Source organism: Anopheles merus, chromosome X, assembly GCF_017562075.2.
Source record: "Anopheles merus strain MAF chromosome X, AmerM5.1, whole genome shotgun sequence".
In the NCBI taxonomy this organism is placed as follows: domain Eukaryota; kingdom Metazoa; phylum Arthropoda; class Insecta; order Diptera; family Culicidae; genus Anopheles; species Anopheles merus.
Genome location: NC_054081.1, coordinates 3,016,705 through 3,088,317, shown reverse-complemented (window position 1 = coordinate 3,088,317; position 71,613 = coordinate 3,016,705). Strand labels below are relative to the sequence as shown.

The 71,613-nt window shown below is 47.1% G+C and overlaps 3 protein-coding genes across 9 annotated transcripts in view; 1 reads left to right on the top strand and 2 right to left on the bottom strand.

The window, feature by feature from the left end:
* Nucleotides 1-753, bottom strand: part of LOC121592027 (cytochrome P450 4c3-like) — a 5,260-nt gene extending 4,507 nt beyond the window's left edge. The window contains exon 1 of the mRNA XM_041913240.1: nucleotides 99-753. Within this exon, the coding sequence (XP_041769174.1) occupies nucleotides 99-330 (232 nt within the window). The 5' untranslated portion in view covers nucleotides 331-753. The remainder of the gene's footprint in view (nucleotides 1-98) is intronic.
* Nucleotides 754-6,473: 5,720 nt separating this feature from the next.
* LOC121594868 lies at nucleotides 6,474-8,301 on the top strand. The gene is made up of 4 exons (XM_041918630.1): nucleotides 6,474-6,773; nucleotides 6,859-6,992; nucleotides 7,077-7,200; nucleotides 7,255-8,301. The coding sequence occupies exons 1-4, from the start codon at nucleotides 6,621-6,623 to the stop codon at nucleotides 8,056-8,058; spliced, it is 1,215 nt and encodes a 404-aa protein (XP_041774564.1). The 5' UTR covers nucleotides 6,474-6,620; the 3' UTR covers nucleotides 8,059-8,301.
* An 8,360-nt stretch (nucleotides 8,302-16,661) lies between these two features.
* On the bottom strand, nucleotides 16,662-68,253 carry LOC121588991 (pituitary homeobox homolog Ptx1). Of its 7 annotated transcripts, none has more exons than XM_041907516.1 (6): nucleotides 67,829-68,253; nucleotides 66,182-66,681; nucleotides 53,407-54,154; nucleotides 36,627-36,761; nucleotides 35,766-36,052; nucleotides 16,662-17,264 (listed from the first exon to the last, which is right to left on the bottom strand). In XM_041907516.1, the coding sequence occupies exons 3-6, from the start codon at nucleotides 53,870-53,872 to the stop codon at nucleotides 16,662-16,664; spliced, it is 1,491 nt and encodes a 496-aa protein (XP_041763450.1). In that variant the 5' UTR covers nucleotides 53,873-54,154; nucleotides 66,182-66,681; nucleotides 67,829-68,253. The 7 variants fall into 7 exon arrangements, with proteins under 7 accessions (XP_041763450.1, XP_041763440.1, XP_041763468.1 ...); XM_041907506.1 differs by having other exon boundaries at nucleotides 66,243-66,681; XM_041907534.1 differs by having other exon boundaries at nucleotides 66,412-66,681; nucleotides 68,056-68,253.
* Between the last annotated feature and the right edge of the window lie 3,360 nt (nucleotides 68,254-71,613).

Below are 71,613 nucleotides of genomic sequence, written 5' to 3'. Positions count from 1 at the left end.
CTGCATTTGCTGCTGGCGAGACACTTGGCTGCCTGGTTGATTGCTGATAAGCACAACGTCCCACACGATTTCAAACGCTCACCTCCCATTGCACTTACCGTCCTTGCAGCCGACGTTTATTTGCAGCCCGTTCCCAACGAGCGGCATGCACACCGGGCCCGGTATTTGATCGATCAGCTTCACCATCTTGGCCCGGCGCGCCTTAAAGACCACGAGCACCAGCGCCAGCAGCAGCAGCATGGCCAGCGTTAGTGGGGAAAAGACGGCCACCAGGGCGGCCGTCCCGCGCCGCACCGTCCCGATCCGATCGGAAGCGAACGAATTTTCCATGCTGCGGCGTTGCAATACGCAGGTGGTTATGCTTCTCCGAAATGTAAAACAAAACCACAAACCAAAAAAAAAAAACAATCCGTTTTCACTCTTCTTAAAACCTAAAGAATTGAAAAGTTTAAATGTTTTCACTGTTTTAAATACTGCTGTCAGAATAATCACTGGACGGTGCTTAAATTTAAACCGCAACGGTCAAGCGCGTTCCACGTGTTCGGGTATTGTAATGTCAATTTGACCAACAACGACAACAAAAAAACTGCAACCTTTTTCAGCAACGTGTTTTTGGTGTTTGTTTTGTTGCTTTTTTATCTTTGCATAAAAATGCACACTGTGCAGCTTTGTTTCACTCTTGTTTTTTTTTTCGTTTCGCTTACAATTTTAAGCACCAAACACACCAAATACAGGCGACAGGCGCGCGCGCGCTGACGGCGCAAAGTATGGTGACGATCTGGGCGCGCCGAACGCAACGGGCCTCATATTTATAAATTTTTTGTTTCGATCGGCCGGAGCATAACCGACAAAAAAAACTCACACACCACACCAAAAACCCGGGGCCCGATCGGTGACCTCTAGCGAGGAAAAATTCGGGCAGCTGGCCAGCTCGAAGGCGTCCCCCTCCTTTCCTCCGCCCGATAAACGACGCAGCGCTGTGGGTACCGCTTCTTCGCTGGCTTCAAGGGTGACGATTTGTGTGCGGCCCGCGGAACAGCGACCGTCAGCCAGCGCGGCCAGGGAGGGGGGGGGGGGGGGAGGGGAGGGTGTATGTATAATTGGCCGGAGAAAGAGCGTCAAACGCGCGTGTCCATAAACACCTCTGCTGACTGGGGCCGATGCGTCCGCGTGTATTGTGGGGGATCCGAGGAACCGATTGTGTTGATAATTTTTCTCGGCTCGTTGGATGATCGACAAATAATTGATTGTTTGCCGTGTGTGTGTGTGTGTTTGCAGCTCACGCGGCGTAATGAGGTGTGAGTCCGGGGCAGCGGGGGGCTTTGAAGGTGTGTAAAAAGGTATCGATTTTAAGCAGGCGAGCTCTTAGAGAAATCCCCATTTATAAACTGTCAAATGGTAAACTGGATTTGAAGGAATTTATACTTTTTTCCACGACTGTTGATTTGTTTTTGGTGCGATGTGTTACTGTTGCTGTTGCAAAAACATCTTAATTAGGACGGAGCATTGCTCGACTTGATTGTTCACCGACGCTTCCGTTTTGTGTCACATACGTGTTAAATGCTACTGTTTATGTTTAAGCATATTTGTTTTAGCATTTTTCGGTACAGCATGAAGCTGTAAGACACCAATGTTAATATTTGTTTTGAATTAAGCCTCTTTTTCTAATGCACAGTGTGCGACAAACACTGAAGTTATGATTCAGTTTTCTATTTGAATTTTAGTGTCAGCGCACTTTTAAAATCCAATTGTTATTCTAAAAAATCGCTTTCACGTACGAAATCGAATCAGAATCACCTTCGCGTAATCCAATCAGAATATCGTTTGATGCGTTGTCCTTGTGCTTGGGTGCCAATGAACTGTTCAGCTGGGTCTGAGAGGCATTTCGCATGAATTATCATAGTCTAAGATGGTATCTTCTGATGCAGAGTCTAGACATAATGGTTTTGGCATAACTAAACATCTCCCCGCAGCGCAGGATGTTTTATTCAATACTTTTTTTTTTTAAATTTCGGAAACAAATAAAGCAAAACGACCCAAAGACTCTATAGCGTCAAATAATCAACAACATTTTTTTTTGCCTGTTTGTTCAAGAGTAAGGTAGAACGTCTTTGCATATCAGTTGATCAGTATCAATTGTGTTGAACAAGAACACACCACTTTTGCATTAAAAAAAGGATTTATAACGTTAAACATACTTTAGCATGAGGTCGCAATACAGGTTAGCACGGCTGCGATTTCATCAAAACGCTCCAAGGACGATTGGGAAGAATTTCTTTAGACAAAAAAGGAGTTCATAGTAGTAAGCAACATAACGTGAACTTCAGGCAAAATCACGTACATGATCAGCATTAGTACATCTGTTAAAGAAATTCAGCGGTAGCGGATTGGTGAGCTATTTTCAAGATCACTTGCAAAGCTGTACATGCTTTATTCGAGGCAATATGGATGGTTTAGCTTGGGGCAAGGATTGGAACATTCTCTCAGCATATGAAACATGATGTCCAACGTGCGTCAAGCTCCAAGACGTCAACATTCAGATTGAATTTAGTACTGTTGCCATGTTATTGTCACTCAGCGTACGTCTTGCAAACCCATAATTTAAGAAAAAAAAAATGGAATACAAAAAACAAACATGTGCTTCAAAACTGTCCCTGGCCATAAAACTGTAAAATAACAAAACAAAAAAATTATAATTACTTGTTATTTTCCACGTCAATCATTTTTTTATATTTTTGCTAATGTTAGCCGTAGTTTAAATGGATGCTATTAATTTGTTTTCGAACACTGCTAGGCTTCTACTGATGGCTCCTACGGCAGTTCGAGCGTGTCGATTGTGTTTTCTGCCCTCCCCTTCCTGGCACATGGGTTGTAGGCTCGATTTGGTTTGGATCAAGGGTCAAAAGGAGACCGTGCGAACACAGATCTAGCGGCAAAGTTAACAAACTAGCCGTGACGACACGAGGGAACCCCTCACGGGCTTGATTATTACTCTTGTTATTTCCTCCTGCTGTGGATCGACGCGGCACCTTCGCTGACAACTCGCATGCTTGTACGGCCTGCGCGGGCATCAAAATCCATTCGTGCAAGCGTCACCACCTCGCGCCCAGTCTCCAGTGTGCTGTGATGCCGTTTTTCTCATTTTCTTTCTGTACCAGCGGAGACACCGGCTCGCTCCACTCCACTCCGATTGATTGGTTTTTAATTAATTTTTCTCCTCGATTCACGAGCGGCCGACGGTTGCATTTGTCGAGGAGGAGGGGGGGTTTCGGTTTGTTGTCCTTCCTTTTCGCTCTGGCATCCGGTGCACTGGATTCGCCGAACTTAGTTTGCGTTCGCCTAGGCCAGGAAAGCTTCCGAAATGGAAACAGGCCAGTACGAAACGCAAAGGTCAATGTAAATATGCCACTGGCTTTGGGACCGGGGCGGCAAACGGATTACCCAGGCGCTCGATCGGTCGAGATTTCACTGCATGGATATATAAAAATCTATCTGTAATCGCAAGGCCGCTCGGTCTTGGTGGCTTACAATTAAAAGATCATCACTTCTCAATTTTCCTCGCTTGTTCTGCAGCTCGTGCTCGGGCGGAATGGAGAGCAGCCAAGGCGCGAAACAATGTGCCGAAATGACTCAGCAGCTGCAGCCGCAGCCCTGGAAGCCAACATAATTTTCCAAATTATTTCAAACAAACATTAATAATGCGGCTTTTGCTCCAGCACACCGAGCGTCGCGTTTGTGCGTTCGTGGTTTCCGTGGCGTTGGAGGTCCGGCGCTGGCCTGAACGGTACAACGCAGCGGACGCACACGTGTTGTGCCTAAAAATTCCACACATGACGGTGCATCGAGGTGATGAAGCCTTGATTAGAAAGAGCTTGAAAAGGCGTGCCGCCGTACGTTTGGCGCGTTGGTTTGAGACAAATTTTCTCTTGTATGGCTACTGGGCAGTGGCATCGAGTGTGAAGGAATCCATCTCAAACAATTATACTGTTGCTCAACCGGCAAGAGAGTCAGTTTTAGTTTCCACAGAATGCGGTTAAGTGCAAGTTGTGTGTTTATAGCATAACACATACAACTTGTTCTTCTTTTTCTTCTTTTCTAAACAAGGCAACAGTCAAGTATTCCTATTGAATGGAGACAGCCATGTCATCGATTCAATATTGATTGTTTTAAAGTTTCCTACTGGTAGCGAGATTCGAACTCGCGATCACCGCCATATGAGACCGTCTGTTTATCTGTTAGTGTACGAAATCGATTGAATGGCGCTACATTAAAACCAGTACTAAATACGGGCATCATTTCCACATGCTACGTTTAATGTAGTGTATCATCCGACTGTGATTGGATCGGATGACGCGTTTTTGGATTTCATTTGCACTTAGAATAGAGTCCACAGATCCTTCGTAACCTTCTTTATTCAACTTTTTGTGCTTTTATTTGTCCTCTATTTCATACTGCGCTTTTGTCTGTTCTTTTACCCTTAGAATCCCTTTTTTATATTTACTTTAGTTGTAGAAAAGGGTATGGGCCGGTCTGGTGGTACAGTCGTCAACTCGTACGACGTAACAACATGCCCGTCATGGGTTCAAGTCCCGAATAGACCGTGCCCCCATACGTAGGACTTGACTATCCTGCTATGGTAACAATAAGTCACTGAAAGCCAAGCTCTCTTCATTAGTGGGTACTGGCAGGCCTTGTCCGACAGCGGTTGTTGTGCCAAAGAAGAAGAAGTAGAAAAGGGTTATTCACGCAGATTCATTAATTAATTTCGTTATGTTTCCCTAAAGATTCACAAATCTCTAAAACCATCATGAATCTCTGGAGATTAGGAATGTCCCTCTAAAGATTTCTTCCTTTTTAAGCCTCTTTGTAGCAATACAAACGCATAGCACTAGTGTTGGGTAAAGCTGGTAAAAAATCGGAATCGACTCCGATCCGGTTCCGAAAAGATTCGAAACCATCATCAGAAAGTAGGTCCGTCCAGCATTTTCGGGAGCAGTACGGAATTCCGGAGGATTCCGGACAACTCCAACTCTGGACAACTCCAGCAGCGAAAGAATTCGGACGATTCAAACACCGGATGATTTAGAGTCCGGATGACTACTACTCTGGATGACTCAGATTTTGGAAGACTCAGACTCCGGATCACTCAGACACTGGACGACTCTGGATGACTCCGACTCCGAACTCCGGACGTATACGACTTCGGACGACTTAGACTCTGAACGATTCAGACGCCGGACGATTCAGACCCCGAATGACTCATACTCTGGACGACTACTACTCTGGACTACTCTGACTCCCAACGACTCCGGACGTATACGACTTTGGACGACTCAGACTCCGGACGATTCAGACCCCGGACGATTCAGACCCCGAACGACTAAGACTCCGGACGACTACTACTCCAAACTACCCACAGACTGTAGACTACGACTCTGGATGACTCCGACTCCGAACTCCGGACGTATACGACTTCGGACGACTTAGACTCTGAACGATTCAGACGCCGGACGATTCAGACCCCTGACGACTCATACTCTGGACGACTACTACTCTGGACTACTCTGACTCCCAACGACTCCGGACGTATACGACTTTGGACGACTCAGACTCCGAACGATTCAGCCTCCGGACGATTCAGACCCCGGACGACTCAGGCTCCGGATGACTACTTCTCTGAACGACTACAACTCCGGATGACTTGGACTACAGGCGGAACTAGTGGTTCCGACTTTGACAGAGTCGGAATCGGACTAATGATAACCGTATTCAAATCGGAGTCGTGGATACACTATTTATATACACTATCGATGTTTTGTTAGTGGGATATGTAATTCACCCTAATACTGTAGGACACTTAAACTATCTTTAGTGAACCGCATGACAGCGGCACGATGCTTAACGATACTCGGGCCCGTGCAACTTGAATCCATGCCGGCGGCACACTTTCTCGATGTGTCAAAATTGTTTGTCCAATTTTTTTCAGCCCGATGAAGTAAGCCATTGTCAAAGATTAATGTATCTGTAGAGATAAATGAACTTTTGGATATTCGATTTGATCATATGAATGAATCTTTACGAAATATTCATTAGGCACAACATTTGAGTTGAACTGTTGTTAAGTTTGATATCTTCATCATTACTAATTGTGATACAGGATTATCTTTACAGCCAGGCAATAAGAAAAAAAACGTTTGAATTATTGCCATTTCGTTGTATTTTTTTTAAATTTCAAACGTTGTGGTTTTACAAGAGAGTCGCTCCAAAAAGGGTTCGTCACTGTGGTTACCTGACCTGACCTGATTCGCCAAACTCTTCTTTCCACCGACTGTTACGACGTGACACACCCCACTACAAAGAGCCCGCTGCAACTACTGACGGTTGTCGTTGTAAGTGTGTGTGTGTGTGTGTCCGCAAACTGCACATCGGTTGCGAGTTTGTTGGTCAATTTATTCTAGAAAGGTTCACCTTCCTTCACCGGACCGTATGCGGCACACGCGCTTCCTGGTACGTGTACTGCCCTGCTCCCGGCTCGCGAAACCATTTGACGAGCGTTCCTGTGCCAAAGTGTCGATATATTCTTGGGGCACCAGTCGCGACGCCAAAAACCAAGCGCAACCATGGGCCAGCTGAGCAAACACTTCCAGCTGGTAACGGTGGACAAAACGTGCCGCGAGATGCTGCATCCCGGTCAAACCTGCGCCGCCGCCTGGTGCACCTTCCTCGTCGAGGGCGTGCTGGGCGGGTTGCGCCACTACCTGCCAGCGGTTGTCGTACGTATCGGGTGAACTGGGGAGGGGGGATACGGCTTTGGCGTGACGCTCAGTGTCTCAGTGAATGTTTGTCTGTCCCCGGCAGACGCCGATGCTGTTCCGCATCCGCCAGTGGTCCGATCCGGAGGTGTGGCGCAACTTCTTCTGGCAGTACGCGCGCTGCATCCTGGCCGGACTGCCCATGACGGGCGGTAGCTTCCTCGCCTTCTGTCTGTTCTAGTAAGGTCTATCTTCCTCTCTCTATTTCTTGAATGTGACTCGCTTCATCAACTGATGCCGAGTGTTGTTTTGGTGGCGTTGCAGCAAATGTATGGGTCGCTTTCCGGCGGCCTGGTTCGTGTTGGTGCCCTCGCTGGCTGGTGGGCTGACGGCGCGCTACTTGCCGCGCCACATCGTTCGTGCCCAGGGCATTGGACTCTTCAATATGGTAAGTTACGCTGTGCCAAGAACTCTTTTCGAATGGTACTAACAACAAGCTCAGTACATCGAGTTCCTGATCCGGCGGGCGCACAGTCCGCTCGTGGCCCATCTGCGCACCTCCCGGCCGTACGCGACCGCCATCTTCGCCGCGCTCAGTGCGGGCATTATGGCGGCCCGCCAATGGCTGCAGCTGGACCGGTTCTGGTTTGCCACCACCTACCCAGATGACCATTGCGCCCGCCAGCACGTCAACCCAGCTGCCCCAGGTCGGGCGTCCTGCAGCACCGCCAGCACCTGCCGGCAGCACATCGTAACGGCCATGGTGCGCTCGGTCTACATCGGTCTCGCGATCAGCCTGGTAAAGAACTTCCTGCCCCGCATGCCGCTGCTGCTGACCGATCCGGTCGCGCTGGCCAAACTGCTGCTGACCCGGTTCGATCTCGGCCTGTTCGGCTTCATCACCTGCTACAAAACGATCTACGAAGCGGTCAACTGCGGGCTGGCCGGCCACCGTCCCTCGCCGCTCGTCCGCAGTGCCGCCGGCGGGCTGTGCGCCGGCCTGGCCTACTACTGCTTTCCCAACTATCTGCTGTTCACCTTCGCCCTGACCGAGCTGGCCGAGCTCGGCTGGCTGGTGTACATGCGGTCGGAGCGGTTCCGCAAGCCGCCCGCCGTCCGCTGGCTGGACGGCAGGCTGCCCGTCTCGATACTGCTGTACACGGCCAGCCTGGGCCTGCTGTGCCATCTGCGGATCGTCTACCCGTACCACATCAACCGCTACTGGCACAAGCTGATGGCGAACGGGACGTGGGGCCGGTCGGACGCGCTCGCCCGCAATTACGCCAGCATCCTGCTCGCACAGTAGTTTCATTGGCGTTCCGTTGGCCGTGTTGCCGCGCCGGTTGTGATGCAACTTTATTGGATTTTGGTGTTTATTCTTTTACGGTGGAAAGTATCCAAATCCAAATCGGTACAATACTTGCCATTGCAAAAAAAAACTGCAAGCAAAACCGATACGCAAAATAATGGAATATCGCTTTCATGTCTCTCACTCGATGTGGTTGTTGTTTTTTATAGCTTTTGCAAAAAAAAAAATAAAAAAAAAAATAGAAGCAAAAGCGAGGGTGTGGCCTTATTATGATGCGTATTTTTATGATATGCATCAATTCACGCTTAGGCATTATAGCAAATGTACCCGCAGAGCGGCCGAAATTTCACGAGCAATAAAAGATGTGTGCGGCTGTTTGTGTACAGCGGCTGGGTAGGGGCTGAGGACAATGCGGGCGCATGGAAAGCGGCGCAAAAAACTGGCAGCAAAATGGCTCACCTTAAAGATTCGCTTTGCTTCGGGTCTTTGATTTGATGATCGGTTGCTTTTTGCTTAGTTTAGCCGTAAAAAAGGGTTGTTGAAAACAACAAAGCATTCGCTTACAACAAGCGAACTCTAATCCATTCCCTTCTTTTGGGAAGGGAAAATAAAGCAATCAATGGGTTTGATTGGCGATAGTCACGTGTACTTCTACGAATAGTAATAGTGCGACTGCCGCTACCGGAAGCTTGTTTTATGAGTTGTCGCGAGGCATGCTGTGCCGCTTCATGTGCGAGCGGAAATCGTATAACAATTGCTATTGCATGGCAAATTGCATACCTTTAGGCGCTTACAATATCAAATAAAACCATTTCGGACGTATGACACTACAGCACGATGCGGCGAGAAATATTTCACATATCACACACACACACACACACACACACACACACACTCGGGTTCGGTTGAACACCATTAGAATGACATTTGAAGCGTTAGCGAAATACAATGACGTAGCGTTTGTTTTCTTTTATTTTTACATTGTTTGACTTTATTATCCATAGATTGGTTTTTGTTGTTGTTGTTGTTTTTCTTCTTTAAATTCTTTGCAAACACATTTTTCTCCTGTCGGGTTTACGAGTCTCTTCCCCTTACCTGTCTCCTCGTCGCTACCCACGCGTAGAAAATGGATAACTTTCTAATTCAATAAGAGAGAGAGAAAAAAAAAGAGAAGGTTTATCGTTTTCCGTGTCCCCTTTGTTTTCTTCTTTATAATTTTCATATATATATATATATATATATATATATATATATATATATATATATATATATATATATATATATATATATATATATATATATACTTTTTTGTTTTACTACTCTAACACTCCTACCCAGTACGTGCTCGACCGGTGAGAACGAAGTACGAGATATGTGTACGTGAAGTAGTGTTTAGTGTTTCTATGCTTCTGTTTGGGTTGTAATGTTCATTCGAGTATTGTTCACATCTACCCCTGCACTATTAAAACTTGACCACTTTACAACGTTGCTGTAGCGATTGCATTGTCCCTCCTCGTATTTAGTGTCATCTCACGTATGCTTACAGTACTGCTTAGTTAACTTTTTAGAAGAAGAAAAAAAAACAAATAGAAGGAAAGTAAATCTAACATTATTGATTTTTTTTTTCAATTTATCTCTTTAAACTTTCTACTACTCTTCCTTTTTATTTGTTTTTGATGTTCGCATCCCTCCGAGAATTGAATCCATTTTAATGCCATATTTTACATCTTCTGTATCACTCTTGTATACCTTTTTTGAAATAACGCATTGTTTTTTTTTCTTACTATTTGAGCAGGATTTTATTTGTGTAGTTTATTTGTTTTTTTACTAATCTTATAATTAACATAGTTCGATTAGGTTTATTGTATATTCCAATGCTAGATTCAATTATATCTTAATAGTGCGTTTTTGTGGAATGTTGTTCCTTCTGTAATGTTTCTTTGCGTTTTTGTCACTTTTCATTCTCACACTTTCATGTTACAAGGGACAAATTAGCAAGAAGAGAAGGCTCCATTGCCATTTCGTCATCTTTAAAATGTTACTAAATTGCGGATGTGGATGATCATTACGCGTGTTGATATATCAACCTTTTGTACGCTACACGGAAGAATAAAAAACCACACAAGCTCATTCTTACTGTTATTGGGATGGGATGGTTCTTGTTATGTTAGGACTCAATTTGCATTTGGAGACAGAGTAATAGAAACAAAAGAAACAAGCCAAACAGTACCTTAAAAGAGTGATAAGAAGTAAATAAAAAATGAAACCAAGTTGATTGTGATATTAATGGTTATATGACGTAACAGACAAATGTACCAATGGAACAAACCTACCTATAATCAGAACCTACAGAACCCATGTTCCAGGCTCAGAACATGACAAAACACATCGCAACTGAGCAACGGAGTGAACAAAATGGGGGAAAAAAATGTATTCAGGAATGAAAAGAAAGTTTCAGTGAAAATGATTTTATTATATTTAAATATTTGACTGGGATATTTCTATACATGTTTTTGTTGTTTTGTTTTCTGTTTTTTTTTTGTATTGTGCGAACGAAGAACCGAATTTCAGAACCATCAGTAGTACCGATCTAAGATAGTCGAGCTAAACGTCAGCTGGCCCCATATTTCTACACGTATAGGAAAATAAATAAAATAAGAAAACGAAACAATAGCAACACAAATACGCTATCGAAGCGCGAAGAACCAGTGTTGGCCTACCTAAAAGCATTGGAAGGTTTGTTCTCTTCCCTGGTAAAATAACAAAAAAATAAGGAGAAAGCAAAACAAAACGTTCGCACCGTGGCAAAAACCGGCACAGATCGCTCGTCACCATTGTGTCGCCTTGCCCGGCCTGAGATGGGGTTTGTGGGGTGCATCGGCAGCATCGGCAAAGGGAGCGGGAGACACGAGTACTACGGTAGGATTCGGTTCAAATCAGTGTAGCCGTTTTTAATTACTAAAATACAAAGTACTAAGATTAGAATGGATGCGGCCGCAGTTTTCGCAACCCTTAGCGACAAACCACGCCGCCGGTGCTGTACCACTCCTAATTACACTATTACAGCAGCTACCTTCCATTCCCATTTCTGACTTGCCATTTCCGCTTGTCTCCAGCCGCACCTACACCTACCCTCCTGTAATACGTGTGTGTGTGTGTGAGAAAAAAGGAATTGAAAGCCAACATGTTTGCTGCTACATCTTCCTTTTCCGCTTTGCAACATGTTGCACGTAAGAAAACTTGACAACATTTTTATCATTTTTTTTGTTGGGTTTTTTCATTGTTTTTTTTTTCATGTTTTTCCCTGTTATTGATCATGTCAGTTTTTCTCATTCGTCAGGTTTTCTTTTTTCTTCCCCGCCTTCTTCCGACTAAACGTCTCCAATTTTTAGTTCTGCTATCTTATTTGTCTTTCACTGCTTTGTAAGTGTGTTTGTGTATGCTTTTTCGCCTCTTGCTTTTTATTTGAAATTTCTGTTTCACTGCAAAGAGATATACCAAGTGCTTCTATTGACTTTTTGGAAATTGTTCCTCGAAGAGCTCGTTACACTCGTTTATTTAAGGATATGTTGTGAAAATTATTTAATTTGTTTGAAAAAAAGGTTTACTCTGGAAATTATTAAGATGACAGACACACACATAGTGCCCGTGAGTGTCGTGTGCCTGCTTGAGTGTACGTAGGTAGGCAAAAGCTTCGAAAGAAGGAGCAACCCCCGGAAGCGTTAATCTAGTTACGAGCTTTAATGGCCTGTTTTTCACTATTCTTCTCTCTAGTCCACACACACACATTTGCGACTCAACTTTGTCGCAATCCTTCTGAATGCATTTAGCGCCAATTTAGATTTCTATACACAAAAACTCAAACCCCCTTTCGCACGCACGCATTTCGACCGAAAAAAGCTGTCTGCAACGGTTTGTGTCGTCTGTAGTGTACGCTTTCCTGTAGTCGGTAGTTTGCTTTACTTTTTTATTCACGTCTTTTTCTTCTATGAGCGCGATTGTGGGCACAGAAAAAGTGTAGTAAATTGCAGTAAATGATTAGCGGGTTTGTTTGGTTTGTGTTTTCCGCTGCCGTTCCTAAGAGTGTGTATTGCACATTTCACGACCCCCGGTTTTCCCCTTTCTGGTTTCGTTTCGGAAGTACAACATCCGGAACGAATGCTTCCTGTTCATTGGCATCCTTGAGTGAGACACTAATCAGCGCGAACCAAATGTTTGTTTCTCTTTTTTATTCCATACTTTAGCTTTCTCTCTTTTTTTGCTATTCGGTTTACTAGAAACGGATAGTATTCGACCAAGTGAAACATAGCGGCACATAATCCATTCCTGGTTTTCTTTCGCTTCCTTTCTGCGTGTAGCATTATGTACATGGCTGCCACTCCCGCAGCGGCAGTGGGACTATGTAAACGGTTTGGCGGAAACAGTCAGCAAACGTGAGTGTACTTAGGGTGTGAATAAAACGTCAAATTTTGACAGATCACTGTTAGCCGCAACATCTTACATACGCCCATATATATATTTATAATTTTTTTTTGTTTTTGTTTATGTATATACTAAGTCTCGACTAAGTTTGGTGTAGCTACAACCCCTGCCGCCTTGGAACAGGGTGAAGAAAAAAGAAAAAAAAAGAAAACGAAGATGCGCCCTTTTCCGAACGCATTTGACTACTATCTTTTTTCTTGCTTTGTTTTCCTTTGTTTTTTTTTTTGTGTGTTTTTTTTTTGCTTTGCTTTGCTTCTCTTGCCTCGTCCCACCCGGCCACTAGTTTAGTTGGAGTGATCGAGCAGAGCAATCGGGGGATCGATCCCCGCCCGCACCTACCTTTACAGTTTCAGGATATGATTAAAAGCATTTTATATTATTATTAGTATTATTACCATTAAATGTACTGCAGTTAATTATAATAATTTGTATTGTAGTGTTGTTTTTCTTTTCTTGTTTCGCTCTTGTTAAAGATCGTACTAGTTTCTTCTTATTCTTCTTCTTCTTCTTCCTCATTATTATATTTTATTGTTGTTTTTTTTTGCATTAAACTGTGCCGTTTTGCCCCACAACTTCCCACCGTCACCACCAGCACCGCCGCCTAAGCTTTTCCTTCTTCTCATTTAATCTCTGTCGCGCTTGTCCATCGGCTGTTTGAGCAGATCATTGTGTTAATGTTTTTTTGTTTTGTTTCACCCATTTCTTCCATGGTGTAGCACTTGCGCGAGCTTCCTCCAGCAACTACGCGGCGTGTATTATTTACGGAAAAGTGCATCAAACGAACAGAACCGACACCCTTCGATTCAAGGGTTTTGCTTGGAAAGGAAGAAACTGTGTTGTTTAATGTTGCATTTTCCTCCCCCTTTTTTTTGCTTTGCCGCGATGAAGTATCACAGCTTCGAGTGCGCATTTGCTGTGCGTTCATTTTGTAAGTAAGCTCCGTCCTTTCGCTGGGCCGCTCGGAATTCAATGAGTTTTTTAGCTTAATATTGGTGCATTTGTACCACCATTTTTTGTCGGTTGTATCCGAGTATTTTACTTTGCCGTTTGGCTCAGAATGTTTCGCTTTTAATGAGAAAATAAAAAATTGCAAAAAATAATATACGTCACTTCCAAACAAACAAACTTCAGCCTGTTTTTCCAGCGACAGGGATACCCAGCGCCTAATTTCGAATGTCAAATAGAGATCAATAATGTCTGTCTTTGTCTCTCTTTGTGTGTGTGTGTGTGTGCATGAGCACAGAGACACTGATGATGAGGCCATTTTGGGTTTTCGCAAAACAAGCACACAGACACACACGCACAGACAGAACGGGTTAAACTGTTCCCATCCTTCAACTGCTCGAACACGGCGCGGCGTCGATTACACACAGCGAGCGTTTTAATTAATTAACCCGCGCGCTTTATCTGTACCGCGCCCTTCGGATAGGGAGCCGTCGGAGCTGACGGGGCGTGCTCAGTGACCGAAGGGAGGGCAAGCAGGTGGAAGGCAGATGGAAATGATCGAATAGGGGCTTTCTTGAAACAAGCCGACAGCCGACAGCCGGCTCTGGTTGAAGGATTTGGGGCGCTTTGTGGCTAGTGCCGGGCCGCTGCTGTCCGTCACCCGACGCAAACCCTACCCCCGTTTCACCGCCCACCCAGCCCTGCATTTGCTCGGCCTCGGGCCGGCCGGGACGGTGAATATTAACTTTTGATACCGAAATTTACTAATCCCTCTTTCGGGGTGTGATAAGACCGATAACGGGCGTGATGGGGAGAAGCAGATGGGTTGGACAGCCGGGGTGAAATTGGGCTTCTGGTTTCGGCGAGGCGCTAACTCACGTGCGCGCGCGCCCGCTCCCGCGGGTTGTTGCAATCTTTTGATGTCACTTTTACCGATTTCGGAAGGGTGTGCGTGCGTGCAAGTGCTTGCGCGTACCAAAGGGTAAAGAAGGGGTAGTGGGCAGGGGGAGGGGGGTGGTGGGTGAAATAAAAAAAGGGGAGGCATGAAATGAAAATAAATAAATCAACAAACACCCATCAGGCCAGCCGGCAGCTCGCGCTCTTTGATCATTGCGAAGGAAACCGCTCGCGCTTGAACCCGCCTTGCCCGTGTTTTCTATCCCGTCGTTACATTGCTATTGTTATTGCGTGGTTTTGCTAGTACTAGGTGGCAAAAGTGGCCGCTTGCCTCCCCAACCCTTGCCATTTTGACAGTTGGTGGGGCTGCTTTCAACTGTTAATCATGCTAACCGTGCTCAGCGCTCTTTGGTATCGCGAAATGATGGCGCGAAATTCCGCTAACAATCAGCTGAAGGGTTCTTCGCCCAGTGTCAATCGTAGAATAGGTGGTTCACACTACAGCCAATGAAGTGTAAAAGAAATGTGACATCTACTGTCAAATTAAGAAAACGCAAAGAGGTATGACATTGAGAAACATGTTTTTTGTGATCTAGGAGGAGTTGAGCACTGCAAAAGACTTATCAAAGACGTGAAGATCCTTAAAAGTCATGAGTCAAATGCTCAATTTCAACTTCACATTCGAACACCAAATTGATGAATGTTTGTTCTGGATGTTCCAACAGCTGTCAAATATACATCTGTGTGCGAAATATACTTCTTGGAAACTCTAGACTTTGCTAGTAACCACCTAGAACAGAGTACGGCACAGGAGCGCTTGATTCTGCGATTCGCTAACAAATGACAGTATGATAGACACAGGAGCATCTCCATCTTGCCTAATCCAGAACGACGCCAGCATCGACCATTAGGAGGATAACCAAAATTGATCGCGCACTCATACCATAAAGCCAAGATGTACATAATTACTAACAGGTATACTGTGTGCGGACTAATTGAGCGGAGTATTTTAGCAGCAGTGCTGGAAGACTGCAGCGAGCCAGAACCTCCAACACATGTTTGGGTTGCAGATACAGACGGCACCGGTGCTTGCAACTGGAAGAAGATGTGAGGATTTTCTATGCTTCCCCCAGGTAAAAAGAAGAAAAAAAAACAGGAAACCTCGCATTCCCGCTTTATTGAATGCTCCAATCAGCGCTCATGGAGTAGTTCATGGCCCAAACGTCCGTTCTCATCACAATCCTGGTTCCGGTGCGCCGGTTGATGGTGGGACGACCTCCTCGCTCAGATTAATGCAAATATCATTTTGTACAACGCTCGTTGTTTTACTTTGGAAATTCATGGCGGTGTCCGTCGTTGCCTAGGGGGACATTGGTGCGCGGCAAAGCAGATTGGCTGTGTATGTGTGTGTGTGTGTGTGTGTGTGTGTGTGTGTATATGTCTATTGTGTAAGTTGCTCATTTGCTGCCCCGTTCCAATGCCCTGCCAGCAACGCTACTGTATCTTATATCTCACCTTATCTTTCTGTCTATTTTTATATCGCTCAACACACTGTACCGAGGGGAGAAATGCGACTAGGATGTTGTTTCTGGCCCTTTTCTTGTTGCTGCTCTTGTTGTTGTTGTTGGCTTTTGCTGCTCCCACTTCCTTGACGTCGTCCATTATCATCATCCCCGCCCAACGGCAGCGCCGCCGTACTCGTGCGTCGGCAGTTGTCCTTTGACGACGAACACGGCCGCCATCGGGGAGGAGGACGTCGGTGAGGTAGCGTTCGACCCGCCGTGCAGTGCGTCGTCCCCGGCCAGGTCCAGGTCCGGTGGCGTGACCGAGGCAAAGGAAGTGGAGAAGGCTAGCTGCTGCTGATACTGCTGCTGCTGCTGCTGTTGCTGCTGTAGCGGTTGGTGCTGGTGGTGCTGCGATTGATGCGACGCCTGGTACTGATGGCGATGGTGGTACTGGTGGTGGTCCGGCGAGTACAGCTGCTCCACCGGGTACTGTGGCGGCTGTCGGGCGGACCTCGGGTGCGAGAACAGTGGTGCGCCTGCCAGCGGTTGATGAAGATGATGATGATGAGGGTGCTGGTGCTGGTGCTGCTGCTGCAACGCTGGCTGCTGCTGGGTGATCGGGGAGCTGGGGCCGGTGTCGGTGGCGGTCTGCGGTGTCACCGCCGCCAGGGAGAGCGGCGGCGACGGTGGCGGCATCGGCGACGGCTGCGACACGAACAGGAGCAGTGTGCCGAACGGGTTCGGCGGGTTGGTGGTTGCGCTGGCCGCGTTTCAGACCGTATCCGTGACGCCCGCGTACTGGCAGGCGGACAGGCCGGCCGAGTTGGAGCGGGAGACGGGCGACGACGCGGAGTAGGGGCTGGAGAAACCGGACGTGTGCTGCTTCGCCTTCAACCGGAGCGTCGCGATGCTGGAGCTCATGGCCGTGCAGGGTTCGGCCGCGGCGCGATGATGATACATGTACGGATTGGTGGGCGTGGTGTAGGGGCACGGCGTCGGCGACACGCCGGTCGCCCCGGACGTGCCGGTCAGGCCGGTGCCCATGCTGGCCGGCAGCATCGTGCCGGTGCCGGCCATCCCGGCCGCCACCGACGATGCCGACGTGTTGAAGCAGTTGATCGAGTTCTGGTGGTGGTTGGTCGACACGATCGACGTGCCGAGCGGGTTCACCGTCCACGGGAACGTCTTGGCACCGAGCGGGGACGGCACCTTCGCCCAGTTGTTGTACGTGTAGGACGAGTACAGCGTGTCTGTGTCGGCGAACGGCTGCACGAACTGCGGGCCGAACCCGTTCTTGAAGTCGGCCGCCGCGATCGCGTTCATCTGGTTCCGTTCCCGCTTGCGCCACTTGGCCCGCCGGTTTTTGAACCATACCTGCGGGGATGGAAGAGCGGAAAGAAAGCAGCACTTTAGAAGGAGATCGGACAGATGATGAGGATGTATAGTTTGCAAGATAAAAAGTGTTAGAGCTATCCTTGTTAAAGCGTAACAGTGGATAACTATGACCCCAAGACGTAGTAGTCGTACCGTGAGTTCAATGTTTAGAGCCTAAGAATTGGCCGTTCAGAAACAATGCAGTTCATGTGTAGGTATACTTCAAATCTTCCTTAACATAAGATGTCTTTACAAATGTAGAAAAAGGATTCCTGTCAGAATATAGTTTAAACAGATCTTAGGAAAGGTTTTTTGGGTTTATTTCCAGGACACAGCATCCCAAGTTTGTTCAACGGCTCTGTTATTAATGTAAGTTGCTCCATGCTCTAGCTGAACGTACGAGTCCCAAGTGATTTGCCCGGTTAGAAAAAGGCAAATTTGTTTTAGAAGATGAAGAACTCTTCAATTCTTATTTTGGAAGTAATTCTGGATGAAGACCCTGAACAATAACATTAAGAGCTTCCAGAAATACTTGAAGTATCTCATCAAATCATTTTCCATCAAGTAAAATCAATGGGAAAGATCCAAATAATGGAATATTTTGATTCCCATGTCTGCTAAAGCTTAGAAGTTTAATTAGAAGAAGAAGTTTAATCTTCACGATGTTTAGCCTGAACATTCATCCTTCGGATTACTGTCTGTTCTGTATGATGGGCCATGTTCTGGCTCACCAGCATTTCTCCAATGACCAAGAAGTCAAACATAGATGTATCGTAATTAAGGATGGAATACACTTCGACAATATATTATCAAATCTTTATAAAACAATAAAACTTCCTTTTCCTTTATATAGTCCGATGCGTCCAAATTGATAGTATGGTGAAGATAATGCTTTAGAAGTCCATGACCAATATGTCTTAATTTGAACTTGCTATAAAATGTTTATTGAATTGTTTGTAAGATTGTACATTGAACACATGGTCTTCCAAATATAATTCATAGAAAGATATCAACAAAACAAGATGAAAAACTAGCATTACGACAAATGCAGGCAATTATCAAACCCAAATAACCTACAGAGCTTGTCTGCCAGAGTCACGGGAGGTTGTGAGGCAGCGTTTTGCGCAACAACATTTGCATACTGAAATCCTTCCAAACACTCACTGTTGGCACAAGAGATGTAACTTACCATCTACATAACTGCTAGATCTACTATTTTCCCAGAACCTCAGGATCTTTTTTGTTGCGATTCTTTAGACATTTTCCCATGTTTCTGAAAGCTCTCTTCGCTCAAACTCGATTCGAACGCGTTGCAGCTACTACATCACCCTAAAGACCCACCCGCTTGGCTGCCGTGTCCTCACCAAAGGCCACGTTTTGGCACCGAGTCCGTAAAAGCTGCCCCGCATCATTCAGCTCGAAAAAAGCTCGTGAAATGTCCGTGTTGAAGCACTGCTTGCGTCCCAGGACGAGACCCCCAGGAGCTGCGGGCCGATACGAAAACGCCGAACCAATCCCCGAGGCGCGCCGCTGTAACAAGCGCGTGGATTGCGTCCAAACTGTCGGAGCCTTGCCCGGACACTCCTCGGAGCGCTTGGCAGGCACGAACGCATCGGCTTTCAGCACTATATATCTTTCATTTAACCAACCAATACCCGGTCCGTAGCAGTCAATCGAATAAATTTACAAATCCACAACACGAGGCGTACGGTGCGGCATGCGAATGTAACGCCCTTTGCTGGAGCCTCCGTGGAGCGCCCATTCGCCCCGTACATTCGCAGCTACGTGCTCACTGTGCAAGCGGCCAGGCCAATCCTCTGCCTTCTACGCCGGGGCGGTGGCAGGCATTCGCCCGGAAATATGGAAATGTGCGATTTCTGACGACAATGCAATCAGGCCACCCGCGCTCGATTTGTCCCTCCGTGCCCGGGCGAGGCCACCCGGCTCCCCCCTCCCCGGTTCCAGATCAGAAGCGCCAGTGTCCGGGGGCCCATGTTCTCATCCTCGTCGTCATTTCGCCGCTGAAATTTATGCATCATACCGGGAGCATATGTGAAAAGCCTACCCTAAAGCTACACCGCCACCGTACATCCGTACCAGGCTGGGCAGGGCAGAGGCACCCCCCAAACCCAACACCGGCCCCGGCCAGCGCGCTTGGGTCTGGGCTGTCACCAGCGACGCATCGGCTCTTGTTTTCTCTGCATGTGTGTGTGTGTGTGTGTGTGTGTGTGTATGGCGTCGGTATGGATGGCGAAAGCCATCTGCAATGAAATCCTCTACGTTCGGTTAACATAATCCCTGGAAATACCTATTTTACTGTCGCTCTCAATACCCAACTATTCCCGTTGTTTCCGTTTGTGCGCGCGCGTACACACCGGGCATTTTTCCCGTAGTCGTATGTATGCGTCTACGGCTCGCCACCAATCTCTACCGCCAGCATGCTGCATCCAGCATCCGGAGATAGATAAATATGAGGGGATTTGTTTCTATTAGTAGATTTATTTATTATTATGGAAAATAACTCGAAACACACTCCTTTTGGTTTTTCATATTTATTAATGTGTGTGTGTGTGTGTGTGTGTCGGGGCGGTGGAAGACGGAAGGCACTGGTTGCCGAGTTATTTGTTTGCTGCGTGCGATAAATGTCTATAATCACGGGAAAGGACAATCAAATAATATTTCGTCAAGCCAAGGTACAAGGTACTTACATCCGCTTTGCAAGAAACATCTCTCCTAACTGACAAAAAAAAACTGACGCTTCAAATAGCTACTAACCATACTTCTACTTCTACCATCAAACTCAAAATAGCAAGTCCATTTGAATGTTGGTAGTGGTCATACACAGCATATGCCTACCGGAAATAGCTTACAGATTTAGAAAAGATTTCTAATAGATTGGAAAGATAGATAGTTCTTGGCTGTAGTTTCGCAATCCAAACAATATGTAAACCTATCTTGTAATCAAATTTGGAGTAGCAAACGTATATGTATCAAACGTGATATGTTAACTTCATCAGGAATTCCTTTCCATTCAAGCTCCCTTACCCAACTTACAGGCAACGCTTCGTGCAGTTCGAGCACATCTTACACGTGTAGATAGGAGTTTATTTTTGAAGACAAATCTTTTAAATGATGAATTACTTATTGTTGCATAGCTTCAGGCTGTGCAACGCTCAACAAACCAGCGAAGATCTAAGTCCTAGTGTTGGATGCTGGAAGTGGGTAAAGACACATATTTTGCCACACAAAAACCCCGAAAGCAGGGCCCATTTTTCCCATCCGGTAGGCATTAAAAAGTCACCGTAGCGCGACGCTAACAGTAGTAAAACGCTAGCTCATAAAGTCCTACGTTTCGGAGGGGGGGATGATGACACTTTGGAGAGGAAAACATAATGAAGCATAGAATTTTCTACCCCCAAAAACACACTACTACTGCGCCTTAAAGATGGCTACAGCTACAAAACCATAAAAGAGTTGCAGAGTTGCTGGGAGTTCATAAACGAAACTGGCACCTCTGTTCTACTGGCAGTTTGTGTTTTTTTGTTCCCCGGGCCGGGACCCACTAGCACGCATAAGCACGTCTAAGCAAAAGCGCACGAACACAGCAACTACAGCAGCGGCAAAGATGTGCTCAAAACTCACAAATCACGCAGCAGGTCGCGGCTGGCCCCGGGCCGACCGTTGTGTTGGTATGCACGAGATTAAACTCTCGTTAACTTTAATCGACTTTCATGCACCGCTAAAGTAAATCAACTTCGAACCCACGAAGGATGCGCTTTTTAGTTGCGCCTATTTAACCGCACGTGTCGCGGCGGGTACCCACGCTCTTCCATCGTCGGGGCGGGTGGCGGTCCCCGGGGCGGTTTTGTTTGCCGAACGGATTATAAGCGTAATCCTCGGTCATGATTAACGATTTCGTTACCTTGCGGGCGCAGCAGCGTGGCGTCCTCTGGGCGTGAAAATGCTCTCGGTGCGTGCGTGTGCTGTTTTAGTGTGTATTAGAGAGAGGGTCGCCTTATTCTTTTTCCCACTTTTCTTCACTCTCCTACATTTCCTCATCTTTTGTGTGTGTGTTTGTGTGTGTGTGTGTGTGTGTGTGTGGTGTCGTTTCGTTTCCTTAAGCCACCTTCGACGAAGCGTGCAAAAAGGAAAAGAACGAATAAAACGGGGAGCACTGCCCAACCAGGAAATGATGGTGGAAAATTGGATGCGTTTTATTTCCCTAGCCACACACACACACATACATTTCGACGGAGCCACTTTTTATTGGTCCGTTTCGTATTTCCCCGCTGTCAGAGATTGTTCGTCTCAACGTTTTTTGTTGTTGTTTGTTCATCTCCTCTGGCTTCTATTCGGTTCGCTTTTCCTCCCAAACGGAGCGTCAGGACATGGGAAAAACCTCTCAAAGACAAACTTTTATTTATATACCGTCGGGGTTGTACCACACACACACCCAAGCACACAAAATATGCCGTTGATGAGGCGTATAATGAGCCGTAGAATCGCACTGTTGGAGGAAAGCGTGTGCGCATCAGCCCAACAACATTTAAAAAAAAACTTCAACAACGAATGTATTACATGCCCCATCCGTCGGCACCGCCTGGTGGCGGTTGGTGGCAATTGAATTCGTTCGGCTGTAGCGTAGCGGCACCGGTCGGACCGGTGGCGAGAAAGACTCTGGTGCTGAGGCCGGCGTGACGCGTGCCAATTGGATGCGCCCAGCGGATGCACTGTGTGGCCCGGGCGCGCGCGCGCGCGCTCGGTGAAGCTGAAAACGAATGAACCATTACTAATGTCTTAATTTTGGAACCCGAGCGCGCATCACTATTTTCTCAAGATGGATCGAGGGAGTCTTGCGCGCGGGCGGTTCACACGTGCAAAACATGCTAATCGGACCGGGGAAGGGGGGGCAAAGTTACGGTCAGTCAGTGCTGGGAAGCAATTATTTAGTGACGGCCGGCGAGATAAACTCATCAATTATTGTGTCTTTTTTAATTCATTCTGTATGGTGCAAGCTAGATAGATATTATATTTTAAAGAGAGAAAAGTTGACGAGAGATTGTTTCAAATCCTGCCGTGTTTTGCCGTTCAAAGCATAATTCACCGATTCATGAGCAACTTGGGCTGACCAACAGACGACAGTGAGTAGGCTTCATGACCCCAGACCCATTTATTATCACTTTTTCCGCCAAATAACTAGTAACGATAGCAAAACTATTTCGCTAATGTAACATACAAAATTAATTAATATTAAGGTAAAGGTGTTTATGTAAACATTTATTGAAACGTGCAACCAATGGCAACGATTTCTACCAAATAGGATCTACGATTTCGATTAGATAGGAACTATGAAGATGTCGCTCTGCGGCTTTGGGCTTTAGGTAACATTGATAGAATTTTGCTTCGATCAGTAGTTCATATAAACAAACACTTCCGTTTAGATGTTGGAATTGATTGAATGTTTTTAGAACCATTATTTCCAAATAATCTAAATCATTGTCGAGGGATTACGTCTAAAGTTGTTGAATTAGAAAAATATGAATATTTCTTCTACAAGTATGTATAAAATTCGAGAATATACGGTTCTTCTTCTTCTTCTATTTGGCGTAACAACCCCGTCCTTCGCGGACGTGCCCGTCCTAATTACAGGCCTACGAGGCTTAATTCATTATTACCATCCACAACCAGATAGATAAATCAAATCGTTGCTACGGAGGGAGACAGTCCCCATTCTAGGCTTGAACCTATGATGGCGGCATGTGCATGTTATTGAGTCGTACGAGTTAACGTCTGTACCACGGTACCGCCCGGGAGAATGTACGGTCGGGCTGTGCTTTTATTCTCCGTTTCAATTCACAACAACTTACAGCAAATCGACGACCGTATCTATGTAGAAATCTTTATCAAGTGGTTGCTAAAAGCTAATTATTATCCCTTATGTTTCTCACATTGTAATTAAGCATTATCCATTTCCGTGCAGTACAATTCTCTGGCGCACCGCTGCAGCAGAAATTATTCACTCTAACTTTTCTCCCCCGATCAATCATGCGCACAGCCAATCAAGCCTGGGGCAGGGTGGTTGGACACACCTGCACTAGCAGCCTTTTTTGCGGGAAGGGGAAAAAAATGCATTAAACACGCCTAAAACATGACAAACAAGCGGCTACTGCGGCTCGGCGTCGTTATCTCGTATCGGTTAAAAGAACCGCGACAACGCACCGTGCCCAGTACATTGTAAGCGAGCGACGTGACAATCGATGTGACACTGGTCCGACCAGGGCATGAAGTGGGCTCGTTTTGTCCGGCTGGTGCACTTGAACTTTGCATCAGGCCCCAGACCGGAAAGCAGCAATGCGATGGAGGAGGTGTGTGAAGGTATTTAGTAAAGTGGTTCGATTGGGGGTTTTAATGCTTTGTTCGGGCAAACAGTACGGTCAAGCTGTTGCGTGAATTTGACAAAGATTGAAGATCGAAGATCGGGACAAAGTAGTTGCTAAGGCGTAGTCGAGTGCGGAACACAATTTCGCCCGGTCATTATGAGCTAATCAACTTTCTCTACTACCAGTCAGTGAAGTACGGCTTGCACTATACCTATATAAACACATACACGAAATGTTCGTCCAAGCACTCAAGTTCAGTGCGAGATCGCGACTTTGTTGGGAAACACACACACACACACATACAAAATAAAAATGAGAAAAGAAATACCCACTTGAACGAATTTTTATTGTTTTGTATTTTGTTGCAAGAATGAGTGGAGTGAACGCGAGGAAACGGAAAGTGCAACGAAAGTACAAACAATCATGGCGGTCGTTCAGGCTGGGAGGTGAGTGATGGACATAACCTCATTATCCCGGGATTGCGCTTCGTGTTGCCTTCCTTTGCTGCAATTGCTTCCTCTCCGCGAGCACCAGCAATGCCAAGTGCAAGGATCATCGGATAAACGTGTTTACGCTTACGCTTAAGTGGTGGGATATAAATATTTGCAAGATTTTGTTCCTTCCTCTCTGCTTGGTTCGCAGTACCCGCCGACTGTCGGCGTTAAAGTCTAACATTTTCTGCCCGACCAAACGCGCCTTAATTTCACAATTATTTTCAATCACACCACAACGCCGCTAGACGGGTCCCCCCGACCCCAGCCCAGCTATGCTTGAGCGTCAGTTTGCATCATAAAAATCTGGCATCGTCGCCGCACGAGAGCGCGAGATACAACAAACCGGACAGCTGATACGGGGCGCGCACACCGCTAGATTAGATCCTCGATTGAATCCTCGCCGGAACGCCCGGCTCCCTTAGCTACCGGAGTGACGAACTCAACAACGATCCCACCGAAAGCAGAGCACAGTCGGGAGCTGTTTAGACATCACACACACACACACAAAGAAAAAGAAAAGCAAACAAACAAACAAACAGACAAGCAAACAAAAGCCAAAACCCTCCGGGGCCCAACTGGGCAGCCCGGCAAACACATTTCAACACATTCTACGGGCGCGCAGCAGCTACCGAATTTGATAACGAACACAATTTTTTATCATCCCATGTGTTTTCTTCAGTACCCCTCCCTACCCCCCCCCACGCCATCCCCCACTTCCTTTTCCCCGCTGGAGGCTACTGTGGGGCTGTGGCTTGAGCTGGTCAACTAGTTTTTGGACGAAAGACGACCGAAAACCGTTTCTGGGCAGATAGAGAGAGAGAGAGAGCGAGATATAGACACATCCCCGGACTAATGATAACAGTTTAGATAACGACGGAACGGCTCAACGTCAAGCTGACGTTTTCGGTGTTTTGGGGTAAAGTCCCCGGGGACAAGCGGGCGCCCGCTGGCGGAACATCTTTGCGGCCAAATTGCTGCCGAGGTTGCAGGGGCGCAACCAGCACCAACGGCAACGCGAAATAGGTAATCATCTTTGCCGACCAGAAAAAAAGTGCATTGCCGCCGTGTGACTACTGCTGCGGGGTTTTGCTGCCGATGTCGGCTACTTCCCGAGTCCTTCAGATATGCCGACGGTGGCGGGTCTTCGCCGGTTGCGCCGTGGCTTACTGCTTTCCTTTAAATCCGTGCCTTGTCGTCGGCGACGTCGGAGAAGAATGTCATCTACGTCACTGGGAGATATCGAACTGTGTCACGACAGTCACCGCAGGCAACCCTCACCCGCTCGCCAGTCGAATTTTGCTTTGGGGTCGTTTAACCTTCCCCGAAAATCCTCCAAACGCAGTTCAACAAAATATATATAAAAAAATGCTATCCAGCAAAACCAGAGGCACCACCACACACACACATGATGCTCTCTCAGCCGTTATCATCAAAAATACCGCCCCTGTGTTTGATATGTTATCAAGGCGTAAACACTAATAAAGTGAGGCAGCAGGGGTGGCGACGACGCAGGGGTGGGGGCAGAAGGCCTGAACATAAAATTATCGACCCTGTCGCGCCCGCCTCGTTCCTAGCCTCTCCTTCGCCTCTCTCTCTTTCCACGCGGGCACGAAATTACCACCGCGAAAAGTGCACCACCGGTTGGCCAAGCTGTCAACACCCGGCTGTCAAGCGCCCGTTGCACCCATAAAGGCACAAAATGCGCCGCCACTGTCCCGGGGCACGAAAAAGCCGCGCCAATAAATATGGTGGCATCAGAGTGGCAGATTGATGTTGGACTGGGGAGGGGGGGGGGGGATTGGGTCCTCCCGTACTGTCACAATTGCCGCGCGGATGAATAATGGCGAAGCTGCAAGCTCCCAGCAACAACAAAAAATAAAACCTGAAAAGGGCACACAATGCGGTGCAGGGTAGGGTGGAGGCAGTGGAGGGGCCTGATTTATATCGAAAACAATTGCCAGCAGCCTTCCCGTGCCGAAAGTGGGTGGGGGATGGGGATTAATTGCAAATGAAATTTCATTAAACGTGCGATTTGAGGTTTTTGACATGGCCGCGCGACTCATCCGCTGCCGCGAATGTCGCAGCGCCCATGGTTGTGGATAAAATAATTTTCACTTTTGTTTAAATTTTGAAGCTCGCACGGGGTAAGGGGGAGAGATTACACAAAATTGATTTCGAATATTGGCCGAAACTGACAAGGAGGTTCGCTGTCTCTGCTACCCAATCGACATTTTTGAGCACGAATTATCGGAAATTCGAGCAAATTCCCTTAAATTGGAGCCTTAAACTTCCCTTAAACTGCATCGGTTTAAGGGAATTCAGAAAAAGTCCTTTAAAATGGATTGTGATGCGGCTTTTTCGTAACTTTCTTCTAGATTCGCTCGGAAATGATGTTTCCTATCGTTATAGTTGATCATGTACCCATTTTATACTTAAATAATACCAATTTTTTATTAAAATAACGTCACACAAAATAAGCTTTTGTTTTTTTATCAAAAAACCATACATATGAATGAAAAAAGACCTCGACGGCATCGTCCATCGATAGAGAAACGTCAATTTACGAACACACCAAATCTTGGCGCTTTCAAAACACTTGATCCCACACAAATCCACAATGTCAAGCGTATCGAGTACTAATCGAGCAGATATGGGAAAACAATTTCGAGCAAATGTCACTTGGGTAGTGTCCTCACTCAAACAGTGAACACTCACTGCCCTAGAGGTAGCCAAAAGAAGATAAATGAACAAGAATTTGAAAGCAAACCTGTCTCTGTTTGATAAACTCACGTTAGCGTCATGTACAATTAAAAGCTCGGCGGAAGCTTAAAACGTTGTTTAATGCATGCTCGTTGCTCGCAGATCTGCCCAGTGCTCGGCATGGTTTGGGGGCGCTTTGCTGAGGTATTAAGCTGCGTCAAGCTGACCTGTCAGTCGAGCCGTAATCGTACTCGCTGCTCGATTTGGCAAGCATCTCAGCGAGCGACTTTCTGTTGCACACTTCAAAGTGCGGCTTGAAGGGACATTAATTTTTAAGCAGCGCTTCAAACAAGCCTAAAACATTTACAGCGGCTACTATCGCGACAAATTGGTTGACTAAGGTACTTAACTACATCTCTGTCATCTGGGATGTCCTTCTTGGGTATCTTTTCTTCAAACGCTTTCAAATTCACCCATCAGTCGTTGATATGGCAATAACGTCATTGTAGAAAGTCGATCAACATCGGATAAGTGCATTCTATACATTTACCACTATCCACAGTCCAACTGTCATTCGCAGCTACTAGTGCCCGGTAAACATGATTGATTCACGGCACTAAACGATCGAAATAAAAGCTTCGGGTTTTATTTCACTTTCTACCGCTTTTGTATCTTCCAGCGAGCGCTCACCGTAACTCAAAACTAAAACCGTGAAACAAGCAACAATCCACTAACAATAAACTATAACCTTCCCGCCCGGTTCAAGCTCATCAACAAGTTTTTAACCACCGTGTCGGACTAGTGCGCCATACTCCGACGGCTGCTGTATTTCGATGGAAGCAAACGGAAACGGTTTGCGGAGCAGCAAACCGGTGAAAGCTAAAAGTTTTCGAACACAGATTTGCTGAAGCTGCACTGGGCAAAAACGTGAAATTGTTAACCACCGGCAACTAGCAACACGGACGGACCAATCGGACGTGGCATCAAACCAAAAGGGCCATAAAAGTGCCTTTGGCCGGTGTGTTGCCACGGTAAATTAAATATGGCGCTTTGCTGAAATTGCAACAAAACTACAGCACCGGCAACACACGGCACCACCATTTCCAATATCTGCCGGTGTGCTGGAGCGGCGGTGGCCCGGGGCGGTGAAAATGTCCTGCCAACGGCTTTCGGTAACTACCTTTTAGTGTCCGTGCCGGGGAGCTCGAATCGCATCCCGACGAGAATCGCCGGACGTGCGAACAGAGCGACCGTGTATCGGTTTGCCGTTGTGTTGGGATTTTCAATCGCAGCAATTCCCCCCCCCCCTGCGCAAACCAACCGACCTGCTGCCCGGTCGGCATCGTATCTTGCACGCCGGAGTAATGGCCAATCTCCCTCCCCCGCCCGGAGCTCCGAGCAAAGAAAACCCGGAGGCCATTTGCGATGATTGTTGGAACATCGAACCAAGATTAATGATTTGGCCGGCGCTCCAGTGCCCGCTCGGTGGCCACTTTCGGTGGCCAACCCCAGACCACACGTCGTCGAAGCACTATGTCTTCTTGTGCTGGTGCACACGGCAACGGCACAAGACACGGGCCCAACTGCACAAGACACGGGCTCCGGTCTGGTCCATTCATGTTCGCACAACTGCACGGCAAAAGTTTGATGTGTTTACGGGATTTACAGCCGGTTCTTGCGCCGTTCGGTGGAGGTGTGATGGAGCGTCGCTTTTGCTTTGGTTTTTTTTTATTTTATTGCTTCGTGTGAGGATTTGCTGGAAAGCAAATAAAACAAACGGCAGTGGGAAGAAGGAAAACACAAAAACGCCACTGGAGGGAAATTTCTAACCGGTTGGAGTGAATCATGGGTATGTGACTATCATGCGGACCTTGCGCCGGTTGATGCACGTGCAAGCGCGAAGCAAATTTAGTGTTTATCACATCGTTTCCGCTGCAATTTAGAAGCTTAATCAATTTCTTTTCTGTATCCTTGGAAGGCACAATGTGTTTCATTGATGTGATAGTGATGCGCGACACACACACACACATACCCACACACGACATGTGTGTCCCGTTGCTTCCTTTCTCGATGGTATACGTGAAAATTTACATCATAAACATCTAAATCCACCGAATCTTTGGAAAATCATTTCTTGCTGCAGGAAAACGTTTTCTGTGGAATGAAAAGATGTTTATTGGATTGCTCATTAAAAAGCGATTGATTCAAGATATTTGTTTCTACTGTGCAAGCAAACGAAAACTACCAGTTCTCGGTGGAGTGGTTGAGCTTCTCACATACTATTTTGTGTAGCAGTAGGTCAGAATTTTTAGTATAATAATATCAGAGAAACAAGCTTCAGCTACTTTGAACATCATTACAAATCATCAAAATATGACAAGAAAGCAAGCAAAACGAATGAATTAGAATTAACAGCACATCTGCCATTGTGGTGGAGGTTCGCGCTTGGCTTACCTGCCATCACGAATGAATCAATTTATTGCCTGCTGTTGAGAGCATTATAATTTGACAATTAGTCTGTCAGAAGAGTTTGCGTCGCTTGCTTCGTTTTTACCAGTAAAACATTCGATCAAGCTTGTCATTCAAAGCAAATCATGATTTCAAAGGTGTCAGTTTGAGTCAAGTCAAAAAGGTAAGGCAAAGAACAGCTCGTAATATAAGACTATTTTAGGAGGCTCATTGCGAGACTCGTTTAGAGCGGATTCTTCAAACAGGACGGAATATACATTTATTTGTCGAAATTGGGGCCCTTCACAATTCTAGTCAGCTTTTTGTATGGAGTTTGACAGTTGGAGGCTGAAATCATGTAAACACTCCGTACAAAATCACAAATAATTCTAGCCTGCAATTTTCAGTCTAGATTATTTTAGCCTTAAAGCTAGAATTAAATTCGAGTACCTGCTCGAAAACATGGCAAAACAAGGTGGTGTTTACATTTATCCCAAGGTGCATTAAAGAGATCACGTGTTGGAATCTAGAATCATAGTGTATGTAGTCCAGGTGGTCTCATAGTCATGTTTTTATAGCCAAATTTGAACATCACTTTTTGACAAGATGGGTGAAAACTTCTGCTCAAATAAGCTTTCTGGAGGCTTGACGAATACACAAAACAAAATCTTCATTCAGAAGCAGAAGCGATAAAAATCAGCCTTCTAAATTCATACATCTTGGGATAAGCCCACCTGTATATCATACCTACTTTGATAGCTGCTCGAAAACTGCTATACAATGCAAACAGCTGACAGGCTAAAATTTCAGTCTGCCAACTTAAAAATAGAAAATAGAGGTTTAAACTAAATTTTAATCTTTAAGCCGGGTTTACAATTTTTGTACAACCTTTTTTTTGTATTTTTGTATAACGTGTAACCTGTACAGCTTAAGGCTAAATTTTCAACCCAAAAACTCTTCACTACCCGCACAGATTTAAAGCGCAAAATTGGTGCTGCTTCAACTTCAAATCAAATTAAAATGTTCACCGTTGTAGCCACGCCAGGTACACAAATTGTAAAACTGCAAGTGCTTGCCCTTATTCCACCGGAAACAAAAACAACAGCAACGAAACCAAAAAAGAAAACAACCTTAAACAATGTACAACCGCACAATTGTTGGCACCCACAATCCCGGAACGCAGGCAATTTTCGGCCCCATGCAAAAGGGTATGCAGAAATTGGTCAAACGAAATTAAAATCGCACCTTTTGCCCGGGCACGATCCTTTAATCTACCCGACGGGTTTTCGTGCAGCAGCAGCAGCAGCAGCAGCAGGGCCGCAATCTAGCTAACACACGCCTTATGAGCATCACACCGCACAATGTATGCATATTTGTGTAAAACTACCTCTTTTTTTTATTTGTTTGTTTGCCGTCGGGTAACAAAGAGACTGTCTGACTGTTCTTTTTTTTTGAGGCATCGGAAGGAAGCGCTCTCAACCCAAGCAGCAAGGACGTGCGGTGCAAAGAAACATTGCGCGCTAGAAGTAAGAAACAGAATACCAAATCACGCCAGCTCCAAACCTCCCGAAAAGGGGCTTTTCCCGTTGCCCCGTTGTGTGAGTGTTTTTCTTTTTCTACACAACAGCAACAACAAAAAACAGCTGCACCACAGATACACACATATGAGCGCAAAATATTTGAATGTGTGCTACAGTTGTCGTACGAGTGTGTGTGTGTGTGTGTCATGGTGTGGTTGTGCATGTCTGTGCTCCTCCAAACCGGCACGGCGCTCTGGTGGTAATCCTCGCAGATTTATTGTCTTAATCATGTGAGGATTACCCCTTAAACCGGCCCCGGAAGGACTACTGGGTAGGTATATTTTAGCTTAATGTAATGTTTATTTATCTGTTTGGCCGGTTTTGATTCGCCCGGAGCAACTTTCACGATAAGTAGTGGCGAGAATATAGAGTCACTGTGTGTGTGTGTGTGTGTGTGTGTGTGTGAGTGTTTGAGTGCAAAAAAAAACGTTTGCTATTTTTAGGATCCGGTATCCGGAGCGACTTGGAATTAAGGGCAAATAGTACACACAGATGTGCGTGTGTGTGTGTGTGTATCTTAGAGGAATGCATCAGACGAACGTCAAGACGAGCGTAGGCATGTTGGGATAGGTAGTGTGCGAGCTTAGCAAGGCGCTGCTGCACATGTAGTACATTGCTTCACCGAGCGAAGGTGCATTAGTAGTGGGATTAAAAAATGGCGAAAGTTGAAGAATTTTTATTGTGCTACTAATGTGAAGTGACAATTTATTTCGGTTCAGAACAAATGTTTCTTCTTCTCCTTCTTCTTCTTCTTCTTCTTTGGCACAACAACCGCTAGGCTAGTGAAGTGAGCTTGGCTTTCAGTGACTTTTTACAAATGTTTACACTACCAATAATCTTAGTATACGGCTTAGTATACACAATCGCTACTAATGACAAGCAATGGTATGACTGAAAAACACGTTAAGTAGCACCTCCTCCCCTGTCCACCAACAAGTGACACTTAAGTTAGCGACCGGCATGAGAAACGCTTCAAAAAACGCTTCACTAGCAACGCTTGCTGTCATAATCAATCATCTTGTTTGCAATTAGCCGCTAGCAATTTTGCAGGATTAAAGCAAATGGGTTTTCAGGTTTGTGCGTTTTTTTATATAAATGGAATAAGTTAAACACATTGTCTAACATTATATTTTTATCTTACACACAGTTGGTTTGCTCACAGTGCAAGACTGCAGATTCCGAAGAGAGGAGGCCACAGCAGTGGCAGTACATTATTTTACCCGTCTAATCCCCTGTGTACGATACCCCGGGACATTACTGTCGGTGGCGGTAAGAATTCTAAAATCCTGCCCAGCCAAAAACCTGTGCCGGAAGGGAAGCAATTCGTGTTGCGGGTTCGTGCTCCGCACTTTTCGTCCCACTGGTAGAATGCGAGTGTCTCTATCCGTGTACATACATCTTGCAGCGATAAATCATTGAATTGCATAACACGTCCGCCACACGTTGTGCGCTCTGTGCTGTGCGTGCTATCATTTCTGTGGTCATCTTTGTTCGGATGTTGTTGTTTTAGGAGATTTTTTTGTTTGTTTCGTGTGTTGTGAAGATTTATCGAACAAAATCTCAAGAAACTATTGCAATTAACTTATCGCTTTTACCGCTCTTGCCGCCATTACATTCCTGCTTCCTGCTCTCTCGCACACCGCTTGGTATGGTCGAGCGCAGCGCCCGGCCAGGCAGACGTACGGACCTGCGTTCTGTCTGCTCATTTCTACGTGCCGCGTTTGTAAAGGATTGAGCCCACAAGACAGTCCACTTGGCAGAGAAGAAGGCAGACCGAGCTCCTTTTCGTCTACCATACTGAAACCGCATCCGTCGCGCAAGTGAACTGAAGCGCAAATTGTTTCGATTTGGAGCTGTTTTTTGAAAAACAATCTACCATAACTCATGCGATACAGGTGCAGCACGGTTGCGGCAAAGTAATTAAAACCCATTTCCAAATGGCACATTCTCGAGACTGCTTCACCCGCTGGTGCCCGTTTTCCCCTTAAGGCTACTGCTTTCTTCCGGCACTCGGACTTCTTACCGTGGTCTCTACTGCAAGGCTCTCGTCCGTTTGTGGGTTGCTGCTTCCGCTTCACTTGCCACATTAAAGGTGTAGCACAAACCTTCCATCTTTCTCTCTCTCACTTAAAGTGGTCCTGCCGATCAGGAGCGATAAGGAAAATCCCAGCCGAAAAAAGATACATTAAATAAACTGCCATAAATATCACACGCCGCATATATATCATGCGGAACATTGGATGAATAATGGCGCCTGGCTGGGCTGGCTGGGTTCGGTTCCTTGTACCTTGCTCCCATCGCCTATTATTAAACGCATCACGGGCAGCTCCGGTGTCGTCCTGCGGTAACAGGATCGATCGCAACCCACACAGAGAGAGTGAGAGAGCGAGCGAGAGAGGGTGTGAAAGACCCGTCCCTGTTCAAGGTGGCTGGCAATAAATGGCGGCAGGCGTAAGTAGCCGATGCTGTAGTGTCTTTGATCAAAGAAAGCCTTGCAACTTGACAGCTCAATGTAGCGAAGGGTAGTGAAGAAACGGGGGGGGTTGGGGGGATGAACAAGAAAGAAAGAGGGGGGGAGAGAGAGGGATGGAGGCAGGAGACGAGCGAGAGCAAAGTTTTGGAGATGCGAACCGGTCTTACTTTGACAGCCACCAGTTATGGCTGCCATTTTGTGCTTTCGCCCTTTTCCTGCCATGGGGAAATGGGGTGGCTCCTTGTACTCACTTACACCCACAAGCACACACACACAGCCACAGCCCAGAGAGAGTATTTTGAAGTCAGACCCATATAATAATCAAAAGGTGCGGGAGTGAAATGATTTATTTATTGTCAGCCCGGGGCGGCTGGGCGGCCAAGTTACCCCGAACTTGGAGATAATTAATTCATTTATTACCTAGCGGGTGGAGAGGATGGCACGAGGGAGTTGGGAAAGAATTGCAACAAGGCAGCGGGCAGCGTGCTCGTCCTTTGCCGAGCTGCTTTTCCCCATTCAGTTTGCTGCTTCAGCTTCTTCTTTTTCTGCTTTCCTTGTATAATGTGTTTTGCTTCGCGTCCTCAAATCTCTCCCTTCCGCCCCTCATCCGCTCCATTCCCTTTAACATGCTGAAGGTAATTGTATTTAATAGCCGATTAGAGTGATTCAACCTTGCGTCCGTGTCATTTCCAGCCCGTTTCAATCAAAGTTAAAACAAGTTCATCATCCGCTTTGTAGCAAGCAGGGAGAGAGAAAACAAATAAAACACAAAACAGCGCATGACGCTCGCAACCCCCTTTATTATTGTTATTTTAATCATACTAAAAGAAAAATCAAATAAACCTGTCGCACAGAACAATGTCCAATGAAAAAAAAAAACGGAAGACCGCTCCGGACCACCACCTACAGCGCCGAACGCCCTTTCGAACAGGAAAAAAAATCATTAAAAACCATAAGTTTGTCGATTAAATTACACCGCGGCCTACCCGGGGCCGGCCCGATCTGCATACCCTGCTGTCGGCCCTTCCCAGCGCCCAACGAAACCAAACGCTGCAAACCGAACCCTAACCTTTCGCCGATCCCGCCCAGCCCCGGCTCGGTCTGGAGCCGGCAGCAAGCCGGCACGGAATGAAATAAGATGACATTCAGCCCTACTGACACCGAGATTATCGGTGCCGTGCCCCGCCGCGCTAATGGGATAAGATAGTTGTGCAACTTTCCCCGTCTCGCCGATGCTGCCCCATCCGGGCTGGCCGCGTTCGAACTATTGGGAAAATCGCGAAAGTGGTGTCGCATAAAATCACAGTTTTATTGCCCGTAGAGTACGGCGCCGGTGACGCTAGTAGTGGTGGCAGTGGTGGTAGTAGTGCGCGCGCCAGTCGAGACCTACCGGGTGGAGTCAAGACATGGGTGGATATATGCCGTAATAAAATACATCCTAGCAGCAGGAGATGTTTGCCCTTCGGCTGCAGAAAATCAAACAAATGCCTTACCGGACTCCCCTGTTTCCCCCCTCGCCGAGAGTGTCAGAATAGCCTTACGATCGGAATAAGGTGTCTGCACCACAGCGCCGCTACCCTCAGGAACATCGAGGCGAGGTGTGAAGAAAAGGGGTGGCCCTTTGTGTGCGTGTGTGTAGAGTTTCATTATGGTAATAATAATAAAACTATTACACAAAACGTTTGTCACATTACCGCCGCATTCAAAACCCAACAAGCTGCAAGCTGCACAGAAGCGAAGGGCCATTCGAAGCGACCGAAAAGAAGCAAGTCAGTGCCCTTCTGCGCCTATTGCCGAAAGGGAGCAGGGGAAGACCACAGCAGGAGGGCAACGAACAAACACAAAAAAAAACAGAAAGATATATATTTACAAAACCCCTAACCGACCCGCCCGGGCCGGGGTGTAAAAATGATGCTAAACTTTCTTTCGGCTTCCCCTTTTTGCGTTTGCGAATTTTGTGTTTCGACCCCGCTTTTCTGCGTGGTGCGACAATAGGAAAGGAATCGCTTTTCTACAGAGTTAGTCGGGCTGGTCCGTGTTTTTTTTTTTGTTTCGTTTCTGTTTTGCTATGTTTGGGTTGCAAAGCCAAGGGGAGAGCATATGTTTACCGGCAAGCGTACACTTCCTTTTTTCCGGACAGTCTTTGCTAAGGTTTGCCACAACCTGATACCATGCGCGATGCTCTGCCGGGTTCCAACGTGAACCTACTGAACTGAATGCAGATAGTTCAGGCTCCAGAATTGCTGGAAGATGAAGATGAATAGGCAGCCCAGGGCATTACGCGCGGGCACTATTCCTAAACCTCCTTCACAGTGTGAGCACATGGCCCTTTGCCCTATCACCCGCTCGGGCCATAATTTCTACTAGGAACTGCCTGCGTGATACTACCGCTACTACTGCTAATACTACTTGCCGGTGGCACTTACCCGCACGCGTGCCTCGGTCAGGTTGGTCCACATGGCGATCTCTTCCCGGGTGGACATGTCCGGGTAGCGGTTGCGGCTGAACGTCTGCTCGAGCTCGTGCAGCTGCTGTGAGGTGAAGTGTGTCCGCTGGCGTCGCTGGCGTTTGTTTTTCTTATCGTTCTTGGTGCCGTCGGTGCCGTCCTGCTGGATCGTGGTGCCGGGCGCGACCGATCCGGTGCCGTCCTCGTGGGACATACCGCTGCTAAGGTTTTCGGTCTTTACCGAGGCTTCGTTGATACATCGAGATACTAGAGCGGTGGTGATTGGGGCAGAGAAAAGGTGAAGCAAATCAATTTAAAACTTTAGAAAGGAATGTATGCAGCCGACGAACGGGGGAAGAAGAAAAAAAACGAACCGAACCGGTGTAGCAAGATAATCTTTCGTACCAAAAATGCACATAGCGATGATACTCGTTAAATGCGGGAGAGTTGGGATGTGGACAAAGAATGGTAGAGAGTGATTATTTTACACGAATGTCAAAGCAATTTCTCTATTGAAAATGGTTTACGTCTTTTTAAAATTGGTTTGTCGCTTCTCAATCCCACTATATAATACACCCTTCTTTTTAGCAAGAGTAGTAAACATTAGGGACCATCAAACACCTATCCAGGGAGCATATGAAAAAACGCATTCAATTTGAAATATATCTTTCTAAAAGCGAACCCCCCAGTTTATTGCGAGACTTGAACCGCCGCCGCCCCATCCACAACGACAACAGAAATGTACCGCGCTCTTACCGTATGCGCTATCGTAGCGCACACGACAGCTACCTGCGACAGAGCATACCGGTTCGTGCTATTGTGGGTTGTGGTGGATACGTACCATCATTTTTCCGATCCCGAGAGCTTCTGTTGCGGGGTGAAGATGCTGGAAAACCCATCTGCGCGTGGTCAATACTGCTGACGGACGTCATGCCGGTGTGGCTGTTTTCCCGAAAGTCGCCGGTTTCTGCCCAAACTGCGCGCAAAAAAAGAGAGAAAGGAAGAATAAAATGACTTATTAGACTGAAAGCAATCAATGCATCAAATTTGTATTGATATATAACACAAAATAAGTTTCTTTTGTTTGGCTGAGTCTACACAGCGACATTATTGCCAAACATAGCCCAATCATTGTGGCGTATCGATTTCAACCAAACACACCGAAGGACGAACTTTTCAACATTAATCGTGCGGTCAGGTATGCCCATTAGTAGCGCAAAATTGATCGTTTTAAATTTCATCACGTGGTTTCTCTGCTAAAGTGTGCCCTGAGCGTGTGTGTGTGTGTGTGGCTTTGTATCGAACCAAATTAAGCGGCAAAACCATACACTCACACACACACACACGTTCAATAGAGATAGCTGATGGAGCGTAAGCAATAAAAAATAGATAAAAACAATTAACCACACGAACAACACCGAACTGTTTCAATGCAGAAAAGTGGTGCAGAAAATTAACAACAATAGCAACAACCTGGGAAAAAAACTCCCTGGATAATGCGACCGATGTACACGATGGTTGGGAGAAACGATGTGTAGGAGTGCTACATACACTGCAAACCGGGGGTGTTTGTGTGTATTGCTGTGTGTACCGCGAAGAGATAATCATTCCGAAACCCATCCCATGCTGCTGACTCGTAGTGGGACACGAAAAAAAAAAAACACATACACTCGAATGCGTACTCTGCTAAGGACAGCAAATTGGTTCGGGATTGGTGTGTGCTACTGTGTGTGCTGCAGCAATTGCAGGCAGAAGTTGAAAACGAACAACAAAAAAGAGATAAAAAAGGAACATTCAGTATCCGTGTCACAGAATCCACACCGAATGGGAATGCTACACCCGGGGTTCGCCACACACGAGAGAGAGAGAGAAGAAGGCACGGGAGGACAAAAAAGGGGTGTTAAAATATCAAAATAATTTATAGATAGTTTCGTATCGTGTTCAGGGAAGGTTTTAAGCGAGGGCAAAGGGGAAAACTCCTGGCAGAGAGGAGAGGCTGGGGTTCGGTTCGGGAAACATAAGTTATGTGCTTTGCAGTGTGCAGTGTGCAGTGTGCCCCCGAGCCATCCCGTGTGCGAGTGTTTCGCCCGGGGTTAGTACACGGTGCATATGGTTCGGGCGAAACCAGTTGGTTTTTGTTAACACCTATTTATGACCCCTCGCGCGCATGGCAGACGTGATTGATTGCGGGGTTGCACTGTAGTTGTGTGTGTGTGTGTGTGTGTGTGCGCAACTTAAATGTATAAAGAATTAATAGGCAACCACAGGAATGGAATGGATGAGCAGAGCAAAAAGAGGCCCGCAAGATCGAATAGCTACGAGTGGTAGCAAAAGGCTGGCAGAATGGTACTGTTTGTTTGCAGTTTTTATTTACTTTTACCCTGCAATAGTGGGGGTTTTCTTTGTGAGATCTTTTTGTATTGAGAGTGATTCTGGTGTTTTTTTTTTTTATTATTTGCTGAATAGAACTATTGAGGGTAGTTTTCCAATGCGCTTTAGTTGATGTATATTTTGATCCGAGACGATGCATTTTAAAATTGAGATTTGAAGACGTAACCTCCATCAAGATTGTCTTGTACAAATGAAGAATTTTCGTTTGGGAGTTGAGATGCATACATTATTATTAAACCTTTTTCACTGAATCAGTTTATACTTCCAAAGTTCATATCATTCAGGCAATGAATTGAATCGTAGCATGAATCACGATTCGCTTGCTTTGGTAGCGACTAAAACGTTTCGTGCCTTACTGATGTCTTTCAATAGTTTCTCATAGGGCTTTTGCATTTTTACAATTTGAGAATACTGAAAAACATACTATTTCAACATGTTTAGCGAACCAATTAGAAAGATCATCTAGGTGAGCAGTAGGGAGAGCTTACTAGGCATCTTAGTCAAGAACAGAATCTTTCCCAAATAGTTCCTACATAAATTGGATATGGATAATTCCTCTATGATAAGATGTTCAATACATGTACAATCATATCCAACTCATAACCGAACCAACAAACGTAGGTACATATTTGATTTGAGTCAAGATGTTCATCGCGTCAAGAATTCTTCAACAAGTTCAAAATCGGTTCTTGATTCTACCGAATTCTAGCAAAAGATCTTCTTTTTGTTCCTGACATTTTCCAAAGAAAATTCGACCCAGATGACTCGCACGCATTTCTGGCCGCACTTTACCGTATCCTAACGCAGCATGCCATAGAGATCATGCCCGATACATGATATGATGCCTGGATGAATTTCCGATCCAAAAACAAAATCAAAACTCGTGACCGGCGGGATGCGAGCTGCACAACCGACTGTCATAACTCGTCCGCGCTCGTCTGCACCACCAAATCAAACGGTGCGCGCCCCGCACACAGCCCGGAGATTAGCTCGTGACATTGAAATTGTGAGGAATAAATCTTGAACGCATCACAGTTGCACTCGGATTACGCTCGAATCCGGACGGGCAGCAGAAACTAAGCTTCCTTTTTTCTCTTCTTCTTGTTTTTGCTTCTCCTGCCACACCAGCGGATGTGCCAGGCGCGCGCTGTCCACTGGTTGGGAAAAGAGTGTCAGAATGCTCCTCGTCCCAGGGCATAAGGGAGTTGTCCCTGCACCAACAAACAACGGTTCCGGCAAATTGAACGCCGAAGAAATACGATACACCCAACCAGAAACCCGGCCCGTCCGGCCTGTCATATGCTGCACCCGTTTAGCGTTTAACCGGCCGCGCTTCCACGCCCTCCCTGCTCCCAGCCGTGCCGTGCCCGAGAAAGCATACAAATTGAGGAAAAATTAAACATCATTTAACACTTGTTCGGAATGCTTGTTGTTTGCTCGCCCTTTTGTTCGCGGCTGGCAGAGCGACGCGTTCGCCCGGGTGGAATGTGTGAACCGGCGGTGTGGTGTGAGTTATTTGCTTGGTCGCGCGGTCCCGCGGTAATCGCGTGCGTGCTCTGTAGACATGCCTGAAGAATTCAACACCCCGGACGCCGTGGAACGTACGGGCTCCATTCGATAGCAATTAGTGCATCACTCCAATCAGTCCAACTAGACCGTCGGCGGGCAAACAAATCAGCCAGTGCAGTAAGCGCGCGCGTGTGTGCCCCAAAATGGGGAGTACATTTTGGTCCGCTAAATGTACTACCAGGTAATCCATTTTGTTTGGTTTCAGCGTCCAAAATTTGCGCGTCCGCAAATATTTGTTTGTGCAATCGACGGCACAGACAGGCGGAGGGAACACACACACACCCACACACTGTTGCGGCGATTCTTTCTGTGGTTGTTGCACTCACTTCGCCACCTTTGTGCGAGGACAGCACGCTTAGTGTATACCTATAGCTGTACATACGCTCAGGTATGGCGGACGACACTCTCGTTCGCCATGTGCCATGCTTGCCCGATTCTACAGGACGTCACGACCAAGGACTGCGCTCGCTCTGCTTGCTCCTCGCGGATCTGGGCCGTGCGACAGAGATGGGGCACTCTGCACAGGACCAGGTCTTCTTGTGTGTGGAGGCTCTAGTGGTGGAGTAAGCACAGGCGCGCGCGCGCGCACACACAACATCGAAACACCCCATTTGCGAACGCGTGCGAGAGCGAGTGAGCAGTCGGTAGTGCCATCATTTGCCGGGAAGATGCTTGCAACACCGCAGCAACAACAAAAATGGCACCAAAAATGGCACACCACCGAGAGGTACGGCTCGATGCGTGCCCACGCTTTACAGTCGTGGAGTGCCGCGCGTTTCAGCTGCGTGCGAAGCAGTCGACAGTCGGGTTGCGAGCAAAAATCTAAAAAAAAAGACAACGACGACTGGCAATGGTTGCTGGTGGGACACATGTGCTCGTGCCTGTATGTGTTTTGGAGCCTTTCCGTTGTGTATCGATTCGTGCACCAGCCAGTGACAGCACTCTCCGGGAAAGTGACAGTTATCTGTTCGAAGGCGGGAGTCTTCCTTGCGAAACAATCGGAGCTGTGTTTTCTAAAATGCGCAAGGCGGGGGAGAGATAGGGCACACATATGAGCACTGGTGTGCTGTGTGGGGTGTATATAAATAGGGTGCCACAAAATATCTCTGCCTATATCCTAACAACCGTCACTTCCTGCCCGCACACCCGTTTCGGCCGGTTACGCTTTACCGATTTGTCAATATTGCCTACTGTTTTCCAAAATTCTGCCTTTCTATAATACTGCACGGGCCTGGGCTGACAGGCCAGGCAAATGCAGGTTTTGACCTTTTTTTTAAAACTTAATGGGAGGTTAATGCCGATGCATGCACGACACACACACACACACACGGACACGGACACGGACACCGATTTTCTCAGACAAATTTATTGTTCAGGAAATAACTCCGCGCGACCGGATTTCGGGATGCGCGCGTTAGCGCACTCTTCCCATCCTTATTGTGCTTCCTCCCCCCCCCCCTCCCCCCCCACCAAATCGAGAAGCAGGCGGCAGCGTGTAGCGACTAATGCCTGCCGCTTCGGGAAAAGTAGGATTAACCAGGATTAACCGATGCCGATGTCTGACTGTTGGCTGTTGGCGTTTTTCGACCCGCCTGCCGGGATCCCGCAGTGTGGGATGTCTGGAACCAGCAACAGCCAACCAGCCGCAACAAAAAAGAGAAACGAACGATCTTGGTTAAAAATAGCGCCAAAGCCTGAGTGCACCCGTACGCGCGCACGAGGGCCGGAGCCGGGAGATCAAGATTTCGCTCGCCGATCCGGTCACACCGAAAACGGCCAAATGCCACCCTTCGGAGCATCGGAGCATTGAACCTTAAGCCCGGTTGGACATCGACGACTTGGAAATAGCCTACAGAGCAATGCTTGTCTTGTCCGGGTCGGAGATGCACGTCCGATGTTTGTTGCCCCCCTATCCAGAGTCGGTTACGGAACACTCTGCATGGGGAGGGAGGGGTTGTTTCTGCTGCATCCGGATGGCCTGATTTAAGGGGCACCCGTCAGCACACATGTCAGACGCCCGCGGAACTGGAAATAGTTAGTCAAACAACAAACCACAGGCGCAAACGGGTTTCGCTTATCTCCCGATACCGAACCACGCCGCATCGGCACCGGCCTGGTAACAGGGGCGAGAAGATGCACGCTAGGCTTGCACCACCGCTCGGCTGCAAGGTGACAACCTTCAATCGGTCGCGGGCCAGGACGGCCCTTTCGGAGACACCGCTGTTGGCTGTGGAAGGAGCAATATTTGTTGCAATTTAAGTGCACCTCTAATAGAGAGAGAGAGAGAGACAAGGGACAAGAGGTATCATCTACTCCCCAACTGCAGCGACTATGACACAGATATGCACACACACACACACACATACACAGACATATGTGTATAGATGCAGCTGCAGGTTTTATTGGACCCAGGCATTGGGCAGGCCCAGCGTGACACTGCACTGCGCTGCACTTTTACTGCACCCATACATGTATTGACAGAAAGGCTATATTGCACCCAGGCCCCAACCATATCACGTGGGTTGAGCTTGTCGCGGCAACGGGCAACAGTGGGAGGAAGAAGACGAAGAAGAAGTAGACGAAGGGTCCCCCCCCCATGAGCGGTGCGGATAGTTGGACGCAGATTAATGATGATAGCGCTCGGGTTCCTAGGCGCTACTACTTTGGAGGGGGAGCGCACACACACACAGACACTATTTTTCGCGCCGTGCCGGGTCCCCGCACAAGTGCACACACACTTGACTGTTTGTTTGGACTGGCTGGAGCGCAGCACCAGCGGGAGACGGGGCTGGTTGGTTCGGCAAATTTATTGCACCCTCTTGGCCCGGTCTGCAACACCCCGGACGGCCGGACTGACTTCGCAACCAAGTCAAACGCGCACAGTCGCGGCTGAGCTATTGTCGAGCAAATTGCATCCTTCCCAGACGGCGCGATGACATTGGAGCATTGGAGGCACCTGGCAAATAGTGTGTCTCCGGTGGGCGCAAACTATCGCCGGCCTGATTTACAGCTCAGCCCTGCCCTGTTTGGATGGTGATAATTTGACTAATTAGTGCGCGCGTGATGCTCCCCCCCCCCCCCCCTTTCTATGGCGCACCTGCAAAACCCCGGGCAATAGATGCAATATGGTACGAAAATTTCTACCAAGCGCCGGCACATTAGTGCGTAGGTTCGCCCGAATGCACCACTATCGCTGCTCAAATTGCATTTAAAGTCGTGACCATTCTCCAGCCACCACCCATCGTGTCATCTGTGCGATGCTAATCTTGAGGCACCGGAGCGTTAGCCAGCCAACGGCGGGGCGGAGAACGCTTGCACCCTCGTCTAGTGCCGTCGCCGCAGCATTAGTTTCTTATTATTTGATAAGGTCCCGTATAATGATGACCTAATAAATATGCACCCGCAAAACAAATTACACACCGATCGGCAATAACATGTTCCTCAATCTCGCTCGGCCTCAACCCACTTCCCCGGCCGCTGATGGCGCAGGATACAAAATGGGCAACAGACGGTTTCCGAACACGGCACAATTTGGCAAGGGAGGGAAATTGGTGTGCATATATAAAAAACACACACACACACAAGCAGACACTAATCTGGCTCATCTGTTTCAATCTTATCTCCCTGCGTCCCGACCGACGCGCAGACACCCAGCAGCGAACAACTTTTTCCCCCGTTCTGTTCCCCCCCTCCCCCCACTATCGGTGCCTAGGGTCGGGGGTTTTTAAATGGTGCGGTGTAAATGATTACACCAGCTCGCCCGGAGTCTGGGCTGGGCGCGCACAGGATTGAAACATGTGCGTAATGTGCGTTTTTCCCTCCGCCCCACGCCCGGGGAAAACTTATCTTGACTTTGATTTCACACCCGACCCGGGCGCCCGGGCGTTTTTCGGGCTCGGGCAGGGACAGAGTGGTTCGCGGTGCGGTACCGATTAACGATCAATCACTCAGCGGTCTAGGCAGGCAAGGCGGCAAGACACCGAGGGGACAAGAACAAACGGGACCGTTTTGTTGGGTGCCAGCTAAATATGCCCTACGCATTTATTAACTGGCTCGCACACACACACACACACGCACAATGCTTTTCTATCTATTCGATAGCTTTTTTGTCGCTGCTGTGTTTGGCCCAGCACGGTGCACAGGTTTTTCCCTGCTGGCAGCACCTTACGCCTTACCGGAGGGAAAACAAGCAGCATGCAGCAGCAGCACCAGAGACAACACTTGGTGCCGGGAAAATGATAATTTTATAGCGAAATGAATCTGTAAAACCTCGGCTAGGGAAAACCCCTTTTTGTCCCTGCCAGCCAGCAAGGGGACATCGCACGCTTATCGGTTGCTGTCGATGGAAATGCGACCGAAACAGCAGTGGGGTGGCGAGAGCGAGGCAGAAGAAAATAGGCAGATAATGATTATGCGATTTGGTCAGCGTCAGCCCCGATGTACGAGTCAGGCTCGAGCGTTGTTTCGCCGTCTGTTGTTTTCCCCCTATTTTTTTTCCCCCCGAGGAAGAATGGAAGGAGCGCGAGCAACGGGTAAAATAGAAAACAATAAGCCATATGGGACCAATTTAATGGTCAAATGAATTTATGCGGTTTTTCGCACCAGAAACGCGCACGGGATCGGGTTGACTCGAGCACCGGGCAGCAAGAGTGTGTAAAATGTGTGTGTGTGTGTGTGTGTTTGTGTACGAAACAAACCAAAAAAGATAAACGCACCAAATCGAGCGCACCAGGAAAAAGGGGGAAGCCCTCGCCAAAATCCAATGTTTGTTTGACTTATTGGATGCGAAGTGTTTTGTTTTGCGGTGCGACATGAACATGTATAATGAAAATTGAGCTCGGCGCGCCCGAAAACCCACCATACGGGCGGAATTTCGACCGTGATTGCTCGAGCAAAGGGTTTTTGCGGCAGAAGGACAATCGCAACGTAAAGAAAGCTGGTGCCATAGAATGGGGGAAGGGAGTCATCCAGCGAAGAAACCAATATCGTTTGCCGGAAGAAAAACTGTTTTGTAATGAGAATTTCGGTTGGCTCGTATCGCGCCGCACGATCCAGTGTAATTAATGGAACCTGTCACCGAGCTACCAGTCGACCAGCGACCAGTGCTCAGTCGCTCAATGAAAGCACCGAGCGCTGCCCGCTGGAGCGTGTCATCGTTTTTGATTGGCTGCGAACGGGTCGTGTCTGCTGCCCGCGCGCAGCGTATTTGGCAAGCGCACGGCTTGCTGCACCACCTGTCACGCATCCAGTTCTCGATTAGAAGGGAGCTCTGTGTGCGTTCGCGTTACTTTGTCGCTGACTCTGGCGGCGGCGCGCCAATGTCTTATCTGTGAGTGTGTATAAATGCATTTAATTTATATCGTTGTGTTGAGATAAATTGTTCTCAACAATTTATGAATCAGCAAATACGTACAATTAACATCAGCGTGCCTCGCTTTATAAATGGAAGTTGGCATTTTTGATGAAGACTTTTCTGGGAAAACGGTGTCTTTTAAAATGCATATTTCGTTTTGTAAAATAAAACGACTCCGCCTGTGTAGCAACAATCTTCAACAATTTCGGGTTTGTGCAAACTGTGTAACACAGTGCACAGTGCTGCCTCTATTTATTTACGCAGGCGTGTTTAATATTTCCACATTACTCAAAACAAAAACCTCTTCATCCACGACGGATTGCAGTCTCCCATGACGTGCTCATCCTCCTCCGTCACAAACCAGTACGCCACAAACGTGCTTGCGAAGGCAGCAGGTATATGTGTGTGTGTGTCCGGGGAATATCCTAGATCGTAAAATAAAAGAAAATAAAGCGAAACGAAAATATTTTGTAATAAGTTGTGCACGCAAAATGGTGTGCGCTGGTTGACGTGCACCCAGCTATTTTACGATACACATTTCCGATCCCGGGAGGAAACGGACGTTCGGTGATCATATTCAAAAACTTGCACTTGCACGGGACGGTTGACGGGACGGGGTTTGGCTTTTGCCATCACTTGGTGCTGGTGCTGCCGCTTGCTTCCTCCCGCAAGGAAGAGAAGCCCGATGAAGCGTGACCATTTTGAGGCGAACCGAAAAACGGATCTCCGGATGAACACTCCCGCACTACGCCAACCGGATGGATGGTGAACGGTTTCGAAAGCGATTTCCCGACGGCATTTTCGTACACCATCCAGGGGGAAAAGCGGCAGCGGAGAGAAAGGGAGAGAGATAGACAGGCAAGGGTTCACATTTCATCTCACCAATGCCGACGGGAAGGAACTGCAGGGGGGTTTGGGAGGGTCGGGAGAAAAGGTGACTGGGTAGCGATTCTGTTATTGAAGAATGTTGCTTCCTCTCGTGCATTCCTCGTGGAACAGCTCTACCCGTCGCTCTGTGTGTGTGTGTCTGCGCTGTAATGTGTCTTCATAAATCTCAATTTAAACATAATCTAAAGCTCCTTTCATTACATTCACTTCAGGTTCGGCGGCCCTTCTACCCCCGACGATGTTTCGTCACAAACGGGTCGTACGTGTCGGAGCTAAAGTGGAGCTTCTGGTTTTTGGGGGGATTTTTTGTTGTTGTTGGCTCGGTTTGGTTCGGTTAGGTCTTCTTCATATTCCAACCCAACAGGGAGGAAACCCATCACGGGAGGGGTGGGGCGTGTACGAGACGCGTTTATAGTAAATCTATCCCAGTTCCTGTTGGGTCCTAAAATGGCAGACTGGCGAGAGCTAATAAAACAGCAAGCACAGACGACGATGAGGAGGACGCTCGAGCCAGGGAAGAAACCCCGGAACTGCGGGCGAGTGTACGTGCGCAAAAAACCACCCCTGGACGGGCACAAGGCACACAAGGCCAAGATCGATAGACTGTGCGGTGCGAAATCTCAGTGGATAACGATAGATGATGGAAATGATAAGGGTTCATGATGTGCGCTATGATACCCATTGATGACCTTGATCATTTTCGGATGAGGTATTGATTTTTTCCCCGCTTCAGGACGGAAGCGTCAGTGCTGCCGGTTGAAGTGTGTTTCGGTTTTATGGCGATGCCGCTTATGGAAATGTGCTTCTTCAATAAGGCTGCTGCATCTCATCACGTGTGAAGTGGAGCAGAGGGACTCCTTTGCGCACTAACCTTAACTTCTATGGAATGATCTAATACTGAATGGATATGCTCCACAAAAAAGGGGGAACATTGGTAGAATTATTATCCCAAATTTATATCTACTCCATCTCTCTACGTGGTTCTGACCTTGGTGAGATGCATCGGAGCGTAGACAGTTTACAAAATCCATAAATTCGAACTCTCGGGAACTCTCCGTTCCCCCAAAAAACTGCAAGAATTCTTGATTGAAGTTCCTCTCTTTCTCTATCTATGTGACATTTGTTAGTCGCGCCAGACCACGCGAACAACCAGCTCCAAAACGCACTATTTAGATCCGCACCACTAGCTGCAGAAATGGTTGTACCGAATCCTCTTAACACCGTTCATGAGTGGTCCGCAATCCCTCCCCGAAACGACGCTATCTGCTGACCCCGGGAATTAGCCCACGGAATCACTGCCGCGGGACATCCGCCGCGGGAGGCCCGGCGTAGCGAGTACATGTCTGGAGGTTGCTGCTGCTCACGGTGTTGCGCACGGCGAACGTAACGCTTCGCAGACAGGCCGATCCGCAGCAACAAGCGGCAACCATCAAAAACACGGTGTTGATGGGATGCCAAGCTGCGTATTGAACGATCTCTGCTCGCCTGCCATCGCCTGTTGTTGTCGCACCAGTATCCGCAAATGTCAACGGGGTTTCCATCCGCCGGCTTTTCGGTGCGGATGAGATGTTTCGGTGTCAAATGGTCAAATTGGCAGAAGAAAAAACACAAGCAGCACATAGCAGCCACGGGCTCGAGCCGGAAAAACTAGCGATGAAGCTGATTGCCAGTGCTCATCACCGCGCAGCCGGGAGTGCTGGAACCCCAAAATAGGACAAAAAAAAACAATTTGCAACAATCCGTTGGTGTTAACAATTTGCTGGCGGAACAAGCGAGCGCTGCTACTTCAAGGCCTGGGAGCGCTACACCATCGGCGTTGGGTAACAACTTTCAGCTGGAGATGTCGTAATGTCACGCCGACAAACAATAAGGCTTTCTAAAATTGCTTCCAGAGGTTGTTACATCGGGTGGCGCAGTGCGCGTCCCGTCGAGTGCGTAATTCTGGGCATACCAACAACCGGCCCCAGCCTTCTGAGGTGAAGTAGTAGGTGTCGAGCCGAGCCGTTTGCTAAATGTTATTAGGACGTTGATGTTGTACTTCAATTAGACATCATTGGAAGTGATAGTTGCTGTGTTTGCTAATTTGACAGCTTCAGTAGAAATAGCGTGATCGAACGGAATGACACAATTTGAGGTTTAATATCCTGAACGTGATTTAGACCGTTTGGGCGACTCCCATGATACAGCGTGAAAGAAAATGTCTCTTTATTGAGCAATCTGTAGACGGTAAATGATGTCACGCTTCTGTTTTTTCAAGATATCTCAGAGTGATTGCGAGCCACAAAGCCCAAAGATGTGATGCTGAACATGACCGAGTATCACATAACACCAGACCACCCAAAACATTCAACCAGACATTCGCTATCGCGGCCGTACCTTAAAGTTCGTTCGGCAAAGTTGAGTGTCAAGTGTGTAATCGACAAGTAGAATTAGGGAAATTCTGTTTGGATGCTCAAGAGCATGCTTAGCATTATGGCGGAGCGCGGTAATCTTGGAATCTACAAGAGGGCTTTGGTTTGGAGCACTTCCAACATTCCAGCAACAATGAAAACTTCCTTGGAGGCATACCCACTTATGGGTGCAGCAACAAAAGGTGTCCAATTTAAGCCTCCGTTGCATCCGTCAGGTGTAATGCACTATAGCGCGCTATTGACTTTTGTCAATTGGAGTGCTTTAAATCCGGGCAAATCCATTTTTAATAGCAAAAAACTGGACACTTGAGCATCTTACCGATGGAAACAGGTCAAAATGGTTCAGCTTTCGATTAGATAATTCCCAAAGCTAAAGGTATACTAGAGGGTAAATCTACAAAATTAAAGTTTGCTTCTTAGCTGGTTGAACTGTTGTCTCACTCCTAACAGCTGCACTGCTGCAGCTCAAGCTGACGGTACGGTTCCAACTTGAATCGGAGCAAAATGATTTGCAATTGAAGCGTTTTTATCATTATGCTTCAGCGCTTCTGGCCGTTGGTGGACCTGCAGGAATGCAACATTCCAAACCAATTGCCGTAGAACTCGCGCATCTTGGTAGCCCAGCATCTCCGCAGCCTGTTTGCATTTGCATTTCGTGACGGCATCATCGGTAGTTGTTTTTCTTTTTTACCTCGTAGCTATGGCTTTTTTGTGCCTTCTTCCTCTTCTTCTCGGTCCTGTCCCTGGTATTTAACTACACTCGGACTGACAGTTCGAAGAATTATAACTTCACCAGCTGGCTCGATGTCCCGGTTATGTCCCGTGTACGCAGATATGCACCACCGCACAAACCACCGTTCTGACGAAACGCATTTGTGCGTCCGGGGGCGGCGGGAGACTAGAAAAAAATGCATCATTACCCGTAGTGTGCGTGCGTGTGTGTGTGTGTGTTGCGGGGAAGCCGAAATGGAGATTAACTGTGGTCTCGGTGTCTTCGGGTGTGGTGCTTTTGTTTTTATTGTGCGCGCGGTCGACGCTGGCATGCGTACCCCGCCTCTGGAAGGTCTTTTTTTTTTGGTCCTTCTTCGATTTATTTTCCTCCCATGAAGACGGCGGGCGAGAACGCCGTTTTTCCCGTTTTCCGGTGGGTGTTCGCTCGTAGGCAGAGCGTGTGGAAGTGCGGCACATTCTCTGCGTGCCATTGGTAAATTTTATAGCATAGATTATTTTCCCCCTTAGGCCCTGCAAGCGTTCTGTACCGTGCCCTGCCGGTGGAAACAGCAGTTGGACGTGTTTTTTTGGCGCATTTCGGTGTCGGTTTCTCCCACCCCTCCCGCAGTCTCTAGGCCGGGGTTAGATGAAGTCTTATTTTATGACTCTCGCGCTACGAACCGTACGCGCGCGGGTATGCATTTTTCAGCATTTTTTCTCCCCATTTCGGTATCGTTGTGGCAGCGGATAGAGCCCTAGGTGTAGGCCTACAGAGTGACTCAATTTTTGCTACACGATGTACCGCGCAAAGCGTTCTTTTGATTAGCCTCAGCGGTTCGGAGCGAAAATTTACTCCCAAATTATGCGAAAAAAGTTGAGCATTTACTTGTAAATTTTCTTCTCCTTTTCTTTCTAGTAGATTGAGTCAGTTTGGCGCAAAATGCAATGTTTTGCTTATTAGGCACATTTTGTACAACGATTGCATACTTTTAGGGGCAACAAGCAAGTCTAATACAAATAACAGCTTGATAGCGAAACCATCTTTAAACAATTGCACGAACCACAACACACAGTGACACCTGTAAAACAACACCCAACTCCCCCCAAAAACAACTCCCCGTTCTAAATAACTGTCAAAATGCGAATCCTCCCAACCTCGAGCAGAACCAATCGTTCATCACGAGCGCGCGCCTGCTGCATTGTTTTCGCTTCTCATCCCCCGCACAACCGGCATCCCTGGCTTGCCTGGCCCACATTTCAGCAGCGAAACGGCGACAGAATTAATATGCTTATCAAGCAATGGAGATGGAGTTTTCGTACGCAAAACGGATAAACTGAACAAATAAACAGCGGGATAATTGAGATAAATTAATGGCCTCGTCGGGCTCCCGCCGCTGTGGAGCTGTCACCGTCCTGTCGGTTTTGCGTGTTCCGCTTTTGCTTATCATTTTGTCCCGCAACGAACCGGCTCTCCCACCCCCCGGGACGTTTCGCAACGGAAGGTGCACGATGTGTACGTGTGCATTATTCACGCTTATCATTATTGGAAAAATGTAAAAACGCGCTGTGCGTAAAAGCACGTCGGCAAAAAAAAGAGGGACAGACCGAGAAACGGCAACCATTGGGACCATCGTCCTCGGGCGGCCATGGGAGAACGAATTTGCATGGCCCAGCTGCTGTGACAGAGGGGTCTGCCTTATCCGGTCCCTTACTCACCGTCATTTGTTTACGAAATCGTGCTCAAGCATCAACCTTCTCACACCGTCACGCTCAATCTGCGTCGGTAATTTGTCATTATGATGCGTTTGCTGCTTTTTCGCCCCGGCCCCTGGGCGGACTCGGGGGTTTCCCGCCCGGGTCGGAAAATTCTATCTATGTGTGTGTGTGTGCCAAGGGTGCCAGGGCTGGAAGGGAAGAACGCGCGGAAACTCTTCACGGCTAATTGATCACCCTTCGCCGCGAACGGTCGATGGTTTGTTATTATTTTGTGCGAGAGAATAATCGAGCCGCTCGGGAGTGGTTTTTGTGTTTGAGGTTTGGCAGGCAAAAGGCTCCCGGTAAAAAAAAAAGGGAACCAACCTATGTGGGTGAAGGGAGAGGAGCTGGCGGAGAAACAGGCCAGGAACAAATGGGGAAAGATTAGGCTGGCAGGAAGACAGCAATAATGTAAAAAAAAGGCAAGAAACGACAACAACACGCTCGAAATGGAGATAAATGAGAGATGGGCACGCGGGAAAAACGGCAACTGAAATAAGTGAAAAACGGGATGAAAAGTGGCCAAAAGTATAAAGTTGGAACGGTTTAAAAAGAAACCATCAACAACAACAACAAAATAGACAGGAAAGCTAACTAATATGCTCTAATCGTGCTGTAACGGTCTTCGGTGTTTAAATTGTTGTCAAAAAAACGCTCCGAAATCCAAAGCATTTTCATATGCTAAAACAGAGGATGCGTGTGGAAGGAACGAATCCCACAAGCAACACTATTTTATGGACACGAACAAACAAAAAAGAAGAAGAACAACAGAAAACAACGAAATCGGGTTCATGAAACCAGCTCTGTGTGTGTGTTTTTTTTTTCCTTTTTTTTTTGCGCCCCACTGTCTGTGTTTGCCCTTTTGCGAGCAAACTTTAATCTAAATGTAAAGTTTGCCCTAAGCTCCTCATCAAGCAGATTAACGAAGAGGGAAAACTGAACCGGCGGTGGCGGCGGTGACGTTGGGATATCTTTCGTGGTCCGCGACCTGCTCGCCCTTGCTGGCTGCGAACCTGACGTTTTGAGCATTTCGGGGGTTTTCTTTCCGAATTTGTTTGGCAGCCGAAACGCTGCGTTCACATTATGCCACCAGAGGGCGCTACTGTATGCCTAGTACACAGCATTCTTAGTGCATTCAAACCTGCTGCAATGGTTCCAGCGATCCTGCAAGGTTCGAACGGCAGGTGATATGATATTTAATCGACCAATAGCCCGGCAGGGATTAGGGGGCAGCAGCTAATTGATTAAAATTGTACCGAGCTAATTGAGCAATGTTGGTGGCAAACAGCACGAATCAAAACACACCGCAGCAAACTAGCCGTACAATCACAGTGGCGAAACACGGCCACACGGGAAAAGACAAATAAAACCAGGACGATAGGAATGGCAGCAACAGAGACTGCAGGTTAACCTGTTTAGGGCAGTGCACTGGCCAGGAAATCTTTCTCCCAGATTAAACAACTGACCCTTAGAGTATGGCTTCGGTAAATCGGTACCCACAAAACCGCACCTACAAATGCAAGTGCTTTGCCCTCCCTTCCGGTGCGGCATCCCGTACCGAACCCTCCCCTTAGCTGGAAAAACCAGCGTCAGGGCTTAAAAATCGCAAGCAGCAGCAACAGATTCTGATGCTTGTTCTTCCCCCTGCTATGCGGCGACTCGGCTGCTATTCACCGCACTGCAAGGGGTTGTGGCTCGCGCGCGGCTAATATACGTACAACCGTCGGTATCGGGTCGTATTCGGGAGGGGTACCGAAAACAAACGCGGCAAGGGAGCGAACTAATTGGACGCTATTATGTTTTTCGGATCTAATTTGTTTAATTGTGTGATAGCATAATAACGATTACATCATAATCATTCGGGCATTGTGATCGGCGCAGCAGTAGCAGCAGCAGCAGCGCGCGACAAGTTGTTGCCGTACCGCTTGCGGGCTACATGCCGTAGCCGCCGCTTATCGGTGTTAGCCCCGGGGCGGGCGCGATAAGAAGCGACGACAACAAAAAAGAGCATGCATGATCGCAAGCGGATGCGCAAAGGGAAGGTGGGAAAGCAGCAAAACATCAGCGCCAAGTGGCCCAAACAATGCGAACACTTGTCATGCCGTGCTGTCAATGAAGATTTCATCACACACACACACCGGATCGCTGCCCGGTCTGTCCCTGGGAACTTTTTTCCCACGTACCCAACTGGAGGGAAGCGAGCTGCAAGATAAAGCGCAAGCTGCTCTTTTCGCGCTGTCCGAACGGGAAATTGGAACGTTCGAATGAGACTGGAACGCATCTGACTTGATACACTACCGGTGAGACAGCTGAGAATGCGAAAAGCAGATTTTGTGCTGCTCATTTGCATAACTTCAGGCAGTTTTTGACGTAAAACTCCCGCAAGTATGCAACCAGCAGCACAAAACGTTCGTTTTTGTGGCGCGCCGCGTGTTTGAACACATGGGCTCCACTCCACATACCGCAGCAAGTGTTTAGCGAATGGCATACCGGCCCACTGCCCCCGCTTCCACACCGCTCCTACCCCAATGGATGGTACTTACGCTTCAACTTCTCCAGCGGCTCGTGCAGCGCCGACGAATGGTGATGCTGATGGTGGTGATGGTGATGATGATGGTGGGCAGACAGGTCCGGGGCGCCGTGGTGCAGGTGTCCCAGCCCGCCACTGTTGATGCCGCCCGGCGACATCAGGCTGGTAATGGCGGACGAGACGCTCACGCCGCCGCTGACCAGCCCGTCGTGCAGGCTGTGGTGCGTGTGGGGCCCATGGTGCGCCCCGGTACCGTGCAGGTGGTCCGCCAGCGTATTGTTCGCTCCCCCGGGCCCACCACCGCCCGTTCCGCCCGCCCCGCCGCCGCCGCCGCCGCCTCCCCCGGTCCCGTTGACGCCGACCAGGTCCTGCAGGCACAGGCCGGCCGAGTCGCTCATCGTGTCGCCGAGGCTGCTCGGGGTCGGACCGCCGGACCCGCCGCCACCGCTACCGCCGCCGCCGCCTCCGCTACGCTCCATCACGGGTTGCGGATATAGCGAGGATAGCTGGTTATGGCCACCGCCCGGGAAGATGTCCTTGTACGGCCGAAGATAAATCGTTTTGACGGTTTGCTGCGTACCGGGGTCTCAAAGAAAAGAGGGAACGGCCCACCGCTGCTACCGGCTGGCGGGCTGCTGCTGCTGCTGCTACTGCTGGTGGCGGTACGGCTGGCGAGCGCTGGCGGGACAGCTGCGCTCCTTCTCGACCGTTGATGCTGGAATGCAGCGATGGTGCGCTCTGCGGCCGTTGCTTCCTATCACCTGGTGGTAAACAGAAATTGTGGCGGAGGGGGTTCGGAGAGAGAGAGAGAAGAAAAGAAGGTGGTGCAGCTCATTAGTTAGGTGCGTTTGGAGGGGGAAAATCGGGACATGAGAGAAGCTTTATCGGGTTAGTTGACCGAAACTGAATAGATAGCAGCTCTATGTTAGTCGCTGAGATGCGTTTCTATTGTGCTTAACTAGCTTAGAACTCAGACCGAGCAAAAGTGCTTTAAACGACATTTTTTGCAATAATTAAGATATTATTCGAAGGGCATGTTACAGTGCAACATAAACTCAAAAGTTAGTTGTCTGTGCAACCTATTTTGTCATAATTAAATTAGTTTGTACAGCCAGCACCACTATTGGACTTAACTAGACCGACGAGGCTTGCAGCAAATAAAATAAGAGAGGTTGTCTACCTAATATCTTCATTTCTCTTTCTATTTTGTTCATGAATAACAACCAAGCATCATTGCTATTATTTGTAGTACCCAATAGTTCATTTCGAAAAGAAGTTTTCATTTCAATTTCTAAACTAAAATTATAATCTGACGCTTCAGCTTTCATCCCACTAAACACCTACTTTAAACAGCTTCAACTATTTCAATTTAAATAATTTTAAATAAATTTAAAACTTAATGTTTACGTGCTTTTTTTAGGCAATATTAGACATTGCGAGGGCCTCTTAGGATTATTACACCACGTTTTATGGTAATTGATATTTGTAGCATCAAATTATGTCAATACTTCATAGAAAACCAAGCACTAATCCAGGCCTCAATAGGCATCAATAACATAAAATCCTTTTTTCGTTGATATGTCATAGACATACACAAAAGTTATTGTGTTTTACAAAAGTCATTACTGAAAAACTACACCCAAACTTAAAGCAAACGGAACGTAATTGATGGGGATCAGAATTGAACGCTGATCCTCTGGTGTGTAAAGCCAGCCACTGTACCACAGCTCCACCGCACCGCCGCCGTTCGCGGAGCGTTATTTGTCGACGATGTTCTGACGCAAACAGAACAGTATCAAAATCAATACTGAAAACGCAATTTAAGCTAATACAAACTGTTACAACTTTCGCCGCTGTAAGCTCCCTTCATCATTCCGTCGCACTAAAGGCTGTGTGAATTTTAATGAATTTCAAAATGGACGAACCGCGCGACGGCAATGAAACCGAAATGTAACATTCAAATGATGATTATTCTAATGGAGTTTGCTTTAAATGGGTTTCGGTCGAGCAAATTTAAAGCCGTACCACCGGTTTATCCGGCACAGCGCATTTACATTTCCCGCTGCTTTACGTTGCTCCAACGCAGCGAAGGAGGAAAGGACAACAGAAGAAAAAAAAACACACGATGGAACATAAAACTCCAACTCCAAGAAAGCGGGAAGCACCCGCTGAATGAATGAAAATAAATGACAAAGGAAGTGCATTGAGCACGAGCGGTTGATTGACGATGCCAAATGCCGCACCAGCGCCCTGTGGGGCAAGGCAAGGAACAAGGGAATAAAGATGGCGTGGGCCTTTCACTTTCTTTTGCTGGTGAATTTCTTTTGCCCATCCTCCCCCGTCCCAGCCTCCCTCAAACCCGATCGATCTCCTCCCATGCCTTCCCGGGCACGGCGCATGCGTGTACCGTTCCGACCCGTTCGCCTGGTCGCACGCGGCGAAGACCGCGCCAAACGTCACCGTTTTATCAAAGCCGAGTGTCTCAACTTTCAAGCTCAATGATGTCCTTGACAGCGATGCCAAAATCTTTGCCCCCCCACTAGCACTCCCTGGCGAGTGCGTTTGCGTACTGCGAGCGCTGCCCTTGCTACGGGTGGCCTTTTCCGTTTGCTGGAGCTACCATAACGGTTGGTAGCGGCATTAGATTGGTTTTGTGCGGCTTTTTTTCCTCTTCTTCTTGTTTCCCTGTTATCTTTTCCTCCATTTCTTTACAAAACGTCAATGAATGGGGATTAACGTTAATTAAAAATAATTTAATATGCCCAAACCGTACCCATCGGGGAGGCTATTTCTGCCAGCGCTGTCCCTTTCTTTACACAACCACAGAGCTACAGTCGGGCAAGGCGCGAGAGCTCCAATCGGCGCATATAAATTGAACCAAACTCCCCCAAAACCGTCTCCACGCCAAACTACCTGGGTCGAGCTTGGTGGCTGCAGAGGCAGGGCCGGTGAAAGGGAGTGAAGCAAAAAAACAACAAATCGAAAAACCCTTTTTTCCCCCCCCGGAGTATATACTTATTCTAGCGTGGGCTTGGTAGCCCCTTTAATGTGCCCCGAAAAGAAAAGCATGGCCACCCCCGGTAATCTCTAGGCGCCGTAGGGTTAGCGCAAGCGAAAGGCGGCCTAGCAGTCGGGAGGATCCCTTGTGCTCGAACGTTGGGAAAGCACGGGCAACCACGGCGGGGCAAAATGGTGGCAGGTCGGGCCCGGGGTGAGGGCGTAAAGCAAAATAAGTTTTTGGATGAAATTCGAAAAATATCAACCAACAATCTTAATTCCATTGACAGCGCAGCATCCCTGTGTGTTTGGTTTCCCTATGGGCGCGAGAGCGAGACCGGCGAGCGAGCTGAAAGGGCGCAATGGTACGCCCGCACGCCCTAACACGGGGAGGCCCCGTTTTTTGGAGGGAGATTTTCCACCCCGAAGCGAACCCTTCCAAATACACATACACACACACAGACACACATAGCGATGGTGTGCGCGCGTGTACGGAATTGGTGGATCTGGAAATTCGTTTGAAGTGAATAAGGATTTCCCCAAATGTCAAATGCCAGTCACACGTCTTGCCGTCGCTCCGGTCGCTTCCGTTGCGTTCCGTTCGTGCGATGGTGCCCCGTTTTCGCAAACAACACACACAGTAGGTGGGTGGACGCAGAGAACAGAGGTTTCTCCCCCAGTTTCATTTTGCCCTTGCCCGTGCCCATTTGGGATGCTAAATTTTCATTGCAAATGGAATGGAACGTTAAGGATCTTGCGCGAGAGTGTTCGGAGAAGGGGATGCAAGATGGCAGTCGGCGGAGATGGCTGGGTGATTTTACTTATATAAATGTGTTCCAGCATTACAAGCAAAGATGGCGGGGAGATAAATAGAGAGAGAGCGAGCGAGAAAGAGTCGTTGGTTGGATGTTGTAAAGTATTCGTCTCCGTACAAATGATTTGCTATAAAATTAGCTCACTTTAAGGCAGGCAGGTTAAACTGAATGGTTTACACTGCAGCCGCGTATCCGCTCTAGTATTTACACACTCTAGCAGTGCCAAGATTAAACCATTTACCTCACCAGTTGGGCTTTGGCGGAGGAAAAATGTGCCAACGAATGCGGAAAGCAAACAAAAAAGGGAAAATACACTACCCAACCTACTATATTACTCAACCAAAACCCGTTGTATTATAGTATCACAAGCACCTCAACCGGGTGGCATAAACAGCCACACGACGGCACGGCGTTTGGGTAACCGCACACACACACACACATACACACCACACCGGATTTTGGAGATACGAACGAACGCGAGTCGTCCCGCCCCAGCCCACACGGCAAAACGGCACACTCGCTGAGCCCAGTTGATTGAACAAAAAGATAATTGGATGTGCATTATGCTTTCCGTTCTTCCCAAGCCCAATCCCGGGGGCAAGGGTAGAGCGAGCACACAAACACTGTCTCAGGGTTTTAGTGGCATGATGCTGTTTTCTAGTGCTTCACCTTCTTTTCCCTGTTTTTGGGGAGGAATGTCTTTTTTTCTCTTCGCTTTGCTTTGCTGCTACTCCCTGACTAAGGTTCGATGTCGTGGTCGTGCGGTTCAAGAAAACAGAAGCATGCGAATAAAATGGATTACTTTCCTTTTGCTGCCCCATCCCGTTGCCCTGTTCCCTTTTTTTGTTGTTGCTTTTCTAGTAAGCAACTAAACCACTAGAGGGCGCCTGCAAGGGTGGCAGCAGGTTGAGGGGTTAACAATAAACATTGGAAAATTCACTGGAAAAATAGTATTTTCCCATTGCGCTGCACAGTACAGCTGCTGCCGGGGCGCACAGAGGGCACCAGTACGCTTTTGATGGTTGGCTGCAGATAACCGAGGCTTCAAACACACACTGGCAGGTTCATCTTCCCGCATTTCGCCTGTCCTTAGTACACACACACACACACACACTCACACTCACACTCGTATTAGTGTTTCAGTACATAAATTCTATCTACATTGATCGGTTTAGTTTTGTATTTGCTGGGCTTTGCTGCTTCCTTTTGCTACCGCTCTACCGTCTTACAACTGCACGAAAGGAAGACAGTTGAACTGGTGAACCCGACTGGAAAGATGTCAACTCGCTGGGTGGCATGTGCACAGTGTAAGGTCGGGTTTGCTTTTTTTTTATTGTTTGCCGCAAGCCGCCTCAGTCAGTGACATTTGTAGTACATTGCTCGGCTGGTATAAAATTCATTTAACTAAGGGTGATGTGTGTCTTTTTCTTTCTTAGCGAGCCATCTCTATTCATTCTTTTTTTTTTTTTTTTTGCTGACTACAAAAAGGATTCTAGAGGTGAGCTTGAGGTATGAACCTTTTAATATTGACAGGCAGCATATCTACTTCTGTTTCTTATCTTGAAACAGTAATAATACTCGAATTCCATGGAGGCAATCACAAATAGAAAGTGAAATGGTGAACATTGAACATTTTCTTCTAGGCATGATTGTGAAACAAATGACCTTACAATATTGAAGTATCTTTTTAGTCGTGTTAAGCGATGCAACTGAGGCCGTCCTGGCGAAAATAAATGCGTATGCTAATCGCAATTGGACACACAAACTTATTTGTAAGGTCACAGCAATAAGCGCTTCAAGTGACGGTTTAACAGTAAACAAATAGTTCAGATTGACAGATAATAAGTACTGCCATAAACCGTCAAACAAGATTCAAGTACAGTTTTATAGCAAATCAAGCACGGAAGAAATGAAAAGTTCATCAGAGCAGAATTATAGTAATCGCTCAATAAAACATTAAGCTAACTGTGAGTTATTAGCGCAATAAACATCCATTTCACAAAATTCGACGACATGAATGGCTCACAAACACTTTGAAATCAATATTATAGCTACCTTAGTAATATAATTCTCACAACAGCAATGCGATGAACAAACTGTAAACAGAGCGTGATCTCAGTTACTATGATTCTTAGCAGATAAATTTAAATAAAATATAGTTCAAGTTTTTGGTGGTGTAACTATGAGTACAAGTGAACAATAACTTTCCACCAGATATGGTATAAATAGCGGCCAAGCTAACCTGTCCTGCTGACGCTATTATTTGTGCAACACTTTCTAACATACCAAATTATTGATACTAAAAAACTAACTCAAACTTGCGCAACTGTCAAAATGATTCACTAGTCAGCACAGTTCCGACGACAACTGCCGTAAGTACACTGAAGCGAGCAATCTAAATGTTTTCTAACAAGCAATACCCGTACGCTCCGTTTCCAGCGCACAGAAGCGAAATTGAAAACACACAGAACATTGCCCGCTCCGGCACTTAATCCGCAAACGTAAACTTGCGAGAAACGGTGGCAGGATAGTAGTGCGGTAAGTAATTTCAAAGCACCTCTCACAAGGATGGCCCTCCCGATCGGGGAAAGAAAGTGGTAGCGTACTATCCGGGCACTACCGAAACCTGATTAAAACATAGTTTCTGCTTGGAAGAAGGAGGAAGAAGGGTTCACAGTAACACAGAGCACCGCACACGACCACATATTACACACTCGTAATCTCAAGTTGGAATTGTTTAGGTACAAGGCAGAAGGAGAGCTTATGAATTACCTATCTATCCTCTACCATCTTGAATATTGAGGGTTAGTACAATCGCAATAATAAAGAAGATTATTAACGGCTGCAAGCGCTCAGGAAGAATGTGTTGTAGTGTATCTTCGCCCGGGGCCAAAGTACACAGTCGTGCCGTCGCGCTTGTTCCCAGCGCACGCCGTACCCAAAGTGTTGTCTTTTCTTTGCCCCGAACTCCTTCGCACTCTCTCTCTCTATGGCACAGTGGCTAGAAGCATGGGCAGTATCCTCGTGCGGGCGCTGTGTGGTGTACGGAAAAATTGCCTTCAAGAAGAAGAGCGATGCCCCGGCAAGGAAGCACAACAAAGTGTAGAGAATGTACAGACACGCCATTTCGGTTCGGCCTGCTGCCTGCCCGTGGCCCCTTGTAACCCTACGCTACCGGCAAATGTCCCAAGGTACCGGGGCCGGGCGGGTAAAACGAGTCAAAAATATGGCTTATAAAGTTGATAGGATATAGTTTATGGTTATGATCTGTTTTTATTTCCCTCCTGCCTAGCGGTGCACGCTCCACTGTCTTACACAGGGCATGTGCATGTGTTATACGACGGGTATTTATGAATGACATATGGAGGAGTAAAGTTGAGCCGCCAAGACACTGGGCCGAGGAGGGAAACACAAATTTTCTGAGCTGCCGCTGGTAAGGCCGCCCGGACACGCCACATCTGTCCCCCTGCCTTTCTGTGGTGCCCCATCGTCCGCGCCCGTGTGACTGTGTGTGTGTGTGTGTGTGTGTGTGTGTGTGTATGTCCTGTCTATCCCTGGGGTGAAAGTGGGCGATACAAAACCTCGGGGATAGCATCCGCAGCATCCACCGTCTGGTGGCACTGGGCGCCTTTAGGAGTTGCAGAAGATAAAAATGAGCAAACGGGTACGGCATGGCTCTCTGCCGTCCTGCGAAAGAAGTGGTAAAAAACGATAAAATTTTCAAAGAGCCTAGCGGCGGGTTTCGTTACGGCCCGGTTGGCTCGTTTTGCGAGGGGGCGCGTTGGCTGAGTTATAGGGCGGAGTTCCACGTCGTTAGATGTATGTCGACAGTTCCAAGGACGACGTTCAATCAACTGCTTCACGACCGGCCCAAGAGGGCAATTTCGAGATCTTTAACCATCTTTTCTTTGGAGTTTTTGGTTGTCGTCTTTTTTTTTTTTTGGTTGGTTTTGTTTGAGCCCCACTGGCACTAAACAACGAAGAGGAACTTTGTTACCCATTTCGGGCAATTATGCTGTTGTGTGCTCTTCTTTGCCGGCTCTGTATTGCTCTCGCACGGTGAGGCGAAACAGGAGTCATGGTAATGAAATAAATTTTACTTTTACGTCTTCCCCAACCATCCATCCTAACCGCCCCCCCCCCCCAACGCGTCAACGTGCAAAGTTTGACGAATCTTTTTGTTCCGGCAGACCGGTAACGGTTGAGCCTTGGCTGGCTTTTCGGAGCCCCGGATGGGCTAGATTATTGCACCGCAAAGACTCGTGTAAACCGTTACATGTTTTCTTTTTTTCTCTTTTTTTTTAGAGGCAAGCGCAATTGGAGGGCCTCGGTTTTATGTGGACATCTTGCTAAAAGAGTGTAGCCATTTTGCTTAAATCCTGCAAGAAAGGTGTATTATTCATGCCTCGCTTTCCATAACACTCGAGCTCGGGCGCCCAACATCGGTGGACAACATTTGGAGAAAACATTAACGTAACCATACTCAAGGTAGTGAAAGGTAAGACGCCCCTGTGTGCCCGTGTCTTGTTGTGTTTTGCAAATTCACCAATAAAGACACGAATGTATTATGTCAATGTATTGCAACGGACAAACTTCTTTATTAGCAAGTTTAATTCAATGTGATGGGAGTTGAAACGAGCTTTTTTACGAACGAAATCATGTTTTCAGATGATGATTCCATATTTCCAAATACGTTTTGAGCACTTTAAAATGTTTAATGCATACTTTACTGCTGTGTACCATTCTATTTCAAATCATTCCACATTATTCTTCATGTTCAATATAGTACTACTTAAATTATAGCCGACCCCGAGCACGTCGATTGTGTGGCTTAATTCCCAACCCAAATGACATTTGTTTGAAATTCCAAATAATGTGGATTTGTGTGCGATTAATCGGGTTTAATACGTAAAGATTTCGTTAGTGTGTATACAAGAACATCTTCAAACAGGTTCAAAAGTTGTTTTTGTGCCACATCATTTATTAAAACTATCCGTAACGTTATTAACCCGGCGGAATAAGAAGAAAGCAAAAAAAGACACATCACAATCGATTTTAAAACTCCCTTACAGTGGTGGGCAGTTTAAGGCTTCACTTCCAAGGAAATAGCTCGAAAGCCAGAATTTCGTGCTCGAACTTACTTGGTTGGTTAGTTCAAGTTAGTAAGTGTACAGTTTTATACAATGTCCGTCGTATCAAAACAAAGTCTTGACGCCAGCGAAGCAGTAATTCTTATTAACGATGGAGAAAAACTTTCATGCTATGCTGTATTATTCTAGGCAGCACTTAAGTCATCAAAACAGTCTGCAAAAAAAAGATCCTAGCCTTCCCTTCAAACATTCTACGGGCTAACATTATTAAACTAAGTTAAGTTCAATAACCTTAGTAAACTCGAAAGACTAACCAATCATCCACAGCTCTTCGGTGTATCTTCGCCGTCACAAAGTCAATCAAATGCTCGGTACAACACAGTTCACAATGCAATTGTTTTGATTTCTGCACATTTCTCGAGAGTGAAATATTGTCCTCAAGCATGTAACCGTAGCTGTCAAGCTCACAGCTTGCCGGGATCAGTGCTTTGTGTGACGTGTCGATAAACAACGTACTACGTTTGCCAACGTTTGGTGACAAGCTGTCCCCGCGTAGATCGTAAGGAATTGAAGCAGATCACGGCACCGGTCGCCGAGAAGCACAAAAGCGAACTCGGCAAAGCAGACACGACACCACTAATCGAAACACGCATTAACACACCTCGTAGGGACACTCTCTTTAGCATCCGCTTCTCGAGACACGGCTCGGGTAATGGTGCAAACTGTCCATCAGTCGTGTCTTGGCAGGCCGACTCAAGCGACCCAGTGCATTAGGTGCAACGGATCATCGGCACAGGTCGTTTACGGGGACCACGCAGAAAAAAACGACTCTCTGTCAACCGAAGGTTCACACAATCCAAACGAAAAGCGAGAGCAACAACACAGCACACAACAACAACAACAAAAACTAACGACCGAACGACATCAGGTATAACAACAAACATACCGAGTTCGCTGAGGCACTACCGCACTACACGTTGCGTTATCTTATCGTTGCGTGTACATGAGAGAGTAAGTTTCTTTTTTTTTTTCGTATCATTTTTTTTTCCTACGATACCTCCAAGATTCATTTGTGTCGGCTGTCGGGGAATCGTACAACGTCGGCCGACGGATCGACTAAATCTAGATAATGGAGCAGCGCGTACGGCGCTCCAGATTTGCTGTACCTCGAAATGACGTGTAAATACTACACCGATGTACTGAGCTGCGTTGTCAGTGCTTGTTCTAAACGTGTGTCCGATGATGAAAAAATCGAAGCAAATCTCTCATATGGGGTCACTTGCTCAAATGTAATCAAAGGAAGTGCGATGCAATTAACACCAAGCAGTTTTACTCATTGTTGCCTACATCCATAACAAAATAAGTTTATGGAAAATTGACACTTAACCGGTTTTGTACCTCAACTTTAATTCTTAACAGGTAAATTTATATTGCTCATAACCTTCCTGTCCTACGTATTTTATCTTTATAGTATACTTTTAGATGCACTGAAACACAACAATCTTATGTATTTTTAAAAGGATAATAATCTGTCTCGTTTTCTTTGGGAAAATGTGGAATACCGATGTCCGTCAAAAATGTACCACTGATGTTACTACTAAACGTCACTAATCGTAGTACGTTTCGAAAGTAAAAAGTGCGCACCTTTCTATCACTTTGGATACATCTCACTGGCAACCCAGATCAACCCTACCGCACTTCAGAGAGGAGTTCTTCTTTTTTTGTTGATAGCTTTATAAACGCTCGTTTAAAGAACGGCTAACCAGCGCCATGTGCGTGTTTGTGTTGGGCGCATCGCAGTTAGTTTGCCCGCACGGCCCCTCGGCCGTTAGACTTTTTCACTTCCCATTTCGGTGCTGTTTCACCGCGGGCGAAAAGGAGAAGGCGTGAGCAAATATTGATCTACCTTTTTGTTATCAAACATTACCCCTGGAGATCTTTACCCATTATTTGTATTTTCTCGCGCGCGCGTTTCGCTGCACCGCTGATGCACCCGTACGGGGGGGGGGGGCAAAAAGATGCACCCGGCCCGACGGTGGCGGAAGCATGATGCCGGCACGGTGAGCGAGACCGCGCAAAAGGAGAGAAAGATGGGTACAGCAACACGGGACCAGGCGCCAGTGTGCATACAAGAGTGGTGGCTCACTGTTAAGAGATAAGGAATAGCCTAGCTACCTGATTACGGATAGAGAATGCGCTCGAGTTGCAGCAGCAGCAGCGGCAGCAGTAGCAACAATAACGCACCATGCCAGTCAGACTATTTTAACCTTATTTATCGCAGTGCACGGGAGCGCTAACAGATTAGAAGGTCTAGGAAAATTTAGTTGTACCACGGAAATTTAAAATAGACAAAATATCTAAAAGTTTCCATCAAACATCACAACTCTCTAATTGAAGATTTACGGGTGAGTTGCTTATCATAAACGCAAATGATAAGCACAATGCCGCCGCACACTATATTAGAGGCTGAATTAGCACACTGCCATATCTGTTCGAGGCTATGAGGTGGGACAATCGCTTAGAATCACATGACACTGAGCAATACGTTTCTAACTCATCCCTTTCTTTTAGACCTTGGTACGCCTATCTTCACTTTCCCATAATCTTTATCGCTCTTGTGCAATGCCAAACTCATTATGGAGTAGACCGAACATCTCCTTCATCTTGGTTTTATATATAAAAACCTATTTGCAACAGAATTAAGAGTGACCTTTTCTTTTCAGCCAGTTTGTTAGGGTAAACAAAACTGTGTTCCTTATCTCCAAGAAGTAAGCAGTTCTAAAAATCATAACATCAAAAGCTGTGTGTCAGGAAACTGGCTGAAACTCAGGAGAGAACATCTTCCTAGTAAATTCGGGTAATTATCCGAATCATACGGAACAGTGTCAAACAAACCCTCTCTTAATGAACGGAAATTGTATTCGTATATCAGCAGGATGTTAGAGAGGTCTCAAGTTTTGTTGAATATTGCTTTCGTTTACTCGAGACATTGCTGTCAAATTGATCCGTCAAATCTCTATTTTTTTGAAAACGAACACCAATACAAAAATATTAATCCGTCTCCTCGTTTAGTCTATTATTGTTCTTCTTTTATTATATGATTTCGGTCCTGCCTTGCTAAACCTGTCTTGGAAGAAAACGGTTCTATAATACTCCCCTTCTTCCAGCGCATTTTGTTATTCCCACACTCTTAACTGTAATAAATGATAATAATTCCTTTCTTAATGTAATTTCTTGTTATTAGCGTATTATTAAGTTGTTTGACAAACTAGTCTCCGTTTGAGGCAGGGATGCGAATGTTTGACAAAATCCTTCGTGCAGTTAGAGATGATCAAACATGAGATAAATAAAGTTGCCTAACACACATCATAATACAACAAAATAAAAATTGTTGACACTTTTTCTCATGTCACTCGAGTCTCATAAAAACGCTTAATAAATCATATAACTATAAACTGTTCTTATTTTGAGCTGATCAAACCGGTGCCGACGCTAGAATAAACCAGCTCTGGATAAGAATTGGAATAGCGTCGGTGTTACGTTACGCTGCACGCCTACTAAGTACGCCATAATGCTGTGGCTTGGAGGGACGTGTTAATAAGGCATGCTATTCTGAGCTCCCAGAAAGATTTTATTTTGTCATTACTGTTTGCTGATATGTTATTAGCTATAATTTGAGCATATTACTTTGATTTCTATTTCAATAAGCCCTGTTCAACGTAAACTAGAGTTCTATAAGCTCATTCTGTGCCAATAGGTTGTGCTGATTTGTTTTTTTCTGCAACAAACACTACTAAAACTTCTAACCAACTGTGCAAACACTCAAAACAGCTACACACAGATCTGCTCTTTTGCTAGGCAACCTGGACAACGCTCGTGTGCTAACCTGTCCAGCGAATGGAAAGGCGGGGCGGTTTTAGTGCGGCTCCATTATCCCTGCGCGTTACCTGGACGTTACTAGTGCTTGCCGCTGGTGGCCAGTTGATTGAAGAGGTCTGCCGATAAGCACTCATCTACCTGCGCGGTTTGTTGGACTCAACCGAAAGCAACCGCCGGCAGTCATTTCGGATTTGTATTTGTGGGGATTGATTGTGTGTTAGACAGTAGCAGGCTCACCTTTGTGTTTGTCTTTCGCGTTACGGATCGCGCGCACGCCAGCCACTAATAGACCACCCCCCCTGCACAACACCCAGCGGCACCAGTGTGCGCACTACGGTTTGTTTCGGGGTTCGGCGCTACGATTGCGCAACTGCTCGCTGGGGAGGGTGTGGGAGGAAGCAGCTTTTCTTCGCTCCGAGCACGACACGCGATCACTACTAATCACTGACACTCACAGCACACACTGAACCTCAAGTACGTACCGCCGGCCAGAAGCACAGGAACGAACTAAGGGTTTGCATTTTGGTTTTGTTTGCAGGATTAAGATGTTGGAGAAAATTATAGCATTAGCAACAAAACAAAAAACAAATACATGGAAACGAATAAAGGATTAAGAGTGTTGTTGTAACGCGTGTACAAAAAACGGACACACTAGTGAAGCCATAGCACACAGCGAGCTGCTCCCGTATGGTACTGGTCGTCTATCGACACCGCTGGAAATTGCACGTGCAAATGATCACACACCAAGACTAGATTTTGCTACGATGTTGTGCGTCCATCACTGTTTCGCACCGATAGCGAGTGTGTTTTGTGTAAAAGAAAACCCTCACCTAAAGTTCGCAAGTGGATTTTTTGTTTACCTCGGATGATACTAATACACACTACATGCACATGTATGGTACCCGTTCGAGAATGTATCGATGCTGGTTTGGATCTGGAAAAGGGCACATTAACGTGGGCTCTTTAAAAGACGCCAAGAGGCACTTAAACGTCACGCATTAGGTCCTCAAAGTTTGGATATAATCCACGTTTTTGCACCGCAATCGTAACGTTACAGGTCCTGAGTGTGGGATGTCTTAGACATCCCACCCAGACACACTGCCTACTTCGCAATGCATGTTATATAGCAATAGGGCACACGTGTTGTCTCAGACCCTACCTTCTGAAGGTCCGCTAGTATCTCGAGATAATATATCAACATAGGTGGCTTTCGCTTTGTTGATTGATCGTTGTCTCCGGGTGTTCCAGCAGGCCGAATTGGTTGTAGTTTTGTGTAGCTGCTGTAGTTTTCTTTGCACTCGCGCTAAATCGTCCGATAACCAGATCGTGATTTGTACTACCACGTTTCCTATCAATTACGCATCTTGTTCCCCACGATCGCGAGGTCGTCACCCTGGGGGCTAAAAAAACACACACACACTAACCCTACGGATCTGCACAGCTTCCTTCCGTTTGTTTACGGCTGTGAACGATGTTTTTTTTTTGCTGAGGCGCGCCTCTGTGTGTTTGTTTGTGCAGTCCCCTCGCAAAGCTCATTAAGCGCTTAAGCCACCTCTTATTCGACCGCGCACAACGCTCGCGAGCAACCTAAATCCCAGCTTAAGACGGGTTTTTTTTCTTTTGCTTCTTCTTCTGCAGCTCCTTCTTCGTTTACCTTCTCGAAGTATTGCTTGACGTTGGGCGCTGTGCTGTAACACTACCCCGGGGAGCGGAAAACGCACAACATACGCACTAGCGCCGTGAAAAACACACTCTACCGCACCGCTACACTAAACACCGGGAACTGCGTGCGTACCGCTGTGCGAGCGCTTCGGTTGACTTTTCAAGTAGATTTGCTGCTCGCTGCTCGTAAGCGCGCGGCCCTGAACAGAAAACACGTACGTCGACACGGATGAAGCGCAAACGATAGATCAAGCGGACGACGATGAGACCACTAACCAAACGCGACGAACTGTACGGTGCATGTGTATGGCCGTTTCGCTGCCAGGCCCGGTGCTAGCGGGCAACCCCTACCCGCGCCGACCAGAAGGGTCCGCGAGGGGAAGAGGGAGGGGCAGCGGGAGATGCGAGCGGCTACCGATATTGGTTGCCCGCGGGCCCCCTTCCCTGTTGTGCAGCGCAACACCCGCCACTCACGGCCGGCCGACGGCGCGTTCGGGCATTGCGTGTGCTCTCGCTCTTGCCTGGGTGGAAGCGAGAGCACGCGACACGCTCAAACTACGCCGCGGCACTGCCTCCAGTGGCGAGCGGGCGAGCGAACGAGCGCACAGCAACGTGTGCACGCAGGCCGCCTATTGGTCCAACCGTCCCTAGCACAATACAACGCCCCATTTCTTCAGCGTCGATCTTCTGTGCAGGCTTTTCCTCGCAGCGAGCAGGAGCAGCGGCGGCAGGGTTTGCCTCTGCGTTAGCGTTTGTTTTCTTTCCTCTCTCTCTCTCTTCGCACACCTTCCCTGTCCAATGGAGAAAAACTCGAAGGAAATCCCGCGGGCTAAAGCAAACAGATGCTGATGATGGCGCGCAACGATGTTCGCATGCGGGAAAAGGCAGGCGAAACAACATTCGTCGCTCCACTGCACACCGCTGCATTGGAGGAACGGGCTTGCCCAAATTTTTCTCGCTTTTCCACAGGCCTACTTTGGGTTTGTTTTTGAGGGTTTTTTTTGTCGTATTCGCGCGCGCCTGTGTGTGTGTGTGTGTGTGTGTGGGTGGGTGCTGTGGCGCACACTGTACTGGCCGGTCGCGTTGTTTTGACGTTAGTTTGATCTTCCTTTCGCCTGGCAATAGTTTATGCCTGCTGTGCTGTGCCAACGCGCTAGCAAATGGCGGCCCAGATCCCCACCAGACAGATAAAAGGAAAAGACGCACAAACACACACACACATACACACACATGCATACACTACTTAAGATGCTTGAAGGGCGCACGCGACATGCTTTGCTGTAGCCGGAGCGATGGAAATCTCCCCAGTATGGTGCACGTGGTGTGTCACACGTTTTGATGGAAGCACTCCGCGAAGGCGTAGGTTAGTTATGCTCAATAATTTTTAGCCGAAAATTCAAGCCGTTGGTTGTTGTATTTACACTGCACGTCCACTACATTCGTTACACGCCCGATTGAAGCTCGTTGGTGATAGCGGCTCTGCCAGGGAATTTCCGCACCATATAGAGCGAAGAACGGGCCCGTGTGTCTTTACGTTTATCTATATATTTTAGTACATTTATCATGTGTACGATATATTGTGGGCCGGAAATAGGGAGTAATCGGCTACCTTACGTGTGACTGGGTAAAATATTTTGCTTGCGAGGTTTTTTGTTCCTTTTTGATTCGATGTGTGGTGGTTCTTTTGTGTCGATATACTTCGCATGGTAACGTTTATTTATTGTGGCTAAATATAAAAGTCTAAAATTTGTTTATGTAACGTTTTTGAATGAGAAAGATGTTTGTATTTAGACTCCTTACGTGTTTATTATTCATTTATTTTTTCAGAAGAGATAATTAAGTCATCATACTCGTAAGACTGCATTTCTATTACCAATTTATGTCACAGATTTGCACTTCAGCTCATGCAAAATTTCAACTTATTGTTTTTTTTTCTTCTTTCTAACGGATAAGCAAAGCAAAGCCAATAAGCAAAGTAAAAACATTGACATTATCAATCTTCTTCCGTTTTGTTACTTATCCTATCGACTCCCCCTTAGGCTCTTACTCACTACGGTGTGAAAGCACTTTACGGGGCTAAGAGCATCGCTTTTCTGCGTCAAGTGCCCCCCACGCTTCCCTCCCAGTGTCGCACGGGTAGAATGGCTGCAGCAGCAGATAAATATTAGGATGGGATAGATTTTTGATTTACTTAGCCACCACGAAACCAGTTCTGGTGAGCCATTCCAATCACTTGGCATCCATTTACAGCTTCCTTTTGCGCAGCATATCAGCACACACACACACACACACCAGGTCTATTGCTATCTCTCTCTCTCGATCCCTCGCTCTTGTCTCATGTGCAGGTGTAAGGAAATCGTGAAGATACGCTTGGCAGCATAAAAGAGGAAGATTGAATTGGAATGAGGTTTTCGGATCTCGGTCCCAAGACATTTTGTTTGTTTTTTTTTCTTTTCGTTCTGCTAAGGGAGTGATTTATATATATTTTTAAAAGAAATTGTACATTGTTTGTTTTAACCTAACGACACGTAGAAGCGAATAAAAATCATCAGGTCAAAAAAAGCACGCACGGTACCGAACATTCAGCAGAATCGTGGGAAGGATGGAAACAAATCGTTAATGTCAACCAATTTTCCCGAAACAGCAGCAACAACAACAAAAACAACCACCAAGCAAGAAAACTCAACTCAAAAACTGTGCTACAAATTGGAAATGAAAAGAAAAGTATTTTCAAGCTAAAACAAAAAAACAAAATAAGCGAGAACGGTTTGGGGGGAACCTGGTATGGAAAGCATAAATGGGAAGAAAAAGAGCACACAATGAAACGGAAAATAAAACACGGGAAAACATGAGCACGCAAATGAAACGGTAAAGCGAAGGAAAACATAACACGAGCAGAGCGAGAAACCAACACGCGACAGAGAAAACATGATGGGGCGGAGCTATGGATGGCGGCTTCTGGCGTTTGCTGGGCGGCGCGTAGCGTTCCCTTCGCCCGCTAGCTCCGCCCACCGCACGCACAGAAAACCGTCGCTCGCTCGCCGAAACGGGCATCCATCGCTTGTGTACTGATTATGGAGAGCGCGCGCGACATAATCTGGCGGTAACGGTATACCACCGGCCATGATATATATAGATCCTTGCGCTTCGTGTTCTGCCGGCGCCCGAGTAATTGCATGTGTGGTACTGCCGCAGCAGAAAGCATACTTATTCCCAACATCTCCCCAATCCTCCCCGTTGCCCGTTTCTTCGGATCGAAATGTACGGGAAGGGTGCATATCAAATTATGGCGCTTCTATGAACTTACTACACTGCTGTGACTAACTGCGTTAACTGCGAGACACGGACTCTCCACCGGCAAGAAGAAAATATGGGCGGCTGGGTTGTAAGAAATGGGAATACAAATTTGATCGATAGAAGTACCACTCAAGACAGAGATCTTGGCAGAGTGGTACGCCCTCGCCCCGGCGTTCACCACGCAAGCATCGCGCGGTTGTCTTGTGGACCTAGGACTGGCGGAATCTTTGGGGCGATGGTTTAAAGATTGTAGTTTTGGAAGTAGCACAGAATTAATTGCAGCACAGTAGCGCTCTAAGAGCAGAAGAAAATATGTAGCGATAGCTAGTAAATATGCACCTTTAAGCGACTTCACTGTTTGTTTGGAGCCTACAATTTGTAATGCATTTTGTTCGGTAAATAGAGATGTAGAACTTACCGCATGGGCACCCGACCGGGTAGAAGATATATCCGGGAGGCTTATCTTCTAAACATCTTAGT

Bases quoted from the DNA above. Each gene is read 5' to 3' on its own strand.
- LOC121594868 (XM_041918630.1), top strand. From the start codon at position 6,621: ATGGGCCAGCTGAGCAAACACTTCCAGCTGGTAACGGTGGACAAAACG. The intron at 6,774-6,858 runs GTACGTATCGGG...TGTCCCCGGCAG, and splicing joins ACTACCTGCCAGCGGTTGTC to ACGCCGATGCTGTTCCGCAT. The intron at 6,993-7,076 runs GTAAGGTCTATC...GTGGCGTTGCAG, and splicing joins CTCGCCTTCTGTCTGTTCTA to CAAATGTATGGGTCGCTTTC.
- LOC121588991 (XM_041907516.1), bottom strand. From the start codon at position 53,872: ATGGAGCGTAGCGGAGGCGGCGGCGGCGGTAGCGGTGGCGGCGGGTCC. The intron at 36,053-36,626 runs GTACGTATCCAC...CCACCGCTCTAG, and splicing joins TCGGGATCGGAAAAATGATG to TATCTCGATGTATCAACGAA. The intron at 17,265-35,765 runs GTAAGTGCCACC...CCATCCCCGCAG, and splicing joins TGACCGAGGCACGCGTGCGG to GTATGGTTCAAAAACCGGCG.